Source organism: Lathamus discolor, chromosome 4 (assembly GCF_037157495.1).
Source record: "Lathamus discolor isolate bLatDis1 chromosome 4, bLatDis1.hap1, whole genome shotgun sequence".
NCBI classification, from domain to species: Eukaryota; Metazoa; Chordata; class Aves; order Psittaciformes; family Psittacidae; genus Lathamus; species Lathamus discolor.
This window is the reverse complement of record NC_088887.1, coordinates 100,652,630-100,723,366: the sequence shown is the minus strand read 5'-3', so window position 1 is coordinate 100,723,366 and position 70,737 is coordinate 100,652,630. Positions and strand designations below refer to the sequence as shown.

General features: G+C 41.2%; 3 protein-coding genes across 6 annotated transcripts in view; 2 read left to right on the top strand and 1 right to left on the bottom strand.

The window, feature by feature from the left end:
• Nucleotides 1-11,608, top strand: part of NEK5 (NIMA related kinase 5) — a 23,339-nt gene extending 11,731 nt beyond the window's left edge. Inside the window, exons 12-23 of the mRNA XM_065675838.1 lie at nt 656-855; nt 2,101-2,167; nt 2,485-2,604; nt 3,900-3,983; nt 4,082-4,186; nt 5,268-5,348; nt 6,100-6,168; nt 7,123-7,267; nt 7,470-7,628; nt 8,960-9,097; nt 10,668-10,782; nt 11,176-11,608. Coding sequence (XP_065531910.1) covers nt 656-855; nt 2,101-2,167; nt 2,485-2,604; nt 3,900-3,983; nt 4,082-4,186; nt 5,268-5,348; nt 6,100-6,168; nt 7,123-7,267; nt 7,470-7,628; nt 8,960-9,097; nt 10,668-10,782; nt 11,176-11,434 — 1,542 coding nt within the window. The 3' untranslated portion in view covers nt 11,435-11,608. The remainder of the gene's footprint in view (nt 1-655; nt 856-2,100; nt 2,168-2,484; nt 2,605-3,899; nt 3,984-4,081; nt 4,187-5,267; nt 5,349-6,099; nt 6,169-7,122; nt 7,268-7,469; nt 7,629-8,959; nt 9,098-10,667; nt 10,783-11,175) is intronic.
• Nucleotides 11,609-13,783: 2,175 nt separating this feature from the next.
• Nucleotides 13,784-20,706, bottom strand: ALG11 (ALG11 alpha-1,2-mannosyltransferase). Of its 3 annotated transcripts, none has more exons than XM_065678309.1 (4): nt 20,551-20,706; nt 18,550-18,783; nt 16,318-17,249; nt 13,784-14,174 (listed from the first exon to the last, which is right to left on the bottom strand). In XM_065678309.1, the coding sequence occupies exons 1-4, from the start codon at nt 20,568-20,570 to the stop codon at nt 13,903-13,905; spliced, it is 1,458 nt and encodes a 485-aa protein (XP_065534381.1). In that variant the 5' UTR covers nt 20,571-20,706; the 3' UTR covers nt 13,784-13,902. The 3 variants fall into 3 exon arrangements, with proteins under 3 accessions (XP_065534381.1, XP_065534380.1, XP_065534382.1); XM_065678308.1 differs by lacking the exon at nt 20,551-20,706 and adding an exon at nt 20,153-20,220; XM_065678310.1 differs by lacking the exons at nt 13,784-14,174; nt 20,551-20,706 and adding exons at nt 14,181-14,668; nt 20,153-20,220.
• A 12,057-nt stretch (nt 20,707-32,763) lies between these two features.
• ATP7B (ATPase copper transporting beta) lies at nt 32,764-64,466 on the top strand. 2 transcript variants are annotated; one of them, XM_065678306.1, is made up of 21 exons: nt 32,768-33,220; nt 39,866-41,093; nt 42,679-42,915; nt 44,289-44,452; nt 45,323-45,484; nt 46,949-47,025; nt 47,381-47,555; nt 48,131-48,364; nt 48,554-48,645; nt 48,778-48,905; nt 50,027-50,181; nt 50,372-50,506; nt 51,237-51,431; nt 52,973-53,155; nt 55,009-55,207; nt 56,538-56,684; nt 57,997-58,139; nt 59,013-59,216; nt 59,327-59,444; nt 60,219-60,321; nt 61,843-64,466. In XM_065678306.1, exons 1-21 carry the CDS (start codon nt 32,972-32,974, stop codon nt 62,105-62,107), a joined length of 4,593 nt encoding a protein of 1,530 aa, XP_065534378.1. In that variant the 5' UTR covers nt 32,768-32,971; the 3' UTR covers nt 62,108-64,466. The 2 variants fall into 2 exon arrangements, with proteins under 2 accessions (XP_065534379.1, XP_065534378.1); XM_065678307.1 differs by lacking the exons at nt 57,997-58,139; nt 59,327-59,444; nt 60,219-60,321; nt 61,843-64,466 and having other exon boundaries at nt 32,764-33,220; nt 59,013-59,117.
• Nucleotides 64,467-70,737: the final 6,271 nt, after the last annotated feature.

Here is a 70,737-nt window from a genome sequence, read left to right as displayed (position 1 = left end):
CAGCATTTTTGTCATACACCGTATAGTGTTTCTACCATGGAAATGTTTGTGAATGCCTTACCATGCTTATATCATGCAGTGGCACCTTCCCTCCCTTGTTCCTATGACAAATAGAAAAGACAGTGGAAGCACAGGGGTGTTTCCTCACAGTAAGGATGTTGAGAAATGAAAGGCAAGCTCTCACAGGCATATAATGAAAGAGATGGCAAAGTACCACAGTGCTCCCCTGAAAGCAGCAATCAATGCATAAACTGCCCCAAACTACATCCCAGGTTCCCCTTGCTCTCACATATCAAAATGAGATTCTCCTGAAATAGATTCAGTGCTTTAGGCTTCAGAACAATGAAGTGACTCTAGGGCAATGACACTACAGAGTACAAAGCTGATTGCCTCTCACAACAATATAGGCTGCTGCGTAATGACAGGAGTTGATGGAACAGGGGAGAAGGGAATGACAATTGTAAGATTATATAAAGCCTTGAAAAGTTAGGAAGTTTCTGGTTTATATGTGAAAGGATTTGGAAAACTTACACTAACTATACTGTACCAGTGTGTATTACTGTGCAACTTACACTGGGGAGGACAGGAAGTTAATTCAAGCTTGTACTCATGCAAATGCAGGCAGGTAAATTAACATGCTTTATTATATTTTTAGCCACAGACCTCCAGATTTGAGATGGCAGAGGAGCCAGAAGGTACTAGAGCACACGGTCATTATGGTCATTACTATGATAAGCTTGACAACTTGCAGAGAAAAGCTAATGCACCTTACGAGCTTTCTCATATCAGCCAAAGAGTTGAGGAATATTACAAACTAAAAGGACAAGTTGCACCTCCACCACCACCACTTGATTGGTAAACTTTTCTCTGTTTATTAGTGGTGAACTGTCATGCATGTTTTGAGTTATCAGCCTTCCTGATTAGATAACAGTGGACATGGATCAACCAGTATAATTCCTTCTTTGCTTAGTCTTTGTTATTTTTCTTACATAAGGTTAATTGCACAAGAACATAACTCCTGTTTCTGTGTATCCAGCGGTTCCTTCTGAATATATTGTCCTGATGTTTGACATTCATTATCAAAATGTCTCCCCAGTCTCAGCATTTTATTGTGTGAGAAGTAAGACATAGGCTTTTTGTAGACTTTCTAATTATACTAAGGATAAACACTGGGATCAGATCGATGTAAAGACCACAAGCAGTTCTCCACTTGAGGGAACAGAGTGGAAGGCAGGCCATGAAAATGTTGTTGTTTTTTTTCCCTGCAGAGCTTATATTTCAGTTTCAGATATAAAAGCCCTTTCTCTAGCAATTTGTTTACTCCAAAACCTTTCTCTTACAAAGTAAAGGTACTTTATTAAATTCAAGATAGTCTGTTCCTTCCAAGATTGGCCATTGGTGTGGATGAGTTTTGAAAACCTTGAGAAAGGAAGGTAAGGTATCTTTTAATACTGCCGGCTTTTGGACGCTTCTTTTAAGGTTGGCCGAATCATTAGTTTTCATTCAATGACAACAGTATTTAGAATGTTTCAGTTAAGCTTTAGAACATCTTGTCTGAGCTGAGTTTCTAGTGCCTTATTTAAGGACAAAGTCTTCTGGGGCACAAATGGATTCTGAAGATAGGAAATAAACCAAATAGAAATCAGGGAGCTTACAAGTGACTGCCGGTTATTGTATACCAAAAAAAAAAGAGATGTAAATATGTAGCAACCACAAAACCGGGAAGAAAGAAATAGAGAAGTTGTTGAATATACAACCTCCACTGTGACAGTTTTCACTCATTTTAAGGATCAGGAACACCACCTTTATTTTCATTAACACTTTTACATACATTCAATAAAAGGTGGAGAATGACTTTGCTGCACTCTTCAGAAGGCAAATCTAACTGAAGTCATAGGAAGGGGAATGCCTGAAATGGATGTTTACTTTTTCTGATTTTACTGCTGTGCTGTATTTATCCATATTTATTCATATTTTATCCATATTTGTAGTACAAAGAGAGGTCTGGGTTTTTTTGTATGTGATAGAACCTATAGAGAATTATTTGTGCAGAAGATAGCGAGTCTGTGAAATAAAATGTAGTATATGAACATCTCTCAGGCCTGCCGAATATCTTCAAAGGCGTTTTGAAGCTCAACAGTACAAGATTAAAGTGGAAAAACAGCTGGTAAGTAAATACTGAATCATAGAATAACATCTGTAAAAGGAAATGAATGAAAATGCAAAAGATGGATTTCTAACAGCAGACTGTAATACTGACAGGTAGAAAGTTCTGCTATAGCAAACTTACTGATCTGCTCCACAATGCTCATATTGAGGTTTTATCTTCTAATAGAAAACTGCAGCAATATAAAATTCTACTGTAACTTTTTCTTTCAAAAAATACACACTCGACTCACTTCACTCTTCAGTGGGACAGGGAGACTGAATTGAGTGAGCAGTGAAGAAATTCCTTTGCTCTGGGATATATTTGTACATCCACAGGGACTGCGACCATCCTCTGCCGACCTGTATCATGACCAAATAGAGCAGCAGAAAGTAAAGAAAGAACATCTCAAAAACCATCAGCAGGACATATCTAGAAAGAAAGAAATGAAAGAACAGGTAAATGAAATATCTTCTTTAGCTGCTTAAAGATGCCTTCTTACACTCCTTGATAATAGTGTTCTCTATGTACGATTTGATTCTTTTCCATCTGAACACTAGGATAATATAAGCTGTTTTTATCTAGTTCCATCTTACATAAACTACTGAAGACTTGCACAAAAATTGATGTCCGTAATAATTTCATAAACCATGGCCTTGATTTTAGTTTTACTTCTACTGAGATCAGAGGAGTTACGTCACTGAACAGAGGACAACAGATCCTCTATTGCTGGAGGACAATAGATCCTCACATTTACAAATCAGATAAAATAGTCATGTGTGCATTATTCATGTATGTATATTCATTGTTCATAAGTCATATGATGACATTTAGAATGTGATATAATACCATGTGATGCATAGTACTTCCCTGTCATATTATAAATTTAGGAGATTATTATATATAGGAGCAATACATTTTCCTGGTTTTGCTTTTGGGTGACAGAGAAAACAAACTGACACTTCTCTCTTATATGAACATACATAAATACGTTGAATCTTTCCATGTTTGGTTTATTAAAAAATGACAGATTAAGGATTAATAAAATAACTTGTACATAATTGTCAGACTTTGGAATAGCAATATACTCATCATGTACACATTCTTCAGCAACTGTTGCTGTTTAGTTCCACAAAGTCTGTACTAAATATGCCAAAAGAAAAGGAAGAAATTTTATAGATTAGTCCAATTGTAAGATGGGCAAATTGGGAAAGACTCTCATAAAAAGCTATGTCATGACCCTTCATAAACTGAGATGTTCTTAACACAGAAATTATTTTTTGGCCAAATTTGAAGATTTTGCACCAAAGCAAAAAGAAAGGAGCATCCATAGGAATGTTGAAGCTTCTGGAATAAAAGATTTCTAGGTTTCATTTCATTCTGGGGAGCAAGTTGCAATACAAAAAGTACTACATAATTTTTTTGCTCTCCAAAAATACAGTTTTTGGATTGCAACCTTAGCATCAGGCAGTCTTTAGGTTATTCTTGGAATTAGCTGGTTTAGATATAATTCTACAGTTAAGCTAGCAAGATATAGTCTGAAAAACTTCACAAAGGTTAAAGTCTGGAAAAATTATAACTCAAAAATGTCCTCTAATATGAAGTAGCAAGAAGTCTTTAAAATTGTCAGGAAACGATTCATCCCTTTTTCTCATACATACACAGTTTGCTATTCATAGAATATTTCGTTTAGCTACTGTTATTTCTGTATGTATTTCTAATACGTGTGTTCTACCTTACTGATTTTTAACAGGAGTACCTGAAACAATTGCAGAGAATTCGAGAAGAATACCACCACAATATACAAGATTTCAGAATTAGAGCAGGAGTACTCCAGGTAACAGAGCTCAAACATACACACACTTGTACTTCCTTTTTCTTTTTGAAGCCAGTACACTTAATTAGAAATTGAAATTTTATAAAAATGTTCCCTAGGAGAATCGAAAAATACAAGATAGAACCTATCTTGTGAGGCAAGGGAAACCTGAGGACCAGTCTGAAACTGAGGATACAGCTGGAACAGGAAAAGAATCACTTCAGGTATACGTACTATCTCCTAGTCTAAACAGAATATTTTTGTGCAAGTCCTTGAAGGTCTTTGATTCACTCTCTGTGACAAATCTGAAGACAAGTAAAGCTTAAATCTCACCTGATACTTGCACCATATGGGAAAATCTCCCTAGGTTCCCTTCATGAGTAGCTTGGAAAGATTCTTTGGCTGAGTCCTGAGTTGCTTTAGTAATTATTTTTCATCTGTAAATGTTAGGATGTACTTTTACTTGATTTCTTTTTGTGGTATTTTTCTTTTCCTTGCTCTCTGTGTGAAGCTAAGAAGAAGTCACTCACAGTGCAAACCTCTACGAGAATTCTGTGCAGAAAATATAGCACTTCATGACAGTCCATGTGTAGCACCATGTCCGAAGTTAGAATCCAGTTTTATGTGGAGTCCTTACTTAAACAAAAAATTTGGGGGAAGCAAGAGGAAGAGGCAGAGTGAAAGCTTTCCAGCTACAGTACTCCTTCACTTCTTTCTCATCAAATACTATCAATGCAGCTACTGGAATGGATTTTCAGAATTGTTCCAGTTTTACTTTGCAATATGGCATTGTGAACACCAGATGATGTTTCCAGACACATGCCCTTCTGCAGCAAGAAGTCCACTTTTCTTCAAGTGAAATGAATGAAAGTCTGAATTGATGCAAATTAATCTCAGTGTGCAAATTCCCAGTCTAATCTGAAGGGAAGGCAGCCCTGATCTAGCTATCAGGATTCTTCAGTCAGGATTTGCCTTACGTGGTGTAGGATGACTGCACTGTTCAGCCTGAGTCATTTTGAATATGACCATAAAAAATAAAAGATACAGTATGTATTTCTTGACACAGTACTGTATTGTCCAAACACAGGTTTCTGAAATATCAGTTTTACACTTGATGCAAGGTGGCCTATTTTTCTTTTTGCCAGATAAGCCAGAATTGACAAAGAATGGAATATTCTTACAAATATATGTACAATGGAATCAGTGACTACATTTAGGACTTACACAAGACTTTTTTTCACAGGTATACACAAATTTTGGTGTCAAAGAGTGCATTTTAAAGTTGTTTTTCTTTTCTCCTTCCAGGACATGGAAAAAAACTTTAAACAAGTCAGACTCCAGGATAGGCAAGACCAAAAAATCTTAGAAAAGAGATGCAACACAAAGGTATCCATCCTTACTGATGTATTTTTTTCCGTTTTCTTCTTATGTCTGTACATTTCAAATGATTGTGTTATCGAGGTAGTTCTGCAAACCAAGTTATCTGAGAGTCAGTCAGGAGTGGTCTACTGTTTGTTTAAAGTTTATATGAGAAGATAGAATCAATAAGAAAATAAATGAGCTTTTCTGATAGTCTGAGGGAGGCTCCCTTTAGATATTCCCAGACAGTAATCAGTCCCTACCTCTCATCTTTATACCAAACTCCACTAGTAGCGTATGGGAACTCAAGTTAAGTCAAAGTTTAAGTGAAGTCAGTATGCTAAATTTCTAACATTTTGTTATAAAACATTATTCTCTATAGTGCTTTTTAAATTCTAGAAGGGGATGGGAATTGGACAGAAATGCACAGAAGATACCAGGAAGGTTTCTGTCCATAAGATCATTGTGAAGTGGACTAAAGGTCTTTTGTGAAATATCGCAGAGAAGCAGTACAGTATTCAAATTTTAATACTCGTTGAGAACCAGCTGTAAGAACCAACTGCTGTGTATTGCAAGGATTTGAATTAAATGATTATCAAAGACATCTTTCCTTAAAATCAAAAGTGGGTGCAATCCTTTGAAAATAGCCATAATCTGTATTTAGAGGTCTCCTTTTGTCCTTTTGTTTCAAGTTCATACTCCCATATAAATTGTGTACATTTATTTAAATGTTTTTATTCAATAAAATAAATTACTGAAGTGTGTGATTTTTCTTTAGGGAGGAGTAAAGTTTGAAATTAATTTAGATGTATGTGTTCCTGAGGAGGACAGCGTTCAAGAAACAGAGGTAGTTATATTCAAAGGATTTACATTAGTAATCTGAAACCACAACAGTAACTCCATGATCTAGATTTTGTTTCTATTATCTTCATCCTCTGCTTTCATTACAATGAAGCTTCCTATGGAGGATTTGTTGACATATTGCATAGCTCTGACCTTGCTCAAGAGGATAACTGCTTAGAAGAAAATTGGGTGATATCTGGGTCAATCTTTCACATGGTAAAAGATGAAGGAGTGCAGATATTTAAGTTTTGTAAACTGGCCTTTAGGGGAAAGAACTCATTTCAAAATTGAGTTAGTCTGCAAATGCCAAATTTAATTTGTAAATTGTTTTAATATACTTCTGTTTCTTTTCACTAGTACTGTGTCACAAAGCTAGAATAATATTGTGATGAATCAGATAATATTTAGAAAACGTGGAAGTGAGACCACAGACATTATGGATTTCATTTATTAAAATGACATTTGAGGCTGATTGACATGTAATAGCTGCCTATGAAGATGTTTATTAGCATATTATTGTGAGTGCTCCATCCCTGGCGGTGTTCAAGGCCAGGTTGGATGAAGCCTTGTGTGGGATGGTTTAGTGAGAGGTGTCCCTGTCCATGGCAGGGGGGTTGGGACTAGATGATCTTGAGGTCCTTTCCAACCCTAACTATTCTATGATTCTATGATTCTATATTAGAATTTTTTAAGTATTTGTAATAGCAACATCAAAAATACAATTTCTTTCTAGTATGCATATTCTTAATTTCTAAAGCACTATTTTGTCATCATTCTGTGGTTTCACATCGCTTCAGTCCTTTGCAGCCTTCTGGTACACAAATCATGATATGACTTTTGAGTTCTGCTGTTTCACTTTTTATTACACATATTTCCTCTGCATATATGAGGATAGCTGGCAAGCACAGTAAAGTGAGAAGTGATTAGTTGATGTACCGTACGTATTTTCTCTTTCCAGAGTAACTTATTGTTTTTTCAGGTACCAGATAAACTCAGTGAGACTTTAACTTTTGTGGATGGTGAGAATCTTAAGGAGAACTTGGTGGAAGTTTATGAGGATCATGTGGAAAGAGCTTTGGAAGAACTCTCTGCATGCCAAACAGGTATTCCTTGGTAAATGCAATGATTAGTATCCTGAAGAATTATATAGAAGCTATGTAAATTCAGTAACTCTAAGCTATAGAGTTTATCGGATAAACAGCAAGTTTATCTGGTGAGCTGTTTCTTGATATCCCACAGTATTATAATTGCACTTGAATCTATTTAGAAAGAAATAACTTTGCCTCCTTCTTTAATTCCCGTAAGAGTACAATGACATAGATGATAGGAAAGAAAACAGAAAACATTGGCAAGCTGGAGCCTCTCAGACACCACTGAATTTTTTAGCCGATGCTGATGTCACATCTGTATTACCTGCTATGGCTGAAAATGAAGTTGCTAAGAAAGTTTTGGTTTTCACTGAAAGTAGGGAGCTGCTAAAATTCAGCCAGGCTACTTACAGACCTTGGCCAAAACAGTTCCATACCAGAATATTCACATGATCTGGCAGGCTTTTAATTGCAGGACTTCATAATAACTGAGGTTATTGTATGTGTTAAACCATAGAATACAGTTGTCATTTTCCCCTCTGTCTAATATTGCAATCATGTTGTGCTGCTCATACATATTAAAAGGTCTAATTTTAATGAATCACTCTGTGGGCTGGGTAACAACAGCTAAAAAAGCCAGTCTGTGCAGCTTCCTCAGGCCTTGAGTTGACACACGAGAACTAGGGCAGTCAGTTGCCAGTGCCATCCCAGGATGTGAGGGAGTTCTTTTTTTCCCACTCTCCTACTAATACTGCTACTCTAAACCAGTGTTGCCACACAGCCCCAAGTGCATGTGCACACGGCTGCGACTGTGGGTTCTCCATTTCAGAAGAGGCTGATGGCAGGTTTCTTACAGTACCAGTGCATATCTTCTCAGGCAGCCAGGCATCTCCAGTGACTGGTTGCTGCAACCAAGGAGCTCTTCCAGCATTCAGCATGCTCCCAGAACCCCAGGTACACAGAAATAATCTGAGGAGTTTACACGTACAGTGAAGACAAAGGAGAATATTAGAATCATAGAATAGGATAGTTTGGGCTGGTAGGGACCTTCAAAAGTCATCTAGTCCAACCCCACTGCAATGAACAGGGACATCTTCATCTAGATGAGGTTGCCCAGAGCCACATCCAACCTGGCCTTGAATGTCTTCAGGGACGATGCATCCATCACCTCTCTGGGCAAACTGCACCAGTATTTTACCACCCTTATTGTAAAGAATTTTTCCTCACATCCAGCCTGAATCTCCCCTCATTTAGTTTAAAACCGTTACCCCTTGTCCTATTGTAACAGGCCCTGCTAAAAAGCCTTTCCCCATCTTATTGTTAATATGCCACTTGTCCATTCTGTCTTAGACAAAAGAGAAGCTTTTTCAGCCCCAGGAAACCAACAAGTTTGAGAGCAAGGACTGCTCAATGACTTAGACCTGTCTATTCCAGGCTTAATAAGCAGTTACTTGAACATTAAAACTGATGTTAAAAATGTTTTGGGCTAAATAGTCCCAACTATTTTTTCTCTACAGTATTGATCAGATCAAATACTTATAAAAAAATCTGGAGTATTCCATAAAGCTAAAAAAACCCCAAACCCTAGGTTCCAGCATTACCCAAAGGAAAGAAATCAGTGTCAAAACTAGAAAGTGTGAATCTGACGAAAGACAGCATCAAGCTACATTCATCCTTTAGTGACCTGAGAACTTTGTTGTTCTTCAGCTGACCACACTGTTCTGCCTGAAGACATTCCACGAAACAGGAAGCAATGGAAACGAACACCACCAGGGACACTCCTGAACGTCTTAGTCAAAGCAGAGCTATCTAATAGCTCCTTCATGCACCTTGGAGAAGAAACAGGTAGGATGTTTGTTACTGTAAATTTTGCAAGTTTTACTTTACTGTGTTACATCTTCTACCATTGGCAGATGGTCTGTGATGAGAAGCGGTTGGCTAAGTAGAAGAACAAACGCAGCCTGTCTGTGTAGCTGTTGCTCTGTCCTGTAGCAGGGAAAGGCCTCTTTCAAGATGTCACCGTTTTCAGTAGCAGGGAAAAGGACAAGCCATACTTACTGGTTATTACTTTCATATGTAATTCTTTTATTTGCTTGGGTAGACAGAGGTGAGCTACTACAGCTGGCACATTGGCAGGTACCACAAACCTGGATTTAGCCCCTGCAACTGTTAAGGTTGAAGAAGCCTGTAAAAAACATTATACAAATAAATGTATTTCTGTAGAAGAGCTGTAAACTGTAGTACATGGTGACTGAAACTACAGTGATGTCTTACTTTACAAGGTGGTCCATGCTGATACAGCTGACACTAAAATAGATTTGAACTCACACTGCAATGCACTTTCCCAAAGTAACAGATTGGTTTAAAAAAGACAATTACTTTGCAGAAAAGTTGTTAGCTAAAAAACCTAGAGTATTTTCCACAGAAAGACACTGTAAATGTAACCAGACATTATGGTTTTATGCATAGTTGCCAATATACTTGAATGTGTAATTGCATGATGGGACTTTTAAGGCAGCCAAACATGCCAAGTTTCAACAATTTTAATGGATTGTGAGAAATACCTTTCATTTGCAACTGTGCAGTTAGCACTCTCCTGCTAATTATGCCTCACATACATGTTTTCTCATAGCATAACAAGCTCTTACAAAACTGCACCATTCCGAAGGCTAAACCAGCTAAACGTGCCAGCTAAATTCCTAAGACTAGCTTTATTGCTTATAAATTAAAAACAGAAACAAAAACACTAAAATGCCCCAACAAAATGAAAATTCAAACCACTTTCCAGCAGTTCATAGGACTAAAGCAAGAATAAGTCACACAGGTATTCTAATTGCTGTTGCTTTTATCAGTTAGATTTATTCAAACACAGCACTCTCTCAAACCCGGTTCTGCCCTGCTACTCAAGCTCACATTGTGGAGTACAGTGTTACCCAGACTGACAGATTTCTGTTGGATCACACACAGAAATTAGTCTTTATACTAAAACAACTCCTAGCATTGTTGTCCCACCTTCAGGGTAGGATTGCCCATCAGTCTTTGAAAGTGAGCATTTTTAGGTAACCATAACTACATTCAACTATGATTTTCAGTTTTTCCCAAGCAGTACTCCCCTAAGTTTTCCACTGAAAATGCAGATCCCTGTGCTGGGAACTTAAACATACTAACATCTGATTGCCTTTCTTACTTAACTTTTATAGTTCCGTGGTTATGGTCTACCAAACACACCAGGTTCCACTAAGCAGAAGTTACAAACCACTAACTAAAAGGTGTGATCAAGAATAACAGAAGCCTGGTATTTACATTATTGTGGTTTGAACAACAAAAACATTCAAGCAGTTACATATTTGCTATTACTTTACATACACTTTTATAGGCAGCCAATACACAAATGAATGTTTCTCTTCCTCTCCAGAAGGGAGGTTAACTATATTCCCTCTGACAGAAAACAAGGAAGATGATTCAGAATTGTACTCTGCTGTTGCTATTGACGAAGGCCGACTTGAGCCAAGATCAGATGATGAAGACACGTAAGTCAAGCTCATCAGAAGAAAAATTCATGTAACTGAACAGTTTTAATGAAATGACAGATTGCATTGGCTAAATTTCATACATGAATATGACTTACTTGCTTTACAGACTCTGCTAATTTAACTTTTAATTCTGTAAATGATTATGTCACATGCCAAGGCTGTCATTAAAAATGTTATGCAGAAGTATTAATGTGGCTTTGCAGCTCCTGTTCTCCCATCTTACAAAGACAGGTAAACAATCTCACAGAGAAAGAAGAAACATTCACATTATGTGTGTCGCTTGTAGGGTCTTTATAAAGTGTTTAAAAAATATCTGAAAGGCCTCAAAAGGAGAAAGCTTTGTAACAAAGATATATTGGATTCATAGAATTATCTTGGTTTACTTTATAGAAATTTTGAAGATTCTGAAGATGAACTTGAAGATGAACACGAGCTGCAGGAATCTCCAGAAAAAGTGGCAACTTCTGCAGCAGAGAGAACCGTGAAATCTTCCATTCTTTCAGTAAATAAAGGTCAAGAAGATGAAGAAAAGATGAGTTTACCTCACAAACTGCTTGGATCTGATGACGATGATTTAGAAAATAACCATGGGTCACTTAGTGTTGACACACAGAATGAAAAAGGCAAGCAGGAAGCCAGCACTACCTAGAACACCGGCACCATTACTCTTTCAAAACTTGCTTGAAATTTTAGCCACATCATCAGTGACAACATTTAAGGATAGCAGATATTAAATGCCAAGTAAATCAGCTGCTTTTCAACAGGCTAAATGCTCAATTAAAGTTAATAGAAGATTGTTACTATTTGTTTAAAAGGAAAAATATCAGGCTACTTTTTGGGTATCTAAATGTTGAAAAATCCTCTTTCAGACTGAAATGCATTTTCATCTGTTCTAAACTTCCTGGGACATCTCCGTCAACACTTGCTTGAGCAAATTTCTGATTGCATACTCTCTTTAACCATTTTTGTATCATGTAAGAAAGTCTCCTAGTCAGTATACTGTATTTCCGCAGCTCAATCAACTTATTTTAAGAAGCTCTTCCAGCTTTTCATAATCTCTATGTACTGCCAATACAGCTTTGTCATCCATAATTTCATTTACATGGTACTGACCCTGCATTAGTACCTCCAACTGCTCAGTAGTTTTATACAGTAGCAGTTAATGGGTTTATTAGCACCCTGAGACTTGTGCATTACCCAATTCCTAAGAAAATATGGGACAATAGGTTCTTCCAACCTAATCTTTTCATATACAAAATTTCATATAATCCAGACAAAGCATAAACAGAGGGAAAACCACATTCTAAAGTCTAATTTCAGTAGCTTTTTCACAGAATTGCAGAATCATTTTGGGGAGGGGGGTAATCACTGCCCTGGCCCTGCTGGCCACACTATTTCTGATACAGGCCAGGATGCTGTTGGCTTTCTTGGCTGCCTGGACACAAGCTGCTCATGCTCAGTGGTCATCAATCAGCACCTGAAGGTCCTTTTCCACTGAACAGCTTTCCAGCCACTCTTCCCCAAGCCTGGAGCATTACATGGGGTTGTTGTGGCCTAAGTGCAGGACCCAGCACTTTGCCTTGTTGAACCTCATCCCACTGACCACAACCCATGGGTCCAGTCTGTCCAGATCCCTCTGTAGAGCTTTCCTACGCAAAAGCGGATAATGCAGCACAGGAAATGTGTGATCAGGCCAGGGGAAAGAGAAATGCAGGGTATGTGCAAGTCTCAGGGAGACAATGAAACTTTTCTTAAGTTTGCTAAAATATACTGCTTCAATGGCTCAGAAAAGGACTGTATGTTTTTTTCATTTTTGATACAAAAGCAGATGTCTAATTTCTTAACATTTTTTTGCACAGCATTCAGTTTTATAATAAACAGTAGCTTAGGCCTTTAACATTCATGTTTGTGTAGCATTCAATTATGCCCTCTAATCTAGACCATTCTGTTCCCTAGGAACAGAAAACAAACCTTTCAGCAGAGTAGGGTTGGAAAAATATCATTAAGTGTCATAGCGTGACATATTAAAAAGCAAATTAGCAAACCCACCATAGGATTAATCTAAAGGAATCACTGTAGGTAATGAAATCTCCACAGTCACAATTAAAATCCCACATAATAGTTTTGCCACACAATGGGGGACAGCAAATTGAAAATGTGCTGCAGATTCTGGGAAAGGAGTCTTCTGGATACAAAAGCCATCAAACAGGAGTGCTGACTTCAAAAAGTGTGACTGTGGGAGAAGAGTCATGAAATGAGTGGAGACTGCAAGTATTCAATAAATAAGAGAACTTAAGAGATGCAGTCCTGCTACAAGGAAACATAACAGGTTTTGCAGTGCACCATACTGTCACGTAGTCAGCAGAGAGAATTTCCAGGAGCATTTCCTTCCCAGTTTTCCTGGGTTCAGCAGTAGCAGTCATTTTTCTCCTTCTTAGCTGGTGCAGCGCTGTGGTTTGACTTTCAGCCTGCGAACAGGGCTGATAACACAAATGTTTTAGTCTGACCAAGGACTTTCTGAGCCTCATGCTCTGCCAGGGAGGAGGGAAAGCTGGGAGGAAGCAGAGACAGGACACCTGACCCAAACTAGCCAAAGAGGTATTCCACACCACAGCACGTCATGCCCAGGATGTAATGGAGAGTTACTCGGAAGGGCTAGTACACTGCAGAGTTGGACGAAGTATCGGTCAGTGCTTGTTCGGGTGGGGTGGGGCAAGTTATCGGTCGGCGGGTGGTGAGTGGTTGTATTCTCTTCCCTTGTTATTTCCCTCATCATTATTACCATTGGCGGTAGCAGTAGTGATCTATGTTATACCTTAGTTACTAAACTGTTCTTATCTCAACCCATGGGAGTTGCATTCTTTTCGATTCTCCTCTCCGTCCCTCCGGGAGTAGGGGAGGGCAAGAAGGTGGGGAGGGGAGTGAGAGAGCAACTGCGTGACTTATGGTTGACTTTGTTTAAACCACGACACCAGTGAAAAAGATAGATACTTTGACAGAAAGAAGACCAAATCTCTTTATTGAAGAGGATGAAGGGGTCATAAACATATTTACAGGTAACACCCAGTCAAATATAAAAAGTTAATTTTACTCACATACAGTTTTATTCATAGACATTTATTTAAATAGTGGCTCCACAGATAACAGGAATGTTTCTTCAAAATGCTGGTCAGAAAACCTGTGCACAGAGCGACGGGCGTTTTCTCTGATCTCTAACCTTTTTTCAGGAGACAAAGAGAGGATATGAGCCATCCTTTCAGCATAACTGTCCTCATTTTCTGCTAGGAAGCCTGTAATGTGTCCTTCGAAGGGTACCACAATATCTAACTTGGGGCCTCCAGAGTTGTGAGCCAGGATAACTGTGCCAGCTGCCATACATTCAACGACTCCTGTAAAAGACACAGAACATGCTGATATGAATGTGCACATCACAGACTCTGCCTTTCTGAAAGGCACTGGAAACCACAATAAAGCCACAATGAAATTCACCCAGAATTGTAAGTTATTATAGGGTGCTGTTCTAGAGCAATTTGAAAAATGGAGTCAATGGTCTCATAACAAAAACTAACAAACACATATTGAAGTTTTGCAGTGCTAAGGACTGAAACATGTTTCTCTTAAGCACACAAAACTGAAATTAGAAATCAGATATAACTGGTTAAGTTGTGGTTCTTGTAACATCTCACTCAAGAGAGATTTTATCACCAGTATAAACAGTTGGGGGGGGGAAGCTAGATATTGAAACAAAAGTAAAGATAAACACGGAAGGTGGCTCTGTGACTGAACCCTGCGTAGCTCTGTCCTGCTGTGACAGAATGCAGCAACACTGGTGGCAGTGGTTTTAACTGGTGATTGTGGTTTTAACTTCATGGCATGGTGGCAGCTGCAAAAAAACAATTAAAAATCAGAGCTGATCATAACTGCATTCATCATCTCATTCACACTGAAGAACTTTAGCACTTAGAGAGATACTGAGAGAAAAGCTGACTGCACATCTCAATCAGATGACATTTGGAAGTTCAGTATTTTGCAGATTAAAAAAACTTTACAGCTTTTGACAACTCAGCACAACAAACTTGTAAAAGATGTTACATTTGTAAAAATCTGTATTTTTGATGGAAGAAGTTTTAATGAAATGGAAATCTGACAGCAAGTTTTCCTCAGCCAAACGCAGTGGGATTAGAGTAGCGTGTAATGTACATGCCAACTTCAATTCTCCTCCATGGTTCCAGAACAGACCTCAGAAATCACTTTAATTGCTGGTTCTTCCCAGGTCTGATTTGATTTTTAAGAAGTCCCCCCTAGCTCAAAAATCACCAACTATAAATCATGCCCCAAAGTTTTAGAACATGTTTTTTACAGGAAAAAAGCCACTGGAGGTGAAGGTGAAATCATGCTGGAATGCAAAATCACAGTGTGATTCTAACACTCTTTTAAATTTACTTAAACTGGTTTTTTGGGGGAAATATGAGAAACCATTATTTCCATTTTTTTGGAGGTGCTGCTAAGAAACACTTCAGAGTATATTTTTTTATACCAAGTTGCTATAAACTGCTACTCCTGATACTTACCTTGTACTCTAATAAAGTCTGGTGACATTAACTGCAGTTTAGTCATATTATAGGCAAGTACAGTATTCAGCTGCTTGGCTGCTAACTTCCCTCTTGTAGATTTATGGCAGATGGGCAATCTTGCATTCCCTTTCAAGGTCAGGACTCAACTAATCCCAATAAACTGAGCCCAATACCTTCATGCTGTAAGACAGCACACTAAATGATGTGCCAGCTCCTCTTTGGTGTTCTGCTTCATGCTACAGTGACTGATTTAAGGACTTGATTTACCTGCCTTAGCAGGTGCCTAGTGCAATGAGATAACCAAGGCTACATGGCGGCATCTATATGGGGCTTACAAACAAAGACAGGATATATGGGAGACTCACAGCTCTGTAACAGCAGCTAGAGCTCCATGACCTAGATTAGGCATTTCATCTGGCAGTTGAGACAGGTGAAACACAATCAGAATCTCCATACATGGATGTATGTCTGCATGTGAACTGTGTCTAAGCTCTCCCTAAATACAGTGGAGCTAACAAGGCACAATCTAAGGTGGCAGAACAGAAGCATCCACTGCCTTTTGAGGCTCTGCTGGGTATAGAAGGCTGACAAACCTAACACAGGACCAGAGGGTGACCTGTGACTTTGCAGACTGATAGCTGCAGGTGAGGCAGGACATCCTGAGCAGCACAGATGGGATTCCCGCCCTGTTCAGGCACCTAGAGCTTACCCACAGGAATCTACTACATTTACAGGCTTCAGCTTGCATTACAGTAGCACCTAGTGGTTACTCATCTGAATTGGTCCTGTAGGCTTCAGCTAGGTTGCCTCTGACAAGCCCAGGAGGTGAACACCTGCTCGGTACACAGGCCTCTACACTTAAGACACCTACACTGAGAAGCCTTTATCATGAACTGAAGTCCTCCCCAACTGTGTCCCCAGCTGGGATAAATGGCTGAACACTGATGAAGATACTGACCGATCCCAAAGTGCTCATTCCACATTGTATGCAGGCCAATGGTGGCCTCTGCCAGATGTCTCTTTAGCTCCTCAAAGGGAATGTTTATTCTGAATGTCACATTGTTACTAACTCCCAGCTCTTCACAAAGACCTTTAAGGTTATCTACACGCTCTTCATCTTGCTGGTTACGACAGCCTCCAATTAAGACAAGCTTCAATGATGGCTGCTGCCCCAGTCTCTTCTCTTTTAGCAATTTAGCAAAGGCTCTGATTTGCAAAGGATGATCTTTTTCAGGCCTGAACTGTCCGATGGAAACAATGGAATATTCACAGGTGCTCTTTTCCGCTTCCAGTGGAATATCCAGGAAGGTCTGAACATCGCATGGTGGATACACAACGCTAGTGCAAGCCCCAGCTTTCCAGAGGGAAAGGATATGATTTAGTGTCCAAGAAGAATTAACCATTATCACATCACTGCAGGACCCAACCAATCCATACATGAAAGCAAATAAATAGTAGTAGACAAGTTTAAATCTGCTGAAAAGAGGGCTGTTTGTAATGAAAGCTGCGTTGTTAAATCTGGTATCCTGATTCCTAACGACAGAGAGCATATCGGTGCTGATAGTGGGATAATGGACGTAGCATCCAACGTGGCAACCTCCTAAGTATTTAAAGAGGGGAAGGGTGAAGGCATAACCCATTGAGTCTATATAAATATCAGGAACACACTTTAGAAGAGCTTCCCAGCCGAGAAACACTGATCCTAAACTTTGTCCCAGCAAAGTGAAGTGAGGGTAAAGAGAAGCTTCCACAAGGTAGCGTTTTTCTAGAAACACAAACTTCACAGGGTGAGTCAATTTAATACTGAATCTTCTGAAAGCACCTTCCACTATTTCTTCTCCACTGACACCTCTATCACCAGTGTAAACCACACACGTCACATTTCTGTACCTGCAACAGTAAAGGAAAAGAATTTTGTACATTCTTCATATTAACATGAAACTAATATATTATCCTTTCAAAATTACTCAAGAAGTATGTGAGAACAAAGGACTGGCCTAGCTCTGAAATGATTTTAACTAAATGTCGTGGTTTAAACCCAACCACAAAAGCTCGTTCACTCACTCCCCCCTCTTCTTGCCCTCCCCCTGCTCCTGGAAGGACGGAGAGGAGAATCAAAAAGAATGCAACTCCCACAGGTTGAGATAAGAACAGTTCAGTAACTAAGGTATAACACAAATCACTGCTGCTGCCACCAATGATAATAATGACAAAGGAAGTAACAAGAGGAAAGAACACAACACCTCAACACCAACCGACCACTAACTCGCCCCACTCCCCCCAGTCGAGCACCGACCCATACCTCGGCCAACCCTGCCATGAACTAGCCCTTCCAGGTAATTCCCCGTTACATCCTGGGCATGACGTGCTGTGGTATGGAATACCTCTTTGGTCAGTTTGGGTCAGGTGTCCTGTCTCTGCTTCCTCCCAGCCTCCCCTCCTCCCTAGCAGAGCATGAGGCTCAGAAAGTCCTTGGCCAGACCAAACATTTGAGCAGCAACTAAAAACATCAGCGTTATCAGCTCTCTTCCCAGGCCAAAAAATGAAAACATAACACTGCACTAGCTACTAAGAAGGAGAAAAATGACTGCTACTGCTGAACCCAGGACACTAAATTATACTTTTCCCTATATTTCCACAGGATTTTTCTAATCTGCAGAAAAATATATGGCTGAGGACTTGGGGAATAGTTATTATTTTTAGTAAAAACATAAAACGAGTTCAGCATTATTCTACAGACTTAAGAATGCATTGCTTCACACTAGGAGATGTCTGTCTAGTGCATGAGTAAAATGCATGAGACTCTGCTCTGCACGCCAGTGTGTATGCCAATGTTACATTCAATTCACATACTAAAACATTTTGCCTCCTGCACCAAGAGGCAAGTATAAGCATCACCAGTTATTCTCTGATGAGGTATGCCTATACAATGTTCCCAACCAGTAGTGGAAAACTGATAATGGAGGAGCGGTTCTCCCAAGGAGAGAAAGAAGTGAGAGATGCCCCAGCAGGAAATATCTGGGTAAAAGGATGAAGTGAAGTGGTATAACCGGGTGAAACTTGGATGTAAAAAAAATGTAGGACAGGTAGATTAGTGATACCTATTTCAATATGTAAAATGCCAAATGTGCATAAATAATACCATCAGCATGTCAGAGTAATATGGTACCTGATAAACATATATGCTTACTTTTTCTGGAGTGTCCTTATGGCACACCACAAGACTCTCTCCCCTCCACCACCTGCATTGCAATAGGGGTGGAAAAAGGCAACCAGCAATGGCCGCTTCCCATCTCTTCCTTCTGAGGTCAGCTGTTTCTTCCTTTGCTGTATCCAGAACCGTATTCCCCACAGTAGTACCACCACGCAGACACACAGAATTCCACTTAGAAATAATGCAGGGATTAACAATGAGCACAGCAATCTGAAATAAGCCAGAAATTTTAAACTATAAAATTGCTTTAAAGAAACACTGTGTATGAAACTGAGAAACAGAGGCTGACAGGTAGAGCTACAGGGAGTTCAGCAAGTCCTTCAGTTCTAATCTCAGAAATCAATTATTTGTGCACCATTTCAGCAGTTATGGGGAAAAAAAATTCTACATTGCTTACCAAAGATTTTTTTTTTCCTATAGTTACCTCACAATGTTTTTTATTATTTATTCATGCCATATATCTGCATCTATCTCCATGTGCTATAGACACTGTAAAGGTTGCCCTTAGCAATCTGGCACAACACAATCAGCAAAGTGATTTCTAAATAGATTTATAAGAGTTTTTTTCAGTCCAAGCTCCTGCTTAGCCTGCGTCTGTGTGAGTTGCCTTGGTGCAGTTACTCAGGCCAGCCTGCAGTGCATAGAATCATAGAATAGTTAGGGTTGGAAAGGACCTTAAGATCATTTAGTTCCAACCCCCCTGCCATGGACAAGGACACCTCACACTAAACCATGTCACCCAAGGCTACGTCCAACCTGGCCTTGATGGAGCCAAGTCCAACTGCCAGGGATGGAGCATTCACAACTTCCTTGGGCAACCCATTCCAGTGCCTCACCACCTTTACAGTAAAGAACTTCTTCCTATATCCAATCAAAACTTCCTCTGTGTAAATTTTACCTCATTACCCCTTGTCCTATCACTACAGTCCCTGATGAAGAGTCCTTTCCCAGCATCCTTATAGCCCCCCCCCTCAGATACTGGAAGGCTGCTATGAGGTCCAGAACCTGCATTTTCCATTCCCCTGGGATTTGAAGACCTACGTCAACTGTCAAAAAAGCTCTGCGCAGTTTCTGTCTGTAGAGACCCCTGTTTTGGGTTATCTGAGGCACTGACAGGGGTACTCCCTTTGCTCACCACTACCTCCCCGCACCGCTCTCCTAATCCAGGAACGGGACGTTTCTCACAGCTGTCTCCGTTCACAGAGCACCACAGCACCTGGTTCCGAACGCAGTGCTACGCGTTATGACAAACGTCATTTACTCGACCCTGAAGGAGTTGCCCACGGCCGGCCGCGCGTCACGCCCGACACCTAAGACAACGCTCCCACTCCCGGCATGAAGCAGCGGAAAAGCACATTAACCCATCCGAGCCCGGCGGCAGAGCAGGGCAGGGCAGGGATCCGCTTCGCCCTCCTCTCCTGATGAGGGCATGGGGCAGGCTCGGGGGGCTGGGGGAGCGCGGCTGCAGCCTGGCAGGGGCCGCGCAGGAGCACGGTGTCCTTCTGCCCTCCCTCTCCGCTGGCAGGCCAGGCCAGGCCGCGCCGCGCCGCCCCATACGCGGCCACACATCCCCCGATACCTGATCAGCCCGCACAGGCACAGCCCACCCACCACCATCTTGGACAGCGCTGGCACGCCGGAAGGGGCGGTGCCAGGCGGGCGGAGGCGGGACCAGCCGGCCACTGGCGCCCTCTCATTGGTTCCCTCGGGGGACAGACGGAAGGGAGGGGAAAGAGGCGGGGCTAGGGGCGGGATGGTCCCGGCGAGTGGGGCGTGGCTGTGCCTGAAGCGGGCGGTCAGCGCCTCCTGGCGGGCGGCGGTAGAGCTGTCGCCATAGCCTCAACCGGGGGGAAGCCGCGTCTCGGGTCCAGTGCCACCCTTGCCGCAGGACTGCCAAGTCCACCGCTGAACCATGTCACCGAGGGCGAACCAGTCTCCCCTCACGGCCACCCCTCACGCCTTATGGCCGCCCCTCACCTCTCACGGCTACTCTTCATATCCCCGCACGATCTCCCTTCACGATCTTCCTTCACCCCTCATGGCTGCCCCCGTCTCTCTGTCCTTGTCGCACCCCGGCTCTGGCCATCGTCTCCTCTTGCTGCTGGTCCTCCTCGCCCTCCTCTTGTTCTCACGGGGAATCACCTTCCCCCGAGCCCCAGGCAGGGCTCGGAGCCCGTCAGGGGCAGGGCAGCCCTGCCGCAGGGGGCGCACGGTGCGGTAGGTGAGGAGGCAGCGGTGCACCCACCACATGCAGAATTTGTCTCTAAATACCGGCCATAAGAGGATGGTATTCGATGTCCTGTCTGCCAGCCCTGCCTCAGTCTCCTGCGTGTAACTGAATCCCTCTTTATAGAGAGGTTCCTGCCTGCTCTCTGTCAATGTGTGCACTTCAAGGCTGTGATGCCCAGGTCAGAATGTCCAAAATAACCCTGCGCCTGCTGCTGGCCCTGAAAGGATCCCCATGAGCACATTAACTGGGGACAGTTTGCACTGGAGGATGTCCAGGCTGTCTCTGTCTGATACACCTTGTCTCCAGTACCTGAAGGGGACCTATAGGGATGCTGGGGAGGGACTCTTCATCAGGGACTGTAGTGACAGGACAAGGGGTAATGGGTTAAAACTTAAACAGGGGAAGTTTAGATTGGATATAAGGAAGAAAGTTCTTTACTGTAAGGGTGGTGAGGCACTGGAATGGGTTGCCCAGGGGGGTTGTGAGTGCTCCATCCCTGGCGGTGTTCAAGGCCAGGTTGGATGAAGCCTTGGGTGGGATGGTTTAGTGTGAGGTGTCCCTGCCCATGGCAGGGGTGTTGGAACTAGATGATCTTGAGGTCCTTTCCAACCCTAACTATTCTATGATTCTATGATTCTCCTGTTTTGTCTTAATTGGGAATACAGGCACAGATCGGAGGATTAGGATAGAGATAAGACCGAACAGTGCTGGTTGTAAAAATGCTACTAATGATGTGTCAGTAAGCAGCAAGGCTTTGTAATTCTGAAAGAGCTTCCCACAGAACAATGTAAGCAGCTCATCCTGCTCTGGGACATGTTTAGTGAAACTACCAGACTGTAAGTGAGGAGGCGTTTAGGCAGAACTGGCCAAAACATTTCTGATCTCCTGTCATATTGCTTGATGCTTTTTTCCCCTCACCATGTTCTCCATTTTAAAACACTGAAATGCTTTATGTGACAAATTTGATCCATATAACTCAGTCTCCAGTCTCTGCAAAATTTAAGTTGTCCAAAATTTGAGGGCATTTCAAGCCTTGTTTCTTTGCCCAGGAGCTTTCCAGAACCTGTCATCTTTTTGGCCTCTTTGAGGTCAGCGTGATCTCTTTCATGTCATAGCCACCCGAGCATTTTGAGGTCTTGAAGCTGCCAGGGATGGTTATGAAGGTCACCTTGTGTCTTCTTTGTCAGAACAGTGCTGGTTGGAAACTGCTGAATCGTAGGTTTTTTGGCCATTGGTATAGCCTGAAGTAGAGGAGCGAAGTCCAGGAGAGGTCAGCTTAAGTAATGGCTATTTGATTCTCACCTGCCCAGATCAAGTTTGCCATTTATGAGGACTCACCCTATGGGAATCAAACTGGAAATGTGTCAGGCGCTCAAAGTTAGAGTTTTATTGGTTATTTTATTGGTGTTTTTATTTAAACTGTCCTAAATACCACTATCTGTAGTTTTTACCAGGGCATCGCTGCCTTTCGGTAAGTAGGTAAATTGGAAGTGTTCTGTTCGGAGGTCCAGCAAGTATGACCTAGCATTTTGTTTCAGAATCAACAGCTCTCGTAAACAGGGTGCCACACGCATTGGTTTCTCTCCCCTAATCTTTTTGCTCTTCCCCAACAGAGCAGTTGCCTGAGAAGCATGTGGGATGTTTGCAGAAGAGATCTTTGCTGGATTGACATCTCTCAGCTCAAATCACCTCTCTCATAATGTCAATATTTGAAGATAATTGCCTCGGTTCAGAGGGGAGGCGCAGTTCTTCTAGGGAACAAGAAATCCGGTCTATTTTAGACAATGAAATTTGTGTGTCTGCCCACTGGCTTGAAAAGGTGCTTATAGCTACTCCCTTGGAAAGTATGAATCTCAGATGAAGTGTATTTATGAAGCTGCAGGATCTTCCTTAGCTCATGAAGCTAACCTGTCAGCAGGCTAGCCATGGCTTAATTAAGATGAGAATTAAGTAATGGTGAAGTGTTCCAGGAAGCAAGAAAAGTAATTAGTGAGGAAGTCACCTACTGATCTGTTTTTTGAGTTTCGCTTGCTGCTTGTAGGGAGAAAGCTGCATGATGGTGGGAGTACCAACTAGTTTTCTCATTTCTAATAATCTACAGTTCACAGAATCACAGAAGGGTTGAGGTTGGCAGGGACCTCTGGAGGGCATCTTTTCTAACCTCCCTGCCTAAGCTGGGTTATCTACACCTGGCTGCCCGGGACCATATCCAGACTGCTTTTGAACACCTCCAAGGATGGAGACTCCACAACTCCCCTGGACAACCTGTGCCAGGACTTAGTCACTCCCACAGTGAAAAAGCATTTCCTGATGTTCAGAAGGAACCTCCTGTGTTTCAGTTTATGCCAATTGCCTCTGGTCCTGCCACAGGGCACCACTGATAGAGCTCAGCTCCATGTTCTTTGCAACCTTGCTTCAGGATGAGATCCTCCCTGAGCCTTCTCTGGGCTGAACAGTCACAACTGTCTCAGCCTTTCCCCATAGGAGAGATGCTCCAGTACCTTGATCATCTTAGTTGTTTTTAGTTAATCCCTTTAGTGGTAATTAAAACACAGACATATTCATACATTCATAGTTCTTTTGTTAACTCTTCTTTAATAACAGGGTATTCAGTGACTGACCTGAGCAGTATGAAAGCAGTATTGCTGACAGCCTTACGGGCTGCAAGGGATGCCTTTAATGTGCGAATGTCCAGCACAGACTAATTAACTTGTAACCACTTAACAACTTCTCCACCTGAATGCATATGTAGCAGATGATATCGTATGCAAGCATCTATTGGCAAGAACTTCAGCGAGAGCAGGGCTGAGCTATCTCTGGTGTTCCCACTCCAGCAGTGAGAATGCTATGAAAAACCTTGTCTGTAGAAATACCATGTGGCTGACATGCCGATGAAATTAAAGTAGTCTTGTCATGAAGTCGGCTTTGTTTTCACCTTCCCAGAGATCTACCAAGTTTTTAATCTCTTGCTGCCTCTGTAAGCATTTTTGTCCTGCTTTAATTGCTTTCTTCTTAAGGTCCTCACTCTGAAGGAAAATCAAACAGGACTTCTGAAGTGAGGAGTATTCAAAACAAATAGCAGAATCCACTCACAGTATGTTCTCTGCAAGCCTGTAAGGCATTTAAGACAGTTTTAAAGTATATATTTGTAACTTTCATTCTTGCTGAGTACTCCACATATGAGTAACTTGGTAAGATAAACCCACTGGCGAGTAATAACACAAAGAAACTGGATTAATATTGTGTAAGGATATTCATATGACAGTCATGTGGTCTTTCATACTTTCTTGTAGAGTTGGTTACTTTCTTTCAGAAACATGCATTGTGTAGCAGTCTCTCATTCAGGGCTGCTGTCTTATCTACCAAAATGCCTGGGACAGTTTTTAGCAGAAGGAATCTTAGATCATTCACATACACCGTAAGTCTTTCCTTTTTGCATGTCTTATGATAGGCTGTTAAACATTACTGCGTAGTAATAGGAGACAGAAATAAAGTTGCACTCGTTCTGTGCTTAATATTTGTGAAGCAAAACCCAAGTATTTGAAATAAATTGTGTCACTAATATTTCTAGGACAAAACACTATGGGCTTGTTTGCACTGACATATTGTAATATTGAGTTGTTAAATATAGGCAATTCTAGTAAAATTTAGCAGTCAGTATTACTTTTGAGCTAGATGTCCTAGTGATGGGTGTTTACACCATGTATCTGTGAGCAAAAACTGCCCTTTTTTTGTTTGGCAGAAGAAGTAGAGAATTAAGCAGCTTGGATCTACACAGTATTTTTGCAAGGGCTCCTATAAACCACGTTTATTTGTATCACCAGGCAATATAAGTTGGTTGAACCCATATGTTTTTATTAACAGATTATTTTCAGACAAACGGTCCAGTTGAGCAAGGACCGTGTAGGAAAACCAGTTCCACTGTTGGAGTTTAATCCTATAGATCATTCCAGTGTTTTAGCCTCCCATTGACTCTTCTGTCAGTTCTCGTAAACAGGCATCAGCAAGAAAAGTCAGAATGTCTGCCATTGTTTAGGGTGGCTGAAGGACATGGAGCAGAGGCAAAAATGAGATGGCAAATGATGTAGCCCTACTGATAACATTGCTGAGCTTGCAAAATAACACAAAGACTCACCATAAAGCCCAGCTTTTTCAGCTGGAAGTCAGGGATTCTTGAGGGTCTGAGGGCTATTTTTGAGAGTCTGTGATAGACCCAGACTCTTCCTGCTTTTCTTTCTCCCTTATGCAGATACTAATGTCTTTGTTACCATCTGCACCTAACCAGGACATGAAGGGGGTCATTAAAGGCTACCTCTTTCACAGTAATTCGTTAACATATGTTTAAATCAACTATGAAACTGTTCAGGAAGCTGCAAAACTTCACAGTGTGAAATTTTGACTGAGTTAGGTACCTTCATTGTCAGACTTCAAAGGGTTCACATATTGAAAAAGAAACACCTTGCAGTAACTTGTTCAAGATGCATTTTTGACCATGTGTTTGTGCGTGTTTCTCTTTGCATGTTTAAGGCAGCAACGGAGATACTATTTGGATGAAAATCCAAATTGTTTCACATGAGGCCAGGATGAGGCACAATTGAGCATTCTGTGCCCACGTCTTGGCACTGACCAGGAAAGAGAAAGGAGCCAGAAACTGGCTGTGAAGCGGGACAGAAGGGAGTTACGATTATTGGAGGAGATGGTTTGGCTAGTCTAGACATGAGAGATACAGACACTGTGCCTCATCACTTCCTCTGACTTATTTCTATTCAGGGGATGAAGAAGCTTGAAGGGTCTGTGATTTTCCCCTGGAGTAGATTCAATCAAAGGTTCTCCTCTGGGGGGTGAACTAAGGCTGCTTAAAAGTAGTTCCCTGTTGCACTGCCTCGTTTTGTCAACAAGTAGAAATACCAGGAGGGAATGATAAATGAATTGAGCCTGAATTCTGAAATCTCAGGAGGTTGCTCAGCAACTCTCAGGATGATTATCTTCTTTTATACTGAGCTGCAGAATGCATCGGCTTTGACTAAACATGTCCTTGGAAGAAACTCTTTGTCTGGAGAGCAAACTGAGGTGAACTCTGGAAATGCCAGAATTGCAAGCAGCTGAAGAAAAAAAACATTTCACTGTTGGAAAGCTTTTTTGTATTTGCTTTTTCTCAGAACTGCAGGTTCCCATGAACTCTAGGATTAAATGTCTCCAGTTTCCTCTGTATGCTCATGCAATAAGCAAACACTATTTTTACAGTGAGTTTACATTTGATGAGCTGGTATGCATGCCACAGAAAACAACCCTAGAAAACCCATCTGCATTTGAAAGCAGGATTTTAGCTGTGTGTTTCAATTCAGATGTTAAATGTTTCAGATAAAAATGCTTGTAAACAGAAAGAGGTCTACTTTGTATTGCCTTTTCCCTTAGATGTTTTTTGGAGCATCTCTTCATATGAAAGAGATTGCGTAAAATTAGTAGCAGATTTTCCTGTGTTGATACTTTCTTCTCTGACTGTCACTTTAATTCTGACATTTCCACCTGAATTCTTCCCCAGTACTTGTTGCAGGCTGCAGGTGTTATTTGAAGTAATAGGGAATTGTTATCACAGAATCATTAGGGTTGGAAGGGACTTTCTGGTGATCATCTAGTCCAACCCCCCTGCCAAGGCAGGGCCACCTAGAGCAGGTTACGCAGGAACGTGTCCAAGGGGGTTTTGAATGTCTCCAGAGTATTCCAGCAGAAAAAGAAAAAAAAAAAGAAAAAGCTGCAAATATGTTTTAATCTTTATTTTTAATCTCTCTGCTTAGTTTGTGTAAGCCCCTGTAGTGAATCAGTACAGCTCTAGCCAAGCAAACCTGACGTATTTTCATGGTCACCTGGAAATATGTTTTGTCTGCTGATAGAAATCAGCACCTCTCTGACTGTGCATCTTGCTTGAGGGTTCATGAGAGATATTAGACCTAGGCAGGGCAGTGCTGTAATAGATCCTAGTCCTGAAAAGCAAGTAACTAACAGGATTTTTGTAAAAATATGAGTTAGTTAAATGGTAGCTCACATACGTTACAATTTGGATTTCTGCCAAATGGGAACAGCAAAGCCCTTGCCCTGTGTGCTTCAGTTGGCAGGAATTGAATTTGGGCTTGCCTTTACATAGCTAGCCTGTCCTAACAAAGCCACCATGTTTGTATTTTAGACATGGCATCTCTAATGCAAACACAAGTTACTGTTTTGTCTGTTTTTCTTGAAATGAAGGCGATTGTGGTGTGTATAAATTAAATGGGATTACACAACCTTTTATTCAGAGGCCGAGCAGTTTAATTTGGGATTAATCACTGGCTGTAGAACCAGAAATACTTGCTTGAATCGGAGTTACTTTTTTTTTTTTCTGGTGATTTTTCTTTTTTGGCATGCTTATAAATATGATGTGCTTTATGGTACTTACATAGTGTCAAATGACTCATCAAAATTAAATCTCTGGCTGTCAAACATGACCACAAGAATGACTTGAAACAAGTGCTGGCAAGGAACTAACAGTATATCTAAATGGTGTGGACTCTGGAGTGAAGGACAGTTTAGAGGTTATCTGTAATATGTGGAGGTCACTTAAGACACAGGCTTACATTCCTGATCTGTAGATTTGGCAGGGCATCTTAGAGTCTGCTGTTTGTTTGCATTCTGCATGTTAAATGGCTGCTTACTTGAGGGAAAAAAATATCAGTCTTCCCATTTACTTAAATCACAGTTCAGAGACTTCCCACTTTATTTATTCAAAACAAGTGTAAAAGGTATTTTTAATATGCCACAATAAATACTGAGGAATTTTCAAAATACAACTGGAACTGGGAATTTGAGTCTTATTTCTAAATGTGGGTAACAGATGTAGGTGACAAAAGCTATGATCTTTAACAACAACTGATATAATTCACAAGTAATAGCTATTTTTGCCTTCTAAAATTCATCTTTAAAAAAAGTTACTTTTGTAATGTTACTCATTCTCAAGTTATATTTGAAATATGGCAGTCAAGATGGATAAAATATGGGTCCTTTTTCTCTGTATGGAATTCAAAAAAGCTTTTGCTCAAACTTACAAGCCAAAACCCAGCTCTGAGCAAGAGCAAAGCATACACAATAGCAGAAACCTGCTTTGGAAACACAAAATTGAAAATAGTGGTTTCATTTTGGCACTGCTTGATGAGTTCTGCCATTTCTCTGCCCCTGCTAGGTGAATGAATGTTACTGAGACCTGAACTCAAATTAATCATGCAGACTGCAATTGTTCTTTGCACTTAAACCCTGACCCAAAAGGTGTGCCTCTTCCTGTAGTAATATGATGAGCCTGATAGTTTACAGGCTCTTGACAACAAATTCCTGCAATATAAATAGACAGATAAGAGAAAGGGTCATAATGAAATCCACACTGCTGAAAGCAAAGTACCAAGTCCACACAATTTGAAATCATATTAGAAGCTGTGGAATGAAAAAGAATTAGTATGCATTTGGGGACCCTGTTACAAAAGAGATATTCTGCTGGGTTGTGCTGGTGTAGAGCAAACAAAGCTTTTTTAAATATTTAGAGAAGATTGAAGCTGCTTCCTGAAAAACTGAAGCCAAAGTCAGAACTCTTTGATTTGAAGCAATATTATTTGCGGCAGGTAGGAATTTGATTCCTTGTATTTTGGTTCTGCATAGTTTCCTTTTTTCTTATAGTGTGAGAAATAATATCCTTAGTCATGCTTTTTAATCTCTTAAAAGAAATATATATATATATACCACTCACGATGTAGAAACTCTTGTGTATCTGATAGCTACCTGTTTTCTTAGGACTGTAGCCAAAAAGTTATCTTCCTGATTTCATGGCTCAAAACTAGGGAAAATGTAGGTAAAGAGGCAATTTTGTTGCCTCTTCGATGCTACAAAGTTATTTTATTTTATGCAATATAAGAAGTGTATCAGTTAATTAGGAGAATTCGGCCTGGTAGTTATGTACCATGAGTCTTACCAGTCTTCCACTGAACTTTCAGCTGCAGCTGATTGACTTGGTAGAGAAAATGTGAGGCTTGTGTTGCTTAGCAGGACTGAAAACTGACTGCTGACTAAGCACAGAGATTTGCTTGAAGAAAAAGTGCATACCTTTACTAACTACTTCTCTTCTGGCTTAAAGAGGACTCTGACAGAGGAGAAATAGTTGCTCACACAAGGGCTGGGTGCTTCAAGGATTCCTGCCCAAGTAATGCTGTTAACAACTTCTTGATAACTGTGAGTTACCAGCACTGTTGTTCGTGGTGTTACTAGGAGCTTTGCAACACACTGCTTCCCATCACCCCCCCTTTCTCTTTTCTTAAAGCTCCAGTTCCTGCAGTCACATTATATCTGTAAAATCCAAAGTTAATCTAACTCTGTTATGATGGGGGAGAAAAATTCAAAACTTTTAGCTGACTGCATCCTGAAGACAAATTAAAAAAAACTCAAAATACTGACTAATGTGAAATTGTTGAGGGTTTAGCCTCCTGTCACTGTTCGTATTCCTCAAGGTTCATTGTATTTCAGTGGTTTAAAATTATATCTGAGGAGGAGAGTAGGAAAAGGGTTAACATTCAAAGGCAGACTGGATTTCTAGAGTAATGCTGCTATATCCCTCTTTGCTCTGATGTGATGTGCACTTATCTGAACTGGTTCCTCTTGTCTGTCTGTCAGATTAAGGCAATGTGACCCTCTTACCTCCAGGCCTCAGTTTTCCCCTGGAACCCAAGTGTTTCATCTTTCAAGGCATTATTAAGGCTACTTTAAGATGCTTCCTCTGGGCATCTTAAAAGAGGAGCCAGAGGGATTAGATGCAGGCCAGAACATCCTATAAAGCCAAGAATGAATGCACCCAGGAAAAAAATTTACCTGAAAACACAGAGTTCTTGGGTGTTTATCATATTCTCTGATATTAGCTGGTAATGTAAAGAGGAAACCTCATGTTTTACCATCTCTAGACAGTTTAAGTCAAACGGATTTAATTTTCTTGGCATGTTCTTCATTTTCTCACATGGAAATGCAAGCATCTCTGCCCTATGCTAGCAGAGAGCTGCAAAAACATGGACATATTTGCTATTTGCCACCTAAATCTCATGCTACCCAACCTGTGTGATTCCTCCTGGCAAAACTAAGCTGTGCAAAATCTAACCTTGACCCAGAGAATGATATTGTTAGATAAGACAGATAACATTGCCTTAAGATAGGGTAACAGACCCCAACTAAAATGCTCTCCCCCAATTAGCAGGTTACACAATTAGCATTAATTCTGTTAACTCTAAGGGGCAATCAATTGAGCCAGAATGGGGAAAATAATTTGGATATCAGTAGCAGTCTGTCAGAGTTCAGCACCAGATGGTTGCAAGCTGTTAAATCCCAACAGCTGCCTCACTGCCCTGACAGATCTTGCCACCCTTGAGGTGCCGACATCAGGTCCCTTCCTGAACTGCCTCCTGAACCATGAGAGAGTTGTGGAGTTGTTGGAATGGGGCAGGATCTCTGAGCTTTCAGTCTGCTGTACTAAGGTAAATAGAAATGGTTTGGTTATGAGATGCTCAGTGGTTTCTGCTTTGTGAATGGTACCTCTTCTCCAAGGGCTGCTTGTAATTGGTCGGCTACACAGGTTTCACTTCCCATTGCCATATACCTCTGCTTGAACCTGCAGCTAAGCTAGGTATTTCAGATCAGCTAGACTGGTTGAAATATATCTTGTGCCCCTTTCATCTGAAGAACTATAGCAAACTTCTTTCTCAACCAAATAATTCTCTTAAGGTGGGTAAGTATCTTGTAAGACTGAATGTATTCAAAGCATAACCTTGTATGTTTCTTGTCTACCTCCAAATTGGTGTTTCAGGCTCTGCCAAAGGCAGAGGACTATGGGGCACTAAATAGGAACTTATCTCCACTGTGTTTGGGATCAAACAGATTTTTATCTCAGAGTTATTCAGAAGTTGGAAGGAAAAAACAGAAAGGATGATGTTCGAAGGGGATTGGAGAGAAGAGCCTTACTAAATACCTCTTTATTCTGTCAGCCCAAGCTGAACTTTGCTGGTGAACCTGAAATGAAGAAGAAAAAAAGCGAACTTGGTTTTACAGTATGTTTCATTACAGAATAATTTAATGAATACTAGTTACTTGTGGAAACATGCTAGGTAGGGTTTGAGATATTTTTAATAGTAAGGATACTGTCAGAGATGTGTGGATCAGGTATAGATTTTAGAGCTGGCCAGAAACTGGAAGTTCTTTTCCCTAAGACAATCTAGAATTTGAAATTTCCATTATTAGGAATTAGGATGCAGAGCTGAATAGCTTTGGGTTGGGATCAGATTTTGTTTTAGAAAGACAGCAAATAGTTTTTAACTTGATATATATACATATGTATTTAGTATGTAGTTGTAGCTTTAGTATTTAACGACACTAGTGACATATTTTCATGTGAGCCAAATTATATGATTTTCAATGGCTTGTTTCAAACCCAGTTAAAACCAGTAATTAATGAAGATATTTCATCTTTAACATAGTTTTCTTTTACAGAAGCGTTCCAGCTGAAGACAGGTGTGTTTCTAGTGAGTTTCATTGATATATACAAATGAAACACAGATATTTACTCTTTTTAGCAATGCTCTTTAGAAGGGCCATTTCTCAAAATGCTTTCAAAATAGCCCTTTTTTAAAGTGTAATGCTATCACCAATCATGTATACTAAGGTAATGACGCAAAATAGAGCTACAACAGTATTTTGAGGTTTGCTTCACTGGCAGAAGACCTTATTTTTCCAAAGATGTTCTTGACTCTGAAGTGGAGTCAAGAACTGGATGGTGTGAGCAGAGCTGAGGATTAATCCTTGTGGGGAAGTTATGGCAGGAAAACAAGGAAGGATGCCAATGTTCTGCATGGTAGTTTTCTGGGCTACTGTGTTTGTGGCAGGGGTGGGAAGGATGTACTACTTTCAGAAGTAAAAAGAATCTGAATTTGTCCTGCCAGACAGGTGGATTGTCTGTCATTGATTCCTTCAGATTTGACCCCGTAGGCTAACCTCTGCATAGGACTAAATTTTGGGACAAATCCAAGAGATTCTGATTAAATGCAGACTAATCATTTTAAGGTTTGCCTTTGCAGTGAGGTCACTGCACAGCCAGGGATGGTGTGAACTGCTGACACGTCAGCTATATTATATCAATTTTTTTGGGTGCCCCTGTTCAGGGGTGTCTTCAGGAGTGGGCTGTGCTACTGTGGGCTTAGGGAACTAGAGATGTGCTCACCAGGTTAGCACAGCACTGTGAATTTGCTGTGGGCAATACTAGAGAAATACATTCAAGCTTGGCTTTAGGCACTACTGGTAGCTGTACCCATCGTGTGTATGGCTGTCTGAATTAGATGTTCCTGTAGTTGCCCATAGGATTTAAAGGGAACTGAGTTTGCCAAAGGGAATATCTTCTTTTTTTCTTTACCTTCTGGCACTCATTGCTGATTTAATGTTGTTTGGTTTTTAATAAAGCTTGCTGATGGTAAGGAGGCACATTTCAAAAAGTACAAATATTGTACTCATTCTTCCACCCCCCCATCCCCTTGAAACAAAGAATGAGTGTTCTCGTGCCCTAAATGAGTGAAAGAACTTTGGTCTAGGAACCTTATCTAATGATATAATCATAGGCATGTTTTCAGTGTTAGAATGGGCCACATTTTATTCCAGAAATCCCTGGTAATTTCATAGAAGGAAATGGAATAGCATTGCCCTTTGTAGGAGCTGTGATTATGCACATGGCCACAAGGAACTAATGCCTGGCTGGCTGAGTTAATTATGCACTGGTGCACACAGGTCATGTTTGACTAGCTTGTGAAAGGCAGCCTTGGCTGAGCTTGCTGCAACGCCGTGTGCAAAGATTAACAGTGCAGAACACAGTTTGGTAAGCACGAGGGATGCCAATTGGTGGGAAGCATTTAAACTGGCAGGAAGAGCAGGTGGCTGAGTGCAGCAAGCAGTGTACACAGGGATCACAGGTTACATCTGGGATTTCGTGATGAATGCCTAATGAGCACGTTGATTAGACGGGCAGAACTCTTCAAGCCATTGTAAATGTAGCTGAAAGAAGTGGGGCTGATAAGACAACCACTCTTGTAAAGCTTTCCTTTGGCGCTGCAATATTTAAAGTCCAGAAAGATAATGGAGAGAAAGCTGGACAATAAAATGAAAAGGGAACTGTCCTGCTTAGCTACTTTGAACAACAAAAACATAACCCTGGTGTCTATTCGTAAGCGGCAGGCAGCTCATGATGTGCCTGAACTACTGATTATTGGTGAAAAGCCCAAGACAGGATATCCGATAAAAGCAAGCAGTAACTTGCAGAAGGAAGAGAAAGTTGTGCAGAGTTACTCCATGGGAATGCCAGAAGTCAATGAAGTTGAAAGACAGGTCAGTGGGCTGGTGTGTGTGTGTGTTGGGAGGCAAGAGGTGTTTCTGAACTGGAGAATTTAAAACAGAGCATGTTGGATGCGAATTGTGTATTAAAGGAGGTTAAAACTTCTGTATCTAAATTGTCTCAATCCCCAGCATGGATGCCTGCCCCAAAAGAAGCAGTACACAAATGCAAAGTCCTCAGAAAGTAACCTTTGAAAGCAGATGTTAATGATGGGTTATACTGTAGTAGTAATGAGCATTTTTTTCAGCTCCACCTCTAATAATACAGCGTAGGGATTCTTAGTAAGGAAACCTATTAGTATTTCTCCTTTTGAACTGCAATTGCTTGAGTAGTTTGCCAGCAGCTCATATCAGGTATTCTTTGGAATAACAGAAGGTGCAGAAACATTAAAAGGTCCTAACCGTAGGTAAGTAGTTCATAGCTAAGTGGATGTTAGGGAAGTTCTTGATAATACATCTGTGACAACATTTGTATTTTTTTTTAAATTCATTGATGTATGTAACTATGGTATTTTTGGAGATTAACTGTTGTGAAGAGGCTTAGAAAGGTCAGTGCTGATAAGAATATGATGAGATTTATTATTTTAAAAAGAGGTTTTGTTATTTGAAAGACTTGTAAATGACAGCAGTGTAGTTTGGATCAGTGAATATTGTGAATATTTAAGGAAAAGAAACTCTTCAGACAAATTTTGTGTCCTTTGAAACTGCATATGCTTAGAATAGCTTAAATAATTTGTGTCAGACTGGAATAAAATAACAGCCAGGACAGACCAAATATAGCTGAAAGCTTTTTCTGACTTGAGTTACTTATAATATAAATGTTTGCTAGAAAACAATCATGACATAAATGACTTCTTCCTGCCAAAGGATCTCTCTTCTGTGTTCAGAGTTCATTGGGATATGCATTTTGCTTGTACTGGAGCCATCATGAATATCACGAAGTGTTCTGCTTTAATTCTAAATTGGAAACAATCCATTTACAGCAAGGCTTTCTCCTTTCCCACTAAAGTGAGCCTGGTTTACATAGCTCCCTTTAATTTGAAAGTACCTGTTAAGGTCTCTAAGGTGTGCTAAACTATGGTGTTGGTTTCATTTCACTAAGACTAGCTGCAACTGCGTAAATATTTCCCCATCATCTGTACTGTTATAGAAACTTGTTTTTAGATGTGGAATAACAGTCACTTGGCAGAAGCATTAGGGAACTAACATTTTATTTTGAAAACAAAAGCACATAAAGGCTGCTTTAAAGTAATATTTTCATTGAATCTCAATATCCAGGTGGAGAGGGCAGTTTTCCCCTCATTTAAAACTCAGCAACTGTTTGAAAAATAACAAGCTGTGTTGCAAGTAGTTACTGAAAATAGTAGCTACTGACACTTGTTAATCTTCACTAAACTTGGGGGGAAGAGGGAAGGAAGAATTACCGGTTAAGATGTAATACATTTAAACAATATGAGCTAACAAGATGGATGGAGAAGCTGCACATAAATTTATTAAGGAGAGCAAGGGTTGAATTTCTGCCCACTCAGAAGTGCAAGTATGAAACTGAAGACTCGGGACCTTTGATGTTCCTGAGTCTGCTCTGTCCTCATTTTGTTGTTCACTGCCCACCTATAACAAACTGGGAAAGCATCTGAAGCATTTAATTAATAGTGTGTGGCTTTTCAGTTGTGTGTTACTGCCTGCCTGAATCCAAAGCCATGAATCAGTGGGTTGTGAAAGAACAAAGCCAGAAAGGTAAAACAGTGACACAGATAAGACAATTCTTTGGCAGTGCTTGAAGGTGAGAGTGGGATAGCTGGTTTCAGCCTGCAGAGGTAAAGGGAGAAGAGCAGCCCAAAACCACTGGAGATACTGGGCATGAGGTTCAGTGAAATTGGCATTCTTGGATGAGCAGATGGGGAGAGGCAGAGGGGAAGGTGCTATTCTATGACTCTATGAATGGGCTGGGCCCTGTCTCCTCGCCAGCTGACTGCCTGGCATCATGGTGAGGAGCCTGGTGCTTGAATTTCAGGAAGTTAAAATTGGCATCCCCACAGGCCAGGTGAAGGAGGTGGAGAGCAGCAGAGCAAGCCCCGGGGGAGAGCCTTGGTGGACCACCAGAGAGGCGCAGCAGCTGTGTAGGATCTCCATGTGGGTGATGCACTGGGAGCTGTGGGGTGTGCCTGCCACAGCCTCAGCCTTCGGCTGCAGAGGCCAAGAGTGTTACACTGGCATTCTGGAGGTGGCTGCACCCCTTCAGGGGAGAGGGGTGGCTTTCCTGGTGGCAGCCACTCCATGGGGTGACCATGGATCACAGGGGTGGAGGCAGCATGGGGACTCAGCCAGGGGCAGCTGATAGCTGGGGCATGAAGCCAAGGAGGGCATCAACGTTGTTGACTTGACAGCCATGGGGTTGCATCCGTCATCAAGACACTGGTCACCATGTGTGCATACATGAGGGTCTTGCCCAGTGCTGGGGTTTCTTCTTTGGTTTTGGGTTTTCATTTGGTTTTTGTTTTGGGGTTTTGTTTTGGTTTTTTTTTTTTTTGTTTGTTTGTTTTATTTTCAGTTGCTTTTCTCACATTTATTCTGTATCCCCTCACTGCTGTGTTAAACTTGCAGCCTTTACACTTCTGAATGGGAGTACCCAGAAGAAATAGCCCATTTGTGGGGAAAGTGGGGCACTAGGCCTTTGAGGGCAGCACTCAGTGGGGTGGTGTTGCTGACCAGTGGCACAGGCCATGGACCATGACCAACTTTCCTGCCAGACCTGCTGCCGAGCTCTGGATGCTGTAATGCCAAGTGCTGCATGCCAAGCTGGGGCTCAAAACTTGGTGCTCCCAATCCAGCAATGTCTCCCTGCCCTGCTCCACCTCAACGCTTTCCACAAAATTAGCCCAGCCCCAGGGCACAATCCTGTTGAATGATCTCCTGCATGCTGGCTGGAGGCAGTCGGAATGCAAGCAGGATCCTCTGCCCCTTCCTGCTTCTTCAAGGCCTGCTTTGCCCCAAGGCAGGCATGAGTGCTTCAGCTCCTGCGTGGGACATCAAGGGTTGTTCCTCATGCTGGTTCTTCATGCTCTGAAATTCCCATATGGGGAGCTGAGCTTCAGGTTCCATGTTCGTGCACATCAGCAGTTTCAGTTACTGCTCACCTTGGGTCTGGTTCAGAGCTGTCTTCTGTAGATGCAAATGTTTTCGATCCTACTCTGTTGCTTCCTTTAAAGCTCTCTCCAGCTACCACTGCTTCTGTGTTAGTGTGTTTCTTATCAATTTTCTTCTTCCTTTCTTTTTTTTTAATTTTATATTGTTTAAGTGAGCTCCATAACACTGCTTGCCACAGGAGTTCGTAGCTTTCAGACAGGAGCCTCACTCTGCTGTGTGTGTTCAGTTGCAACTTTTACGTGCAGAGCAAGGGAGGAAAAGAATTGTCGTAATGTTATGCTTTCATTATTTACATGTTTTTTGTATAGTCACTGTAGAAATATGTGTGAGACTGGTAGAGCAAACAGATTTGGAGCACACCTGCCCTTCATAGTAAGTAGACCTCTTTGTGTGTGAGACAAATGGTTGGTAAATGCATGTGGTTCTTTTGCACTCCTTTATGGATGAAGAGTCAGATACATTTTCATTATTGGCATTTCTCTCTAGGCAGAAACAAGCAGGAGGGGCAATTCCTGGGAATTCCAGGCACATTTTTTTCGGCATTTTTGGAGGCAATTGCTTCTCTGATCCTCTTGCAGAGGATGTCCCTCAATTCCTATACAACTTCATTGATGCCATTTTATGTGTGGGTGTCTGCTGCTATCAGGAAATCCTCTTCTGAGACCTACCATGTGCCCTGAGGCAAACTACGGGCGCATTTCTGCATGTGTCATCTTTGTGTCCTCACATGAACCTGCTGTTTTGCTCTGATCTAGTGTAGCAACACCCCTTCTGGAAAATTCACACATAGATGTATCTGTGCCTTCTTTTTTCTTCCTTTAAGCTGTTAGGCAATACTAAAGGCTTTGCAAACCCTGTATCTGAACCTGTGCACATGTCTGGGTTTTCTGGAAGGTAGATTCTTCAACAATTTGGCATTTTGGGCTTTTCTGGGGGGGGGGGTGTTGATTTTTTTTTTTTTTAAGGGAAGCAAGCGTTTTTAATATAGCCACATCCCCTCTATTTTCTCCTTGTCGTTTAAAAATTTGTGTGCAGGGATTTTTCTCCTACAGAGCATAAACCTCTGGTTTTGTCAAGTAACAAACAAAATGTTTTTGCCAACTCTCCTGAATATTTGGATAGCTTTTTAGCCAAAATATAAAGTGCTGCCAGGTTTTGATGTTTCTGTGGCTTATAATTCTTACTACTTTTTATAAGCAGTAGAATCAGTCATTGCTTTTATGTTTTTCAAGAGAGTGGAGGACAAAAAATGCCCTTTAATCCTTCTATATATTTAATATGAATTGCTTTTATGTCACTGGGTACATGGGAAAACTGAGATGGTTGGGTGTAGGGGTGGAGGAATGCAGTGGAGGACATAAGGCTTGTAATGGTTCCTGGGTTTCATCTCCAGGTGGCTGCCAGACACATGGTGGAGCAGGAGAGGGGAGGATGTTCGTCTTGCTCCTCTCTCATGCTCTGTTTTGCCAAAGGGAGCAGAAGGCCTTTGTTATATGAGCTAAAGTAAATATACAGAGTAAGGTCCTGGAAAATCCCATGCAAAGGTTTTCTTTAACGGGTGTTTGTGATAAGAAGAGCTGGCCACTACAAGCAAAATGGGTGGGTGAGAGATTGTTTTCATCTATCAGATGAGCTTCTTTGCCATATAAGAGGCCATATTATTATTTTAAACTGTGGAAAGGCACAAATAGGAGGAAATAGGCATGTGGTTGTCTTTGTGCGTGCTTAAGCAGGGATCCATATTTGCAAGGATGTCCAATTAACTGTTTAAGTTTTGTTTTGAAAGGAGGGGCTGGCTACGCATTTTCCTGTGCGTTGGGGATTTCAGCAGCTTCTGGGAAGGGAAGTGCAAGGAGAGCAGTACGTGCCCTGGGTGCTGCCAGGCCTGTTGGAGGGGGAGGTAAAAGGGAATGTCAGGGCTAAAACATTCTCATGACTTCTTCCCCAGCATCCCCAAAACCTTGAGGTTCAGTGAAGATGGAGGGAGCAAAGAGGGGAGTGCAGGGGGAGCTCCTGTTCGGGATAATGAGGAGCTACACTGTAATGCTGAAGAACTGAAGTTTCTCATTCCTCCTGTTTTAATAAATACAATACAGAGAAGGCTGAAAGCAAATTTTTCTTAATGTTTTACCATTTTGGTCATGACCCCAGACCTCATTATTCTCAAGCTGTCTAAACATGAAACAAAATCAAGTTAATGAATTTTGAATACTGCAGCAAATGAACTGGATGCAGTCTAGTGTTAATAAACAGCCTAAATGCTTCTCATCTGCGCTGTGGTACCAAGGAGGGAGTTTTCTTGTCGGTGGTAGGAAGAAGATTTGTGGTATTGAGCCTGATCTAGTGGCCCCTTCTCCTGCCCCTCCCTGCAGTAATGCCCAGCATCAGGTGCTTTACTGAATGATGGAGAGCCCCTGGCTTCTCAGGGAAGAGAATAGATTTGTCATAGTAGCTTATATGTGAATTTTTAGTAATTAAAGCTACTTTAAGTCACAGACATGAATTTTGAGTTCTTTCCATGAAATCTTACAATGTGGGACTTGTCCATCCCCTTCTCAATCTTTCTCATCATTTTGTGCCAACAATTTCCTTAGGCAACAGAGTCTAGGCTCCAATTACCTGTTCTGTAAAAAGCATTGCCTTTATAACTTGTTTTTTTATTATTTAGTAATTCATTTTGAATTAAATTGAGTGCATTAAACTGTAGAGAGCCAGTACTGCAGAGCCCATGATCTCACTGAGAGATAGTCCACTTGTGACTGACCTACTTCAGTACTGGCCACTATGTCCTGGAAACGAGTGTTGGATCAAATCAGTGAGTTCTTGTATCTCCATATGTGGTCTTCCTGAGGTGCCTCACAAGGAGGTAGATTAAACTAAACCATAGTGGAAGTATCTGAATGTTGTTTTGTGTCTTTAAAAATCTTTGTCAGATACAGATTTTGACTTCGAAGATTTGCTTGCCGACAGCTCTTCAGATATCAGGCAACAGGTCCTCACTGTGCCAGCTGATTTCAGGCTTCTGGAAAATCCTTGATTCTGTTTTCTGTAGGCATTTCTGTCTGGTTTGGTTTGAACTCCTGCAGTAGCAGGTTGGCCAGACTGAGACAGCTTCTGACATTTGTGGACAGACAATCAGCCCACTTTCTGCTGTAACCATTTGTGCCAATGTGCTCTGGAGAGCAGGGCTCAGGCTGCATAGTGAAAGTGCTCTGTGGCTGCAGAAAGCTCAGGTTTTAAATGATTGCATTGGGGTGGAAATATTAAGACAATTTTGCTTTTATGTCCCTCGTGAATATTTTTTAAATTGCTGCTCAAGAGAAGTGTCGGAGGTGTGATTTATCATTGTAGGCATCGATCACTGGTAATATATTCAAAGTGTAAGTTAACATCATGAAGCGTTTTGGTGGTATAGCCTGACTTGAAAGCACATGCAGAACATTGCTGCTTTCACAGGGCTAATGATATTTTACTTTGCCTCTTGTTCCTTAGGCTTTGTCCACCACTGATTCTCCCCCTGGCTGTGAGCTGGAGCCTACAATGAAACACAATTTTGCTTTTGACAACATGGGCTACGAGGACAGCTTTGAAACTGGGCCCTCTTCATCTTCCCAAGAACACACTGTGGCAGTCAATGTTGTGGGAATGACTTGCCAATCATGTGTGCAGTCGATAGAAGGCCGAATTTCCAAGGTGAAGGGCATTGTGAGTATTAAAGTGTCCCTTGAACAGAACAACGCTGTAATAAAGTATCTGCAGTCAGACATAAGTCCTGAGCAGATATGCAAGGAAATTCAGGATATGGGCTTCGATGCCAACATAGCAGAAGAGAGGTTGACAACAGCGACAGTAAATTTGTCATGCTTGAAAGAAGCAGTAGTTAAGCTTCGGGTAGAAGGCATGACATGCCAGTCCTGTGCCACCAACATTGAAGGAAAGATTAGGAAGCTGCATGGTGTGGCAAAAATCAAGGTGTCACTTGGTAACCAGGAAGCTATTATTGCGTACTATCCTTACATCATTCAGCCTGATGACCTCAAGAGTCATATCAGTAACCTGGGGTATGACTGCACCATCAAAAGTAAATCAGCCCCTTTGAAGCTGGGTGTCCTCGATCTTGAGCGCTTGCAGAATGCAAACCCGAAAGAGACACCAGCAAGTCTTGAGAGCAGTGGAGTAGATCCGTGGTTCACCAAGATGAGTAGCGCGGCTACAGTGGCTCTACAGGTAGAAGGCATGCACTGCAACTCCTGTGTCAGAAGCATCGAAGGAAATATATCTGATCTTCCTGGCATACAAAGTATTAAAGTGTCGTTGGAGCATAAACGTGCTGTGGTACAGTATAGCCCAAATTTAATTACTCTGTCAGCTTTGCAGCAAGCTATTGAATCCCTTTCACCTGGAAACTTTAAAGTATGCCTCCTTAATGGTTCAGAAACAAGTAAAGGAGCATCTCCATCACCTGCTTCCCAACATGATCTTTTCAGAGAGCCGCTGCAAGACACGACGTGCATGGCTGTCATTAGGATTGATGGCATGACCTGCAATTCTTGTGTACAGTCCATAGAAGGGACCATATCACAGAGACAAGGAGTGCAACATATAGCAGTTTCTTTAGCTGGCAGAACTGGGACCGTACATTATGATCCATCTGTCACTAACGGAGAAGAGTTAAGAGCTGCCATAGAAGACATGGGGTTTGATGCTTCTGTACTGACAGGTAACAGTGTTGTTTCTTCCATGGGTAGCATGCCAAGCTGGGCCATGAGACACCTGTGTTGAGATTCTCTCCTGGAGAGAGACTCTTGGCACTGTCTTTTCTAAGGGACTGACCTGATCTGACCTCACTTAGCAAGGGAGAGAGATTTCAGCTGTGGCATACCTTATTTCAGCCCTTAATAACTGTACTGGTGGGTGGAAAAGTTGAGTTAAATTATGAACCCAAAGGTTTGAAAGTTGGTGCAAAGTGTTTGAATAGCTGATCACCTTATCCACTAGAGGAAGTTTCCTCCTATGTCTACAGGCTGCTATAAGTAGATTTATCAAACCAAATGTTTTCATTTATGTTCATTTCATTTCTAAAATACTAAACCTCACAAACTTATTGAAATCTCTTTCATTTAAAATCACCTCTTTTTCCCATATACAAGTCCATATTATTATTTTAAACTGTGGAAAGACAGAATCCATTGACCTTTATTTATTGAGTATTTTTACTAGCTCTACTAAGCTTTACTTTAAGTGAGATTAGTAGGAAGATGCAGGTACTCTTTGGTGGGAGCAGCTGCTTCCACATGCAGCTGTGGCGCATGCAGCATGTAGCTGCAGCACAGTTTGTATGTTTTGTATATGTGCTCAATACTTAAGAACTTGCTATGGTGCACTATCTCCTCTTTAGTGAATTTCAAATGTGGCAATATTTATCTGCTTCACCTCAACAGATTTTCTTTCAGATACTGATGTACTTTACCTAGAATGATTTAGTTTGATCACAATAGACCACATCCTGTTTGCTTTTCTCATGGGTCCAATCCCTCTGAATCTGTGGTACTACTACAAATGAGGAGCCCATATGTGGTCTTTCATTACAATTTGTTTGGTTTATAATTTGTTGTGGTGGAACCTGATTTATCTGTGGAAAAGGAGGGGACCCCCTGTGCTAATGTATTCAGAAACAACTCTTGATCCTTTACACAAACCTCTGCTAAAGGGAGGCAGTTTGTGAAGACAGCTGGAGCTGTTGGGTATCTGTTCAGCATCTGGTAAAGAACAAAAATTAGTGCAACAGACCTGTATGTGTTGAGGTCATCTGGGTCTTGCAAATCCTTCCACTACTTGTTTTGCAGTATTTGCAGTGTAAATATTGTGCCATAAAGAGAAACATGTTTAGAAACCTGTCCTTTTCCTTGTTTGGGATGAAGAGCTATGTGTTGTGCACAGATGACAACAGGGACAGAAGGGGTATGACTGGACTGCATTCTCTGTGCTGGGTAAGGACCTTCTAGGTAGCAGTATATCTTTGTTGAGTGGAGGTGTCTGTCAGGCCTAGGCACTGAAATTAGAGGGAACCATTTGCCATCTGAAAGTGGAAAACTGATTCTGTAGAGTTAAATGGTCATGCAAGTGCTACTGGTGAGTATATATTGTTATACAGGTGTATTATTTCCATGAAGAGACCAAGATTACTTCATCACCTTTCAACCAAGAGACTTCACATGATTGATAAATGTGACCTGTTTGTAATTTTGCACCACCCAGTCTCACTGTAAATAGTGCTTGTTCAGTGTATTGTGCATTTATTTAAGATACTGCCACTGGAGAACATAAGCAACAGCCTGACACCAGCAAAACTGATGTGCAGCCTCAAGCTCCAGATCCTCCTCACCAAGGCTGTTCCTCAGATGCTGTTCCAGACAGACCAGATCCTGATGGGCCAAACCAGCCCAGTGGAGCGACAGCTGGGAAGTGTTTTTTACAAATCACAGGCATGACCTGTGCGTCCTGTGTGTCTACCATTGAGAGGAATTTGCAGAAACAAGATGGTAATAAATTTCAATTTCCTGTGATCTTAATTGATGGCCAGGTTGGATGGGACCTTGAGCAACCTTGTCTGGTAGAAGGTGTCCCTGCCCATAGCAAGGGAATAGAACTGGATTATCTTTAATGTCCCTTCTGACCCAAACCATTCTATGATTCTATGACAATAATGAGTCTGTAAGGGACTGTAGGATGGAAACGGTATTCCATGTGATTAATGGAAAAGGTTGTGGTACAACATCCGGAAGTTAAATAGGCTTAATGTTCTTTCTTAGTGCTAATGTAACTGTGTTGCTGTTTAACTATCCTACTGCACTGGTGGATGAACCCAATGGGCATAGTTGTATTGTAACAGTAAGTTGCTGCAATATGATAAAAATTTCAGCTAAGGCTCAAGACAAGAAAATGATTCTCATTTAGTTTTCAGGGCTTTATTGCTTTACAAATCAATCCATCTCTTCCAGAGCTGTTGAGGGCTCTGGCATGTTTGTGATGTGAAACTTACCCTTCAGGTCACATTTGCAAAAGCAGCTATAAGCAAATGCATGGCTCCAGTGCCTGGGTAATTATATTAACTTAGGCACAGCAAAGCTTATTAGGTTAGAAGTCTGCACACTGGAGCTGCCTTTCCTCTGGCCATATAGAAGATGAACAGATGAGCCCCAGCAATGTCTGATTTAATTTGGGTAGGGATGCCTTTAGAGGATTTTGCTTATTGATTACTGTGTTCTCAGTCTCCCAGTGGTGGTCTCACTGCCTTGATTTAAAAATCTAAGAAACTGTTAGCACTTCAGAACAGTTATTTTTGCCTGTGATTTTTATGTTTTACTTTTCAATTCTAAATGTAGATTTCTGTGGGTTGATTTATTTAAAAAAAAAAAACAAAAACAAACAACCCACCAAAAACACCCCAAGCAAAACCAGATAAATAGAAAAAAACTAAAACCAAAACCATAAAGAAGATGAAAAAATAACCCAAAGGGAAAAATTTGTAAAGAAAAAGGCCTAGCATCGTGCTGTGGGGCTTGTTTAGGGCTTTCCAAACTTAAGAGTCCAGGGTAGAGTTTGCAGCAATGAGTGTAAAGATTGCTTCCGTACATCTTTTTTTTTCTCATTAGATCATAGCAAAGTTTACCTCCCTCTGTGTGTAACTGTTGCAGTTCTCATTGCTGAAGGGAGCTGCAATGTGGCTGGATGTCAGGGAAAACTTTGCTGTTGTGACTAGGGAACAACACTAGAAGGAGGCAGAGAGGAATCATTAAGCTTATAACACCTGTTAAGTTGTTACAGCCCTCACTGACATTTACTGGTAATGTTTTATTTTTCTTCCTCTCAAAGGAGCTACATTATCTAATATTTTTTATTGTTGCCACTGCAGGGATTGTTTCAGTGTTGGTAGCACTGATGGCAAGTAAAGCGGAGATAAAATACAAGCCAGAACTCATACAGCCTCTTGAAATAGCACAGCTGATCCAGAATTTGGGTTTTGGTGCTACTGTCATAGAAGATCATGCAGAAACAGAAGGGAATGTGGAGCTTCTAGTAAGTTGTGCATATTTGAAATTATGCGTTGGGTTTGGTCTGGAAAAATAGCTTTCTTGCAAATGCTTCTAGTTAAGGAGTTGTGGCTAGAGCAGGTCAGTCTGGCTGGTGATACTATTTTTTCTTAATTGCTGAAAAGACAAAATCAATTTGTCTTGGAAGAACCTGTGCAAAGGTGTTGAAGTTGTATGTACAGAATAGGCTTCCCATAGAAAAGAAAAATGAAATTGAACTTTTCTGTGAAGGTGCTTCGGCCAACACTACAGACTCTGAGCAACTGAGAATGTAGCACCAAATATGTGTTAATAATGCCTGGGGCTTTGTATAGAGGTTTGAGTACTTTGGGTAAAATTAGTAAACTGTTTATACAAAGGACAGATACTTCAAAAGTCTGTTTTTAGTCTCTGACACATACCTACTAAAAGACAGATAGCAACAGCCAACAGCTGTGCTAACAGAGAATAAAGTAGGAACATGTCTTATTGAAGCCACAGGAAAATTTAAGTAAGCAAGAAAGTCACACATGCAGAGTTTGATTTGGTAATGTTAACATCACTGCTGATAGAACTATATTAGCAATACTGTGGCAGTTAATGCCGTGTACAAGTACTGCTATACAAATATACAGCTGTGACTATAACTGCTGCTTCCAGAATTTTGTGATATAAGTGTATAGTTATGTTCTCAGCTTTGTTTCATTTAAGACAGCTCTATAAAAATCTTCATGCTGAGGCCTTGGGTCAGTACCAGCAGAGCTTGAGTAGTTGTTAGTACCTTTTTGACACCAGGAAGGTGAGTCTCATATTCATCCACAAATATTGGATGAATGTTGGGGGCTGCTAACTATACCTCAATTTGTCTTTTCTTTAGATTGCAGGGATGACTTGTGCTTCTTGTGTTCACAATATTGAATCCAAACTCATGAGAACCAGTGGCATATTGTACGCCTCAGTTGCACTTGCCACATGCAAAGCTCACATCCAATTTGATCCTGAGATTACTGGACCTCGAGATATTATAAAAATAATTGAGGTAGGCTTTAGAAATCTTTTATGTAAGAACAATTGTAAGGCAAAGTTAAAAAGGAAACAAAGCAGTTGATATTTGAGATGTTTCACTGACTTTTGCAGATGACAGTTACTGCCATATGTTTTTATGCTGTTGTGGTTAAGCAGCTGTGCTCCACCGTAGTGCATAGTCACCCAGGTTGTTACTCTGAAAACACACCCTTAAAACTGCAAAACCAAACCTTTCTTATCTATATCTATCTGGTAAAAGTGTCATATATTCATTCTTTGCAATTCTGTGTGTAAAATCATGTGTGTCTGATTCCCTGTCATTTCAGTGAAGTGTTGCTACTTCAGAAAAAAAATACTACTTTCTCTTGCCAGTGAAAAAGGCTGTAAAAGGAGTTTTACAACAGCTCATGCAACAAGTATTACACATCTCTGTTTTCACTGGCATTTATTCCCACAGCAGTTCAGAGGAGAACTTTTTAAACCGAAAGAACAGCCACTAAACAAGAAGAATCCTGGCTTAACAGAAACCACACAGGCCACGAAATCTGTCATTATCATGGCCAAGTTGTGGGCAAAATTTTTTCTTTCTCTGCCCCACCAGAAAAGTGCATGTGTGTGAAGAACATGAGATTGAGTAGTCAGGAGAACAGCAGAAACTGCCATTTGTGTTCTAGAGTATTTAAGCAGGAAAAAGCCCCTAAGCCACAGAATTGGTGGGGCAGCAGTGGTTAACATGTTAACTGTTAGACTGCTTAGGCTGGCAAAATAGTTCTGTAAAGTGTATTTTGTCACAGGAGCATCTCATGGTGCAGGTACAAAGTTCAAATGTATTGTTCTTACAAGTATGCTTTGGGGTTTTTGTTGGGGTTGGGAAGAGGGAGCATAATTCTACTGCAGTAACACATTGAAGCATCAATCAAAACTGGCTATTTGCTTTTATTTATTTTGGGGATGCTCTGCCTTGTCGTTTGTTGTTTTACAGGTTGAAACAAATTCTAGCCACTTTGATGTTCAACTCAGTTTGGCCCACTCAACGGTAGTGTTAAGGAGATGCTCACAAGATTGACTAGCTCAGTGGCTTGTACATTTTTACCTTCTTTTGTGGTTTTTCCAGTCTCTCATAGTTTTCTGGTGGAGATGAAAGGTCATAAATTTCCCTGGAGGAGGAGGGCAGTGAAACTCCAGCTGTCAGTAGGAGGTTCCTACGCCTAAGAAACCTGGAACATTCACTGCATCTATACACTGTGTTTATGTATATATATATGTAGGAAACCCTTTGCAGTCCACATTTTGAGTACTGTCTGAAATATCCTCTCAGGTTGGCAGGATCCAAAAATAAGAAGTTGGCATTTATTAAATATGGAATAGTGTCCCTTTCTGACGTTTCTTCTAAAAGCAGTATCATTTAAGCATGTGATAAGTAATACGGGTAGTTTAATCAAAACTGACTCATCTTCCCTCTCCTTTCAATAAAAAGGAAATTGGCTTTCATGCTTCTGTGGCTAGAAGAGTTCCAAATGCACATAATCTGGATCATAAAAAGGAAATCCAGCAGTAAGTATTTCTCTCTCACTAATGAATGTGTATAGATCATCTTCTGTAACTCCCCCTCCCTTCCCAGTTAGTTTAGCTTATCCTTGTGTAAAGCGTATTTAATTTTACTATTCGCCACTTGGTTCAAGTACTTTTATTACTTTCATTAGTTTAGGTTTTTAACTGATAGAAGTCTATACAGTTGAACATATAAGAGACGCTTGAAACTGTTCCAAAATGCTGGTTCTTTCCCATATATCCTGAGGCTGTTAGTACATTACTAATACTCCATGTTTGGCACAGCGAGCAGTGTTGGCACAGGCCTTGGTATTGTGGGGTGTATGACAACCAGGTATTTACAGCTTCTACTTTTCAGGTGGAGGAAATCTTTCTTGTGCAGCCTGCTGTTTGGTATCCCTGTCTTAATCCTAATGATTTATATGCTAATACCCAATGGTGAGCACCATGGGTCTATGGTGCTGGAACAGAACATCATTCCTGGATTATCTGTTTTAAATCTTCTCTTCTTTGTCCTGTGCACTTTTGTTCAGGTATGTCCACAGACTTCCTAGGGGTTTACTTTCTATTAATCTCCCATTTATGTAATCTGATGTGATAAAAAGAGGAGATGGGAAGGGTTTAGTGGATTAGGCCGGCTGTCTTATCTGTACCACCTATGCAGAATGAAGTGGCACTTTAATGCAAGTTATCCATTCTGTAATAGCTTGTAGTATTTACTCCTGACAAAATTGCATCAGATAATTATCCAAGTGGGGAAGGTAGTGTTAAAATGAAGAAGTACCTGATCAGCTCCAAACTAATTGTGTAGCTGTAGGCAAATACCTCAGCTTCAGTGACTTGTTTACCTTGCATTGCTGAGGGAAAGGATGACATTTAGCTGGCAGAGCTGTTTTGAGAACAAGGAAGGGCAAGTGAAAGGGGGAAAATGGAGTCAGTCTGCTAGCAGATTACTTCACTGAAGTTATGTCAATACAACATTTGAATGGGACAGCAATGCTTTCACTTACCTACTATGCGTTTATAATTCTGCTGTAGGCAGTATTATGTACTCTCTGTTTTCACTGCTGTGATCTAAATATAAGTCTGTCCATGCTTACACCAACAGTTTCTTGGTGGGTGGTATTTTTACGTGCAAGCTTACAAGTCACTGAAGCACAAGATGGCCAATATGGATGTGCTCATCGTACTAGCCACGACGATTGCCTATGTGTATTCCTGTGTTATCCTCATGGTAGCAATAGTTGAAAAGGCAGAGAAAAGCCCCATCACTTTCTTTGACACTCCTCCGATGCTGTTCGTATTCATTGCCCTTGGGAGATGGCTGGAACACATAGCAAAGGTAACTCAGCTTCACATTAATTATTCTGTATTTATGATGAGAGTAGAATAAAACTACTCAGAGGAATTTTGGGTCAGATGTTTCTGCTGTAGCTTGCATTATACAAGGTCATTTGGAGTTCATTTTGTTAATTAGACATCAGCATTTATATATCTCAATATATCTTAAACATTCATCTCTCTTTCCTAGAGTAGGACCTCAGAAGCTCTTGCTAAACTTATATCTCTTCAAGCCACAGAAGCCACTGTGGTGACTCTTGGACCTGACCACTCTATCATCAGGTATATGTTTATGAACCAAAACCGCTTCAGCCTGCCTCGGTGCAAAGACTAGGCTTGATATAGTCTGTGTGAAAGCATTATTATTCTTTTGATGGGTTAATAATCTGCCTGTTCTACTTGTATCTTTTGTAGGGAGGAGCAGGTAGCTGTTGAACTGGTTCAAAGGGGTGATATCGTAAAGGTTGTTCCTGGTGGAAAGTTCCCAGTGGATGGAAAGGTCATTGAAGGCACTTCTATGGCAGATGAGTCTCTCATTACTGGTAACTTCCATTACACTTACACAAAGAAGTGGAATCCTCTAGAATTCTTTCTTACAAGAAAATAGAGCAGACCCAACCCAGAAGCTGCTGTGTGCATAACCTCCCACCTTAATGGATGCTGTGCCCAGCATTTGTGAGCTTGAAGCCAAATCTGTGTCTGCACACAGCCTAAACAGCTGAGGAATTTCTGCTCAGTTTTGTTACTTTTAATAACTTACTGATTAGATGGGTAGAGTCTAAATATTATTGTCATTATTCCAAAGATCTTGTAGGAATTTCTACTGGTATGTGTTTGTAGAGATGGTACCTTCTCACAAATAACTTCTAAAGGGTGATGGGGAAATATTGCTGAGATGTTGGGGTGTGTATGCATGGGCACTGAACAGGACTTCTCCCAGTGCAAAGAGATGGAAAGAAAGCCTCACAACATGATGCTCATTAAAGGTCCTGGGACTTTTTACAGCCTCTGAAATTTTAATTTCATTTTATAAATGTAATAAGGATTAACTACATTGTTCAATTCTTATAAATAAGTAAAGGATATGAAAGCTTTACATTGGTATTGGCTTACTTGTTTTAGTTACGTATCTACTTTGCTTGGGGAGCAAGAACACCCTTAGTTTAAGAGAACCAGTCATTACCACTAACCCTAAAAATAAAGGAAATAAAGATTGCATAGAGCTATTATTTTTTAAGAGGCAGTGTGAGAAGAAGAGCTTTTCCACAAAGACAACTTTTCTAGTCTTTGAAAACTGAGGGTGTAGAAATAAAGACAGATTTATATCTTTATTTCCACTACCCATGGCTATGCAAAGCATTACCTGGAGAAATTCCTAGAAGTTCCTTTTACAACTAATTTGCTCCTGGCTTTTTTAAGGGGTGATGAACTGGAGAGTTGGGACCAAAGAAACAACATTTTCTTTGGAAGTAAACCTAGAAAAATGTTTATAAAAGTATTACACCACTTAACATGCTTTGACTAGATAGAGATAGATAACATGATTTCTAATCATTACTGCTTAGCATACGGATTTTGCTAGCATACAATGAGCTGTGGTCTAATGGACTATATTCACTGTTATTAGGGGCATTTGTTTATTTATTTTACCTTTTCTTTCTAGGGGAAGCTATGCCAGTCACTAAAAAGCCTGGGAGCACAGTGATTGCTGGTTCTATAAATGCACATGGCTCAGTTCTTGTTAATGCAACTCATGTTGGTAATGATACCACTCTGGCACAGATTGTGAAATTAGTAGAAGAAGCTCAAATGTCAAAGGTAAAAATAAAAGGAAACTTTATTCATATGTTTTGGTAAAATATATTTACTTGTCCACCAAACGACGTGTTTCTCCAGACTTCAAAAAAGAATGAGATAAAGACTATCAATCAGACATCTTCATGAAGTTCACACATTTATGTGTTTTGACCATAAACATGCAAATATGTATTTTTTTTCTTTCTTATAGGCACCCATCCAGCAACTGGCAGACAAGTTTAGTGGATATTTTGTACCGTTTATCATCATCATTTCAACAGTGACATTGATAGTATGGATCACAATTGGGTTTATAAATTTTGATGTTATTCAAAAATATTTTCCTGTAAGTAATTTCAGTAAGAGATGAATTTGGGTGTTAGGATCTCTTCCAGTGTAATTAACATATCTTCTGTGTGTAGGGTTTGATGTTGCAGTTTGGCAAATACTTTTATACAATATGGTGTTTTCTACACAGAGCAAATAATTACACTGATAAAAATCTGTCTGCAGGTATAAATACATCTTTTCATTTACCCCTTAGTTCTGCATGTAGTATCTACAAACTGAAATTAATGGCAGTCTTTGTGGACTAAACATGATCTATAGCTGCATTAAAAGGAGCTAAGCCATTTCTATCGTGCCTACATTTTTTTGAACATCCTTGTTCCTGATTGCAGACAGTGGGTTTGGCTTTAGAAAGATGAACTTCTGTTATCTTTAGGATGTGTGTTTGCTATGCTCAGAAACTGTGGGAATCTGTGTACCCAGAAATAGGGTTGTCCTTTACTAAGCTATAAGGGAAAGTTATATTTTCACCTAGAAGCCGAAGAGCAGAGTCAAGCATAAGTGTGCTTGAGCAGCAAAACATACAGAAAATATTGTTGCCATAAACAATTCATAACATTGACCTTTCTGTACTGTTACAGTGACAATAATATATTGCTTTCCTCTACTGGATGTTTCCATGCAGATGTATTTTTTGAAATGACTGTGGTTTATTGTGTAACTATGTTGTCTTCTATCAGCAATCATACATCTCCTACTTTCCCCCTGCCCCTTCTCTCTTCTTGCAGAATCAGAACAAACACGTTTCAAAAGCTGAACTAATACTGAGGTTTGCGTTTCAAACCTCAATCACTGTGCTGAGCATTGCATGCCCATGTTCTTTAGGGTTGGCTACCCCCACAGCTGTGATGGTGGGCACAGGCGTTGCTGCACAGAATGGTATCCTCATCAAAGGTGGAAAACCCCTGGAAATGGCACACAAGGTTAATAGTTCATTTTATACTTTTGCGGCTCATCCAGCTGTTGCTACACAGCAAGGATTTCCTAGAAAATCCTGCTGGTCAAGAGAAAGACTGCAGAATATTGATTGTTTGTTTTCTATTGGTTGCTGCTCATGAAGGGAAAGAAGACAGATCTGACCTTTCTTCAACGCAGTCATAGCAAAATGTTGAGAGACAACCGTTCCTGTAATCTCATAAAAGTGAGGCTGCTAATCTTCTGCATGATCGCAGAAGTTTCTGCATTTTGCGCTCTCTTTACCTCTCTGCAAAAGAGCCCAATAATCCAGTGTTTTCCTTCTTTCCTCAGAGGGCTGTCATGAAATGTATATTGTTCATGATCAGCTGTTTAAAACGTAGGATGTAAGAGAAAAACTGAATGATTTGGAGTTGGTTTAGAGCAGAGAAAAAAGATAGGAGTTAGAAAAAGTCCTTCAAAGGAAGGAAACTGATGAAAAGAGGAGGAGATTGAAGGAGGAACAGGTTTGACGTGTCCACAGCCAGTCAAAAGAATATGTGTTTAAACCATGTTATGGTAGACTGGATTAGACACACAGCAAACACTTGAACTGAAAAGGATGGTAAGAATAAGTCAAACAGTCTGGTAATTCTTGTTCTTGCTGGACATTATAAAGCACAGACCAGAAGTTTTCCCAAGTCTCTGGAAAAAAAAAAAAAAAAATCAAACAAAAAATGACTGCTGATTAGTGTCATGACCTTTTACATTTTGAATCTAAGCAAGACTAGGATCAGGGCTTGGAAAACCAGGTGAACTGTTGGATTCTGCCAAGTTGGTGGGTTGGAATAACTGGGAATAAAAATAGTGACTACTTTGTTGAGCTTTCTGGTTCTTGTGTTTCTCTGTGCTGTGTTATTTTCAGGGTTAGAACTGACTTTAGCTTTGGGTTTCCTTGTATTTGGGGCTGTGTTGTTTGGCTCATTCCAGATTCTCAAGACCCCTTGGGCTGGCTAACAAGAAGGGATTGCTGAATTTGGTGAATAGTACAAGGTTGATTTCGGTTAGGTTGTTGTTTCCAGAACTTGTTGCAGCTTCTTGCACTCTTCCCACCTGCTCTATTACCAAATAAATTAATGAGTCCTCTCTTCCCAGTGCTATTGTTAATTGTTTAGAACAGAACTTGTAAAAGCCCTCCTTTGATCACCTACCTTGTGGTAAAAGTGATTAAGGTGGGTTATGTGAATCCTGAATGTAGATACATACATGCTCACACAGAAGACAGTACAAGTCCTGTAATAAGTGTTGTCTGAGATCTTGGTATAGGTACAGGATGATGTTGTAGCTTTGGTGAAATCACTGTTTGGGAATTGAATAAGAAAGCATAAGGAGACCTACTGTACAGACAGTTCCAGGTACATACACGAATCCCTGCTTTTGCAGGTTTATTCTGTCTTGGTGTGGGTATAATCCAGTGATTATTAAGGTTTTGCCTGTGCTTACGTACCTAAAGCATATGAGCATCTCCATGCTTGCAGGACTTAGGCGGTAACTGGTTTATTTCTTGCAGATCAAGACTGTAATGTTTGATAAAACTGGGACCATCACCTGTGGAGTTCCTAAAGTCATGAGGGTGCTTTTGCTGGGAGACACAGCTGTGCTGTCTCTGAAGAAGGTACTGGCAGTGGTTGGCACTGCAGAAGCCAGCAGCGAGCATCCTCTAGGAGTGGCAGTTACTAAATATTGCAAAGAGGTACTTACCTTTCCAATTCACTAAGGCCTGAAGGGATCTGTGCAAATGCAGTGATGTTGTATAAAATGAGCAAGTCCCAGAGGGACAGGCCTGCCTGAATAATAACAGACTGGAAAGCTGGGTGATTTTATGATTGTTCATCTTAGCCTGGACAGTATCAGAAAGCATATTCTAAGCTTTGCTTTTCTGATAATGCTGTGGAGTTCTCAAACAAGATCTTATAAAATTTTTCCTGAACTAGTAGGGAAATAAAGACTGTGGAATATGTATGTGCAGGAGGAATACTTTTGCTTAAAACAGCATTGTGAAGCAAATGTGTGTGGTGACATTTCATGTGTTACCCGACTAGTCACTTCTATTAGTCACTTGCTTATCTGGACAGATTAGGCAAAAAGCTTTAAATCCTCACTATTAAACTGATACTTGTGAGTTTCACAAATGAATTGATAGATTACTCCAGTCTTTGCAAATTTTGCAAATCCTCAAAGATCATTTCTATATTGCATGTGTTCCTCAAATGCTTCAGGAAGAACAAAAGCACAAATAGTAACCAAAATGGGAAGCCTGGGTTAAATAGACAATTTCGGTTTGCAAACACAAGTCATTAGCTGATTTATGGAAAAATTTATTGGCAAGAACATATCAAACTTATTAGTGGTACATCTTTCAGTGATAAAATTTAGAAGTTAACAGCAGGAAGAAGATAATATGGGTAATATTTCAGTTGCCTTTCTCGTATTTTACATTTTCTGTTTTCAAATTTGTCTTAGTACCCTGGCATTTCTGTAGTCATCCCGTGCACCAGTTATTACTGGGTCATGGCTTATATGAATTGCAAAGCTGCTCAGCATTACTGTTTGCTAATATTCTTAGCGCTTGCCTTATCATCCCTGTGTTGTAAGATCACTGAAATTCCAACTTCCAGAGTTGTATTTCCAGCTTCCAGAGACAACCCAGAATAACTTGTTTATAAATTAATATTTTGGCTTTAAGCTTTATAATGGCTGTAAACTGAAAGAGGGGAGGTTTAGATTAGACATTAGGAGAAAATTCTTCACTGTGAAGGTGGTGAAGTGGTGGCACAGGTTGCCCAAGGAAATTGTGGCTGCCCCATACCTGGAAGTGTTCAAGGCCAGGCTGGATGGGGCTTTGAGCAACCTGGTCTAGTGGAAAGTGCCGCTGCCTGTGGCAGGGGGGTTGGAACTGGGTGGTCTTTAAGGTTCCTTCCAACCCAAAACATGCTGGGATTCTATGATTTTCTCCATTCTTTTGGTAATTCGTAGGATTCTGGTAATCCCTTTTCTCGTCTTGAAGGTTCTCACTGGCTTCTCTCTCTAACTCAACAGAAAGACCCAGTTCCTTTATCATCCACACAGATCACTCTAGGAATCTGATACAGTTTTTCTGCTGTATTATTACCTTTATATAAAAGGCCTGATCCCCTGCAGCCGGTTGTCTGTTAAGTTGATTAGAAGTTACACCTCTTCAGATGCTGTGTGGCTGTATGGTTATAGTGTTTGTCTTTAGTTTCTAGTCTTGTCTGAGGCCATGAACCCCCAATGTAACTGCTTCACCTCTCAGCTATGAGGAAAAGCTGTCCTTTATAGTTTGCTGGTGCTAGGGCTGAGACCTGGATGTGATCTGTATGGCTGCCCCTTTCTAGAAATCTAAATCACAGCATGCCCAGAACATCCTTGTTTTATCTTCTGTGCTACTGGATACTCCATACTGCTTTTCAGTCAGTCAGTCATTGTCAAGAGGATGAATGAAGCCTCTTTTCAGCAGGAATTATCTAATATTTGTACCCCACATAGGTAGCACAGACTGATGATGAACTCTGGTTACATCTGCAGGAGCTTGGTACTCAGAGCTTGGGATACTGCACCGACTTCCAGGCAGTCCCAGGCTGTGGCATCAGCTGCAAGGTCGGAGGTGTTGAGGCTGTCCTGGACATGGCCGAGGAGGGTCTCGATAAGCTGGACGCTAACAGGATTGGGAACAGCAGTGCTCCTCTGGGAGATAATATGCTGGTCATGCTCTCAGAATCACATGGTATGTCTGCCACCAAAGTGACTGCCAGTAACAATGTGAGAGCTGATGAATCAAAAGTGCTGACCACTGTAAAACAATCCCATAGGGCTAGGAACAATGGCCAGGTGGATTTATGGCAGAAAGAGACAAAGAACGTGTGGCACAAAAATGGGCCTTAACAAAAATCAAAGCTCTCTTTCCCTATTCTGAATCTCTCTGTAATTCAGAAACCTAAATAAGAATCCAGATGCTACAATGATTGATAGGTACTCAAAAAGTCCATACAATACATAGGCCCTAAGGCATACTCAGCAGTGTTCCTTTTGGATAGAAGAGCTGTCCAGCAGAGAGTGAAGTTGGCCAATTAGCATTATCTCCCCATTTAGAGCAGTTACATTTAGCATATATTTAGCATATATCTTACTGCAACTTTTTATATCCTACCCTTTAGTTCCATATTAACTTGGGCCTTTTGTTTTCTGTTCATATATCTCTCAAGGCACTTAAATAAAAAAATAATAATCTTTTCAGCAGATGCACAATAAAGCATGATTTATCTGCAAACTGAGTTTCAGTGCCTCATGGCTTTGATTAGGCCAATGCATTTGGTTTTGTTTCAAGCTCTGTGGAAGCCACTTCGCTCTTTTGTAGTGTAGGAGGGAAAGAAAAAGTATTTAAAGCCTTCCTCGAAGCTCATCAGTTCTCTTCAGAAAGCTGTGGCTCTCCTGACCTTTTTGAGAAAGCTATTAGAAGAATTCAATGAAATAAGAACTTTAATCATCAGAACTCTGCCATTTGTGAATGGTGTTAATGTAATATTTTCTCACCTGCTTCATACAGCTCTTGTGAAGTTAGATTGAATTCATAATGAGGTGCCCTATGTATAGTTTCATTGTTTGTTAGAAAAAAACCTACTTTTTTCTCGCCAGAAATAGCCTTTATATTTGAAAGAAGCCATTAGTTGTGAGAACAAAGCAGCATGGCATTTACAAAACATGAATACTGCACTTACTCAGAAAAACAATGTCAACTGGCAAAGGCAAATACTTCCATTAAGTTCATGATGCAGTTCTGTTTATAAACAGGCACAGACTGAGGCTTGAGGGAGAAAAGTTTTATGAGGCTGTCTCAGGTAGCGCCCGTGCCTTTGTGTTTGGCCATCATAGCAGCACTTGAACAAGACTAATTCTGTTTGTGTCCAGGGTGTGACCGTGAAAATTTGGAACACAAAAGAACCCCTGAAGAAGAGGTTTTCCTAGCTAATGCACCCTGACATTGTCATCCTCAAATATCTCTGGCTTGTGTTCACTCTTTTTGAGTTGCTCATTTTGTTTTCTGTCTGTGCACAAAGGTCCATCAGCTTCTCACACATACTCAGTGTTGATTGGAAATCGTGAGTGGATGCGACGCAATGGCTTGCATATTGCAAATGACATAAATGATGCAATGACAGATCATGAAACGAAAGGACAGACTGCCGTACTAGTGGCTATAGATGGTAACTGCTCTTCTTTGGTGTGACTTACTAACATCAGTTAATCCTACCATGGAATGGATAAAAACAAACTGGAGCAATTCATTGGTGCTTAGTGTCAAGAAATTACTAATCTTTTGGTGCAGAACTGCTTGTGAGCTGCCAAGTATCAAGGTGTTCTTAAAATAAGCTTTCACCTCACAACAGTGTTTGTAAGATTTTGTTGGGTAGTTTAAAAGTTTTTTAATTTTATTTTATTTTATGAACCTCCTGTTGCCTAGGACCGTTGCTCAGTAAAGCAGTGCCGTGTCCCATCCGAACTTTACATCACTTAAAGATCACAAGCCTACCTATTGCATCACTGATTTCAAAACATTTCATGACTAAACATGATGATTCATTAGATCATTCAAGTATAATAGATTAGACTAAATGACTTTTGCCAGTGGGGTTCTGTGCTAAGCAGAAAGAGATCCCAGACAATACCTTACTATGAGAAACCACAGTAATGACAATAGATTGCCAATGCATCTGTGATCTGGAAATGGGGCCTCTGATTCAACTACTGAATAAATATTCCTGATGCTTCTAGAGAGCAATTTTGAGAAATGTTTGCATGTCTCAGCCTGGGCTCCCTTAGTAAGCCAGCAAAATAAAGTCCTCTTAACATGGAAATAAGGGCCCTGATATACAGCTGGTGTTCCTATCACTGCTATTGGCAGCAAATAGAGATATGGGGTACAAAACTTAGTTAAGGACTTACTTTTGAAAGGTAACATGCAGTGATAAAACGATGTGAGATTTTGTAAATCATATAAAGGAAATGTGGATGCACTATTGAATCAGTCATTGGAAGACAGGTACAACACTTGTGTATGAAAGTAATTAATTATAATAGAGATTCAAACCTGAAAGATTAGGGGACATAAAAGCAAATACTCTATATGCTTCCTCCTGAAGGAGTGTCTTCAACCTCTGACCTGGGCACAGATACGAGAACTTTCTCTGGCCCACTATTGTATTTGCCTATACCATAAAAGCTAGGCAGGCATACTTAAAGGATACCCTTCTCCTGTTCTTCCCTGTGCCCAGGTATTAAAGGTGTTCGCTGTTTGATCTGAAAGAGATAAATGACAAAATTATGCATGTGTGTGCAAGGAAGAATCCATAACCTAGAAAACTGTAGACAGTTTTTTTAGGCTTATGAGTGTCAATATTGCCCAGAACGTGTTATTTCACAAGATGCCATGGTGTGATAGATGGAGGATAAGTCTTGTTCTCTTGCTGTCGCTTTGCCTCTACAGTTCTCTCTGATAGAGGACATTTTTTTATGCAGGCATGCTGTGTGGAATGATTGCAATAGCAGACACTGTCAAGCAGGAGGCAGCACTTGCTGTGCACACACTGAAAAACATGGGAATAGATGTGGTGCTGATAACGGGGGACAATAGAAAAACTGCAAAAGCCATTGCTACTCAGGTATTTGCTTCTCTGTGTTGCAAAAAAACCAAGCCAAAACAAAAAAAAAAAAACAAACATGGTGGCTTTGTCCCTGCCCATGGCAGGGGGGTTGGAACTAGATGATCTTGAGGTCCTTTCCAACCCTAACTATTCTATGATTCTATGAATTTGGAGAAGTAACTCAGCTTAGGGGGAAACATTGCTCTCTACATCTACCTGAAAGGACGTTGCAGCAAGGTGGGTGTTGGTCCCCTCTCCCAAGAAACAGATAATAAGACAAGAGGAAATGGCCTCAAGTTGTGCCAGGGGAGGTTTAGATTAGATATTAGGAACAATTTCTTCACTGAAAGGGTTGTCAAGCATTGGAAAGGGCTGCACAGGGAAGCTGCAGTCTCCACCCATGGAGGTATTTAAAAGTTGTGTAAATGGGGCACTTGGGCACAGGGTTTAGTGGTGGACTTGGCAGTGCCAGCCTAAGGGTTGGACTTGTTGGTCTTAAAGGTCTTTTCCAACCTAAATGATTCAATGAGTCTATGATTTCACTGAAACATTTTGGTGCATTAAGTAGCATGTATAGCTGAAAACTGGCTCTTCTAACCATTAAACCTTTATTGCCAGGGCTGTAGAGCCTGAAGCTCTACTTCTACATGCCTTGTGGGGTATGACACTAATAGCAGAGTATGGTTTGCCAGCATGTCTGCAGTAAAGATGGAGGGGGTGTAACCAGTCCTTTTTTTATGCTAAAGGCATCTTGTTCTTAAGCTTTCCATGTAGCTTGCAAGTGTTGTCTCCACCAGAATTTGGTTGGTCTTTGTTTTCTCTTCAAACAGAACATTCATTTCAGCATGGAAGCATATCACCAACTTTCTTTGTTTCTTTCTTTATACATAGGTTGGGATCAAAAAAGTCTTTGCTGAGGTTCTTCCTTCTCACAAGGTTGCAAAGGTCCAGGAGCTCCAAAATGGGAGGGTGAAGGTTGCAATGGTTGGTGATGGAGTCAATGATTCTCCTGCACTAGCCAGGGCTGATGTTGGAATTGCAATTGGAACAGGCACTGATGTTGCGATTGAAGCAGCCGACGTTGTTCTTATCCGAGTGAGCACTACAGTCTTGGCCTGTACTCTTTTATTACTGACACTCTTATATTTGACTTGGTATTTGGAAGACTGCATGTGGAAAACTTTCAATGCTTTTCTGTCTTGCAGAATGACTTGCTGGATGTAGTTGCCAGTATTCACTTATCAAAGAGAACAGTTCGGAGAATACGAATAAATCTGGTTCTTGCCTTAATTTATAATCTGCTTGGAATACCCATAGCAGCAGGTATGTGACTGCCAGAGCTCAATTTATTGATGACAGAAGCACCGTTGAGTTCTGTGGTGCCTCTTGCAGGATTTCCTGCTCAAAGAACCGAAGAGAATCCTATTTAAACCTTGTCAGGAGGACAAAAAAAATATTATTATTATTTTTTTAGCATGCTTTGGAAAAAACCCACCCAATAACCTTTGTTCCCCAAGTTTTAAACTCTTGGGAATAAATACTTATATGATGAAATTAAAAGCATGCTTTTATTTCACACAGCAGTACTTGGGGATTAGTTTCTGTATATTCAAACACAGGTCTAACCAGAGGTACCATTCCACTTCTAATGCTTCCTCTTTTACTGGCCCCGAATCACGCATTTTCTCTCCCACTACTTGCATTCTCTCTGCTTCTGTTAGATATGCTCCAAATTCCTCCTTAAATCTTACTTCAAGTGTTCTTTTTCTTTATGACTAACTTCTCCCTGCTTTGCCTGGGCATTTACCTTGTCTTTCTATTCCTTTTGCTTTGTTTCCTATGTGCAGAATAGCTGGAAGGGACAAACAGTCTTGCCTTGTGTCTGCTGTCTTCTAGTTGAATTGGTGCAAAGGTCATCCTCTGCAGTGGAAGGGACATATTTACAAATAAGTGAATATATGTATATCAATCCAGTTGTATTTACGGAGGTCTCAGCAAGTCATGTTTTAGAATTGCTGATCTATGATATGCATGGACAGAAATGTCTATACTGAGACAGGCGGTCCTGACTTGTGTCCATATATGGTTTTTTGCTAGGTGTGTTCATGCCTATTGGCCTTGTGCTTCAGCCTTGGATGGGATCAGCTGCAATGGCAGCTTCTTCTGTGTCTGTCGTGCTGTCTTCCCTGCAACTGAAATGGCAAGTTCTCTTATACTTATCAACAGGGGAACCATAGGCAGCACTGTTGCTGAGCCTCAAGTGAAATGTTACTTTGGGCTTTGTCTGCATAGAAGTATGTCACAGCCTTTTAGCTTGGGGTTGTGCTTTCTAATCCTTGGCTCCAAAAGAGACAGGTGTCATTATTATGAACACACGTGGACTAAGAAAGTACTGAGCATTCCTTAACTAGCAGCTAAAAGTGTCACTGGATGCCATGCGGAAAACTGTTGGAGATCTAGTTCAATACGAAGTGCAGTAATGATCAGCACTGGTTTTGCTGTGAGTATAAAGTGAAAAACATAATTTGAAAGATAGTTCTCCATAATGTAGCATTAGATGTTTTTTAGATGTGTACCTGATTTTATTTTTTTGTCTATTTAATCTAACCAGAGAGAAAGAATCATAGAATAGTTAGGGATGGAAAGGACCTTAAGATCATCTAGTTCCAGCCCCCCTGCCGTGGGCAGGGACACCACACCTGAGAGAGAAGCAGTGTATTTATTCTTTTGCAGCTTGCTACAGATAAAGTATCTTGCTCTGTATTTTTGGAAGGGACACAATTTCTCAACTATGAAAAAGTTTCCTAGCAATTCTAGTGCCCATTTTGGTTGCAGTTACAATGAACCTGTTTTTAAGAGCTTTGTGAGTAGCCATCTTAAAAAAAAAAAGACTTTTCACAGTGTCTGAAATTAGTCCAAGCCTCCATATATTTCTACTGTAGCTGGCATCCTCTGTATAGTGCAGTGTAGTACAGTATAAACTAATATAGGAAACCTGTTGCTGGATCATGTTTCTGATCCTGCAAATGCTTAATGAGATGGCAATCTAGAATAAAAAATACATACCTACTCATGTCTGTTTGCAGAATCAGCCCTACCACTACAGGATTTTAATCCTGAAATTTTTCTGTGTGTAATCATACAAAGGATGAAAAATTCCATTGAAGGGATTAATGATCTTTTGATTTTGTGCTGATTATAGTAACTATCAGACTCCACTGTGTTTAGCTATTGAGAACCCCCCAAAACATACTTGGCTTCAGACTTATGGAAGCTGTATTACAGTATACTCTGTGGGACAATAATCTTTCTTGAAACTTCACACCAGCTGAACCCAGCTTCAGATTCCAAAGAACAAGCTAATACATATACGTGAAGAAGACCATGCATACTTGCCATTGCTGGGCTTTTTTTGACCTAGAATACATTGAATCAGAAAGTGATTTGGGGTTATTGAATCCATTCTTCTGCAATTGTCTACTATGAGCCCTTTCATAATTCAGCAAACTCATAAAAACTCTTAAAGAATCTCACTTGGAGAGTCCCTCTCTTCTACTGTTGAAATGTCTTAATGCTGTATGACCAGTACTTTTAGCCATTAACATTGTGTCTGAAGTGCAGGTAACATTTGGGTTATCAGAAGTTTCTGATTTATTCTGATGTGAAGACATGTCTACACATTCATTGTTTGGTACTAAATATGTTTTCTTTCTCTTCTTAGCTATAAGAAGCCAGACACAGAAAGTTACGAAGCACAAGCTCAAGGCCACATGAAGCCACTTACTCCTTCGCAAATCAGTGTTCATATTGGAATGGATGATAGGAGGAGGGATTCATCTAGAACAGCTCCTTGGGATCAGATTAGCCAAGTATCTCTCTCTTCCTTGACGGCAGACAAGCTGCCAAAACATAATGGGTTTGTTGAGGAAGAAGGGGACAAGTGGTCATTGCTCATTAATGGAAGAGATGAAGAACAGTACATCTGAAGCACTGTATTCTTAGTACAGGAGGAAACATTCCTCCCCACTAGTGATGGCAGGGACTGACTTATTTCACCAAGAGCTTCAAGACTTCAAATGAAGTAATTCCTTCAGCTCATAAAACAATTGCTACTCAGCTCAGTGTTGGATTGTGGATTTTTTTCAAGTCACCAGTTATTTCTAGTCACAGAAAAGATCTGTGGCTCTGTAATGAACTGGCTCCTTTGCACACAGCAATTAGTGAAATAATGTAAAAGTGTAATTTTCAGGGTCTAAAAGAGTTTCTTTGTTCCGGACTTCGGTGTTTGCTGGGCACCAAATCTCATACTTTTCATTCTTTCTAACTTTATTATTTCAAGAGCACCTGAAGCAAAAATATTTTCAGAGCTGCCAAATAATTTCTGTGTCCAAACTAAAGCAGACATGGCATAAGTGGCTCTCTGGTAGGAAGCTGTATTTTTTTACTGAATCCAAACTAGTCACATCACTGTGAGAGCACCTTGTCTTTAGGATTTATGTGCATCTCCTTGGACTAAAAATGTTTCAGTGTTTCACTAACTATAACTTTCTGAAAGGTCTCTTTCAAAGATTTTCACGTGTTTTCAAGCATTGCATCTGTTTGATGCACATTTTCATTTCTGGACTTGTTCTGTCATTCCCTCTGCTCTCCTAGATTTTCTCTTTTGCTCCATGCAAGCTCTTTTTTAACCCTATTGTTGCACAAGATATCTTCTATGAGTTATTACTATGTTTGCAGATAATCCTGTTTGGGACAAATTTCTTTAAGTCACCAGAAACTTTTCCTTTCCTATCGAAGTCCACAAAATTCCTGATCCAAATTAGCATATAATTTTCCTGTGGATACTTCGAAGGACCCCATGAAGCTCCTGAAAATTGGGCAGTTGTCTATCTCTTCCCTCTAACGGAGTAAAGAATTTATCCCACTGTGAACAAAGGTGGTATTTACCATGGTGTGACTCAGAGCAGAGCTAAGCACTGGTGTGACTCCAGCACAGAATCATAGAATAGTTAGGATTGGAAAGGACCTCAAGATCATCTAGTTCCAGCCCCCCTGCCATGGGCAGGGACACCTCACACTAAACCATGTCACCCAAGCATGGTTGAATGGAGTGAGTTTATTGCATAAGTAAACCCCAGCTTGCTTAAAAGGGAGACAAATATTTAAATGGTAATGGTGGAAAAAGGGCCTTAAAATGTGGGACTTCTATTTGCTATCATATAAATAACCTTTTTTGATGACAGAAAGACTGACACTAAGAAGATTCGTAATAGCTTGAATTTTAATGTAGATTTGTATTCATGTTTTGAATTTGTTTTAATTTCCCTCTTTGCTCTAGTTTAATAAGAAATTAAGGTGCTGAACAGCCCTGTTTTCACTTTAGCATATTTACCAAAGCTTGCAGTAACTTTATTACTGTGAACGTCAAATTCATCCCTTAACACGTTTTAGAGTTAGGACAGTAGGAATCAATGGCTTTGGTGCACTGAATCTAGTCCCAGGGTGCTGCTTTGCTCAGCTGTGGGACTCTGAATTAAGCAGACCAGAGTTTTATAGTCTAATCTAAAAAAATGAAAAAAGAGGAATTACTATGCTAAACAATGTGAAATAAACACACACTTTCATTGATTTAAAGACAGAGCTGTTTACAGCATGGGTTCAAATCCTGCTTTTCCTAATGTAAAAATGAAAAACAAGTCAGAGAGGAAAAGAACTGTACTTGGAGCATTTGGCAGGTCTTCCTATTCTCCCTTCCTCATGGTGTATTTGAGATCTCCTTAGCAAACTTCTAGAGCACTGTTTGAATATCATTACAAATCAGTTTTAGAACTGTAAAATCTCTTTATATATGTAGAGATTACTTTCACAGCACACACACTTTTCAAATATGCCATAGGTGCCTATACATGTCCCTGTGGGGAAGATGGGCTACTGTTTTACTGTTTTATGTCTTTTTATCAGTGCTCACGGTAAAAATACTGTTATTTAAAAAATCCAAACAAATAAGAAAATAACACTGTGTCTTTGCTTTTCTGTTTTTTTTTTTTTTGAGGGGTATAGCAAGAAAGAAAGCAGCAGCAAAAAAGAAAGCAGAAGCAGTGATTGTTGGAATGCAGGATACCTGTACAAGAGAGATTTTGTGACTGCTTTGTGATTTATTTCAGGCAGGAGTATAGAAAGGAAAAATAAGTAGTGCTACATTGTATGTTGGGGTAGGTGAGACTGCAAGTAGATAATCCTAATTGTTGAATTAGGATTCAAAATCTGTCTTGAGAAATGGAACAGAACTGACAAACTTTGCAAACAGGAAAGGAACGAATTAAAACTTGGCAGAAAAAGGTCAAATAGTTGGCTGGCATTCATTTTTGACCCATTCTAACCAGATAGTGATGCTGCAAAATGAACAGAAACAATGAGTGAGATCTACAAAGACTATATCATCCACATGACATGAAATACCTCTTTCTGTTCAGATCTGGAGAGGCATCAGCTGGAGTATCAGGTCTAGTTTTGTACGTCATGCTTGTCTGGAAAAACTGGCAACAGCTCGGAGAAGAGCAATGGGATTTAACAGAAATCTAGAAAACCTGAGCACGTAAGTACATGAGAATGAGAAATATAAGAAGATAAATGGAAGGAGTTTGAGTAGGTTTGCCTACAGAATACTCGAAGTACAAGTCTCCAAACACAAAGAGAACAATTGATTCCTTTCATCTTTCCAGTGTCTCTTAACGTTCGTGGTGTCTAGAACAAGAAATAATAGGCTTATTGCATCAAAGAAGATTTAGATTAGTCACTAGGGAGGAACCCTGTAACAGGAAAGATTACAGAGCACTGGAAGAGATTGAAAAGGAAGCTCTTCAGAAGCACATGGCAAACAGGCACATACCTGATGACAATGTGCTAGGCCAGAGGTGAATCCTGCCTTGGAGCAGGCTGCTCCCTGGGCAATCTCCTGACCTTCTCTCCAGCCTGGCTTTCTCTCCTGTGAATGTAATATGAACTGTGAAACTGTTGAATTAGAGGACTGATCACACTGTCCTGCTCCAAAGAGGTACCAAAGGAGTGGAAGAAAGATTGGATTTGACATCATTTAACATCCTGAAATGAACTGGCAAATATGTTAAGATTTCCTAGCTGTATTTGCATACTGTCTTAGGTTGTGAACTGCTGTGAAATGTGCATAAATGCCTATAAGGTAGCTAGAACAGCTACATAAAGTCAAAAAAAAAAAAAAAAAAAAAAAGGAAAGAAATATAAGTGCTAGTCCTGACACTTTGAATCATAGAATCATGGGCTCAGCTGGGTTGGAAAATACCTTTAAGATCCTCAAGTTCAACCTTTACCCCAGGACTGCCAAGTCCACCACTAAACCATGTCACTGAGGGCCTCATCTACACGTTTTTGAACACTTCCAGGGATGGTGATTCCACCACTTCCCTGGGCAGCCTGTTCCAATGCCTGACCACCCTCTCTGTAAGAAATTTTTCCTAATATTCAGTCTAAACATCCCCTGGTGCAGCTTGAGGCCATTACCTCTTGTCCTATCACTTGTTACTTGCGAGAAGAGATCAGACACCTCCTCATCCCATCCTCCTTTCAGGTAGCTGTAGAGGGCAATAAGGTCCTCCCTGAGCCTTCTCTTCTCCAGACTAAACAGCCCCAGTTTCCTCAGCTGTTCCTCATGAGACTTGTGACTATGTGTTCTTGTTAAACTTGAGCTGACCCACTGGAGGGGCATATGAGATGGAGGACAGTGTCTGCATTTCTGCATAGCTATGGGCTTTTCTTGTCTTCACCAGGACCATCTGCCTGCAGAGCCAGGTGCTGGCCTGTTACTGATGCTCCTCAGCACTGTGAAGCAGGGCCAGTAAAAGGGCTGGAGGAACAGCACAGAAGACATCTAATGAATCAGATCTTTGACTTTCATGTTATTTTAGTACAATAGCTCAGGAGCAGTGTTTCCTGTGAAGTTTTTCATTCTCGTGCTGTAGTTTTGCCATAAATCTTTTTGGTGCCCTAAGTTCATGGGAAAGAAATTACTCCATTTCGTTTCCTCCTCCCTTACCACATTTTCAAGCACATAAACTGTCTGATTTCTGTCAAAGCTGATTACAACCTTTCTCTAGCTAAATATTCTTCCATGGATATTTTCTCTAATGCACCTGTGTGAGAAGAAAACAAACGAGTAGGTGGTGAAATTATACAATTGTGTACAAGGATGGGAAATCGGATAACACCGACACGTCGTATTGAATTTCCTCTACTTGCCAACAGCAAGCGTGTTGCTTTTCAGTGGGAAATCATTTGAGAGTCACAACAAAAGAAGAAGTGGTGAAGCTCAAAGCATCCTGCTCACATGCCTCAGACAGTCACAAACACAGGAGGAGGCAGATTAATTCCTCTCCTTGTTTTGAGCTAGAAGCACCCAGGCTTTGCAGGTAACTATGGCCCACCACAGGCTTTCCACGCAGTGATCTGATTTCACCAGTTGTTTATCTTCATGCACAGAAGGACCATTTCTCAAGTTTCCCCTGGTGCTGCAGTCCCTGGCAGATGAGGAGCTGTGAGGTGATACCAGCTGATGAAAAGGAGCAGTCTCCAGGCAATGCAAGGCCTTGGGGCACCCAGCAGGTGAAGCTCGGGACCAGTGCTTTTGGGGATCAATGATCAGTGAGATGACCCATGCTGTTACTTTGGTAGAGGATGGTTTGTGGCACTTTTTCTTAAAGCAAATTGCTTTTAAATTATCATTTTTCTCTCTGTTTCTCTAATTATTTTTTTTAGACATTCTTGTTTTTCATGAACAGCTGGCTGAGTGTCCATGTCCCCTAAGCTCTTCACCTCTCTCCTACCCTTACAGCGTTAGAGTGAGGGCTAATGGTGGCACCCTGTGATGTGTGGCAGGTGGAAGGCAAGATCTCCTCTGTTTATGGGCAAACACAAGGGGACTGCACAGCAAAGCTCAATACTTCCCAGCTGTTCTGCATCTCTGTGGCCTTTTTGCTTGCCCAGCAGGCAGCAGAGAGTGCAGAGGGGCAGGTGTATAACACACACATGGTGTGGGCTGGCAGCAAGGAGGCAGATAGAATGGCCACTCCATGCTGATTTTAATTGGATTTGGTCATGGGTCTGCTCATCCACACTCAAGCCTATGGGTTTAATCAGGCCCCTTGGGGTACCCAGCGTGTCCCTGCCAAGCTGGTGCCAAGCCTTCGGCTGGGAAAAGCTGGGAGAAGCCTCATGTGGGAGGGTGCTGGATACAAAGGAGTGGTGTGGTCCTCTTGTGTCCACACGTTTTCTGGTTTTAGAGCTGGCTTACAACGTCCTTGCCTGTCAGTGGGACGGTTTCTGGGGCTGAAGCAAGGAACACAGCCAAGGGTCTCAGCCAGGGAGACAGAGGACTTCTGAGTTGGCAGTGAAGATCAAGTGCAAATGTTCTAGTGCATAGGTTTGTGCTGGCTTTCCTGCCAGGTGGGGGATTGCTTCATCATGCACTCCCAGTGACAGACATGATAAATCACAGAATGGTTCAGGTTGGAAGGGACCTTTAGATCATCTAGTTCCAACCCCCCTGCTACGGCATGGACACCTTCCAATAAACTCTGCCCCTGGAGTGAAAATGTAACAGGCTGTTTGCAGAGGAATGCTGAATTTTAGATGGCCCAGATGTGTCACATCCCCATGACCTCTCTGTTGACTAGGATGTGTGGGACGTGTTGCGCAGCCCAGGCCAGGTGCACACTCCATGCACAGAGAGCATAGGCACTGCCATACGTGTCCTGCAGTGCCTCCAAAGGTGCCTCTACATTGGCAAAGCTGATTGACTGTTTTCTGGATGCCCAGGGGCTGCAAAAGTAATTGGTTGTTGTGAAGAGACAAGGAAAACCTTGGCTTTCCTACAGGGCATGGAATTAGACTATACAATATAAACCACTGTGGGCTTAGATACAAGGCTACAAGCAAGTTGTGTAATGACAGTGCTCACATCCACCACATAGAATCATAGAATAGTTAGGGTTGGAAAGGACCTCAAGATCATCTAGTTCCAACCCCCCTGCCATGGGCAGGGACACCTCACGCTAAACCATGTCACCCCAGGCTTCATCCAACCTGGCCTTGAACACCGCCAGGGATGGAGCACTCACAACCTCCCTGGGCAACCCATTCCAGTGCCTCACCACAATCCAGCTCACTCGTGCAGAGCTGGTAACATTTTACTCACCAAGGCAAATAAGACCTGTACAGGGGCTTTCTCTGAAGTCTACCTGTACTTTCCAGTGGCACCAGGAGGAGTGTACAGAATCAGATCCTGCTCCAAGAGACCCACTGTGTCCCCTCAGAAAGGTGTTAGTGTTATTTTAAGATAGCTCTGCATTGCAGTTGCAAATCTGAGTGGCTGGGAGCAACCTGCTGAACAGGTGTCATGGTTTAACCTCAGTCAGCCACAGAGTCTCCCTCTCTCACTCCCCTGCCTTTCTTTCCCCCACTCCTGGAGGGATGGGGAGGAGAATTGAAGGAATATAACTCCCATGGGTTGAGATCAGTGCAGTAACTAAGGCATAACACAAACCACTACTGCTACCACCAATAATAGAATCATAGAGTCATAGAATAGTTAGGGTTGGAAAGGACCTCAAGATCATCTAGTTCCAACCCCCCTGCCATGGGCAGGGACACCTCACGCTAAACCATCTCACCCAAGGTTTCATCCAACATGGCCTTGAACACCGCCAGGGATGGAGCACTCACAACCTCCCTGGGCAACCCATTCCAGTGCCTCACCACCCTAACAGGAAAGAATTTCCTCCTTATATCCAATCTAAACTTCCCCTGTTTAAGTTTGAACTCATTACCCCTTGTCCTGTCACTACAGTCCCTGATGAAGAGTCCCTCCCCAGCATCCCTATAGGCCCCCTTCAGATACTGGAAGGCTGCTATGAGGTCTCCACGCAGCCTTCTCTTCTCCAGGCTGAAAAGCCCCAACTTCCTCAGCCTGTCTTCATACGGGAGGTGCTCCAGTCCCCTGATCATCCTCGTGGCCCTCCTCTGGACTTGTTCCAGCAGTTCCATGTCCTTTTTATGTTGAGGACACCAGAACTGCACACAATACTCCAGGTGAGGTCTCACAAGAGCAGAGTAGAGGGGCAGGATCACCTCCTTCGACCTGCTGGTCACGCTCCTTTTGATGCAGCCCAGGATACGGTTGGCTTTCTGGGCTGCGAGTGCACACTGAAGCCGGCTCATGTTCATTTTCTCATTGACCAGCACCCCCAAGTCCTTCTCTGCAGGGCTGCTCTGAATCTCTTCTTTGCCCAATCTGTAGCTGTGCCTGGGATTGCTCCGACCCAGGTGTAGGACCTTGCACTTGTCATGGTTGAACTTCATGAGGTTGGCATCAGCCCACCTTACAAGCGTGTCGAGGTCCCTCTGCATGGCATCCCTTCCCTCCAGCGTATCAACCGGACCACACAGCTTGGTGTCATCGGCAAACTTGCTGAGGGCGCACTCAATCCCACTGTCCATGTCAGCGATGAAGATGTTAAACAAGACCGGTCCCAACACCGATCCCTGAGGGACACCACTCATTACTGTTTACCCAGCTGGACATTGAGCCATTGACCACAACTCTTTGTGTGCAGCCATCCAGCCAGTTCTTTATCCACCGAGTGGTCCATCCATCAAATTGATGTCTCTACAATTTAGAGAGAAGGATGTCGTGTGGGACAGTGTCAAACGCTTTGCACAAGTCCAGGTAGATGACATCAACTGCTTTACCCTTATCCATCAATTCTGTAGCCCCATCATAGAAGGCCACCAAATTGGCCAGGCAGGATTTCCCCTTAGTGAAGCCATACTGGCTGTCACCAAGCACCTTCTTGTTTTCCATGTGCCTTAGCATGCTGTCCAGGAGAATGTGCTCCAAGATTTTACCAGGCACAGAGGTGAGACTGACTGCTCTGTAATTCCCTGGGTCTTCCATTTTCCCCTTCTTGAAAATGGGGGTTATATTTCCCTTTTTCCAGTCGTCAGGAACTTCACCTGACTGCCATGATTTTTCAAATACAATGGCCAGTGGCTTAGTAACTTCATTCGCCAGCTCCTTCAGGACCCGCGGATGGATTCCATCAGGTCCCACGGACTTGTGCGCGTTCAGATTTTGAAGATGGTCACGAACCAGATCCTTTCCTACAGTGGGCCCAAGGTCTTCATTCTCACAGTCCCTGTGTCTGCCTTCTAAGACTTGGGTGGTGCAGTCAGAGCCTTTGCCAGTGAAGACAGAGGCAAAGAAGCCATTCAGAACCTCAGCCTTCTTCAAATCCTGTGTAGCCAGTTCTCCCGAGAGCTTCCTCAGGGTGCCTATGTTGTCCCTAGTCTGTTTTTTGTTTGCTACGTACCTGTAGAATCCCTTCCTGTTATCCTTAACATCCCTGGCTAGGTTTAATTCTAACTGGGCCTTAGCCTTCCTAACCTGGTCCCTAGCTTCCCGGACAACATCCCTGTACTCTTCCCAGGCTGCCTGTCCTTGCTTCCACCTTTTATAAGCCTCTTTTTTCCTTTGAATTTTCCTCAGCAGCTCCTTATCCATCCAAGGAGGTCTCCTGGCCCTCCTGCT

Excerpts from the sequence above, each read along its gene's own strand:
- ALG11 (XM_065678308.1), bottom strand. The coding sequence starts at position 20,190 with ATGGTGGTGGGTGGGCTGTGCCTGTGCGGGCTGATCAG. Across the intron at positions 18,784-20,152 it reads TGCCTGTGCGGGCTGATCAG|ATTGCTGTGCTCATTGTTAA; the intron begins GTATCGGGGGAT and ends GGCTTATTTCAG. Across the intron at positions 17,250-18,549 it reads ATAAGGACACTCCAGAAAAA|GTACAGAAATGTGACGTGTG; the intron begins GTAAGCATATAT and ends TTACTGTTGCAG.
- ATP7B (XM_065678306.1), top strand. The coding sequence starts at position 32,972 with ATGGAGAGAAAGCTGGACAATAAAATGAAAAGGGAACTGTCCTGCTTA. Across the intron at positions 53,156-55,008 it reads TTACTAAATATTGCAAAGAG|GAGCTTGGTACTCAGAGCTT; the intron begins GTACTTACCTTT and ends TTACATCTGCAG. Across the intron at positions 59,445-60,218 it reads TGGAATACCCATAGCAGCAG|GTGTGTTCATGCCTATTGGC; the intron begins GTATGTGACTGC and ends GTTTTTTGCTAG.